The 71,366-nt window shown below is 46.4% G+C and overlaps 4 protein-coding genes across 5 annotated transcripts; all 4 read right to left on the bottom strand.

Annotated features, from left to right (window-relative positions):
* Nucleotides 1-14,420: 14,420 nt before the first annotated feature.
* On the bottom strand, nucleotides 14,421-17,102 carry LOC118213221 (phospholipase A2-like). Its single transcript, XM_035392017.1, has 4 exons — nucleotides 16,951-17,102; nucleotides 15,978-16,128; nucleotides 15,429-15,562; nucleotides 14,421-14,783 (listed from the first exon to the last, which is right to left on the bottom strand). The coding sequence occupies exons 1-4, from the start codon at nucleotides 16,997-16,999 to the stop codon at nucleotides 14,665-14,667; spliced, it is 453 nt and encodes a 150-aa protein (XP_035247908.1). The 5' UTR covers nucleotides 17,000-17,102; the 3' UTR covers nucleotides 14,421-14,664.
* Nucleotides 17,103-22,243: 5,141 nt separating this feature from the next.
* On the bottom strand, nucleotides 22,244-28,483 carry LOC118212174 (5'-AMP-activated protein kinase subunit beta-1-like). The gene is made up of 8 exons (XM_035389821.1): nucleotides 28,341-28,483; nucleotides 27,469-27,650; nucleotides 26,717-26,883; nucleotides 26,182-26,275; nucleotides 25,639-25,753; nucleotides 25,231-25,364; nucleotides 24,831-24,899; nucleotides 22,244-24,692 (listed from the first exon to the last, which is right to left on the bottom strand). Exons 2-8 carry the CDS (start codon nucleotides 27,616-27,618, stop codon nucleotides 24,615-24,617), a joined length of 807 nt encoding a protein of 268 aa, XP_035245712.1. The 5' UTR covers nucleotides 27,619-27,650; nucleotides 28,341-28,483; the 3' UTR covers nucleotides 22,244-24,614.
* Nucleotides 28,484-33,567: 5,084 nt separating this feature from the next.
* LOC118212471 (transmembrane protein 233-like) lies at nucleotides 33,568-38,078 on the bottom strand. The gene is made up of 3 exons (XM_035390363.1): nucleotides 37,627-38,078; nucleotides 34,371-34,505; nucleotides 33,568-34,215 (listed from the first exon to the last, which is right to left on the bottom strand). Exons 1-3 carry the CDS (start codon nucleotides 37,825-37,827, stop codon nucleotides 34,204-34,206), a joined length of 348 nt encoding a protein of 115 aa, XP_035246254.1. The 5' UTR covers nucleotides 37,828-38,078; the 3' UTR covers nucleotides 33,568-34,203.
* Nucleotides 38,079-42,937: 4,859 nt separating this feature from the next.
* Nucleotides 42,938-67,936, bottom strand: LOC118212085 (RNA-binding protein Musashi homolog 1-like). Of its 2 annotated transcripts, XM_035389661.1 has the most exons (15): nucleotides 67,807-67,936; nucleotides 67,302-67,342; nucleotides 66,147-66,228; nucleotides 65,867-65,951; nucleotides 57,643-57,684; nucleotides 56,834-56,926; nucleotides 50,187-50,235; nucleotides 48,748-48,830; nucleotides 48,111-48,228; nucleotides 47,357-47,437; nucleotides 46,268-46,324; nucleotides 44,581-44,643; nucleotides 44,071-44,225; nucleotides 43,733-43,778; nucleotides 42,939-43,293 (listed from the first exon to the last, which is right to left on the bottom strand). In XM_035389661.1, exons 1-14 carry the CDS (start codon nucleotides 67,863-67,865, stop codon nucleotides 43,737-43,739), a joined length of 1,050 nt encoding a protein of 349 aa, XP_035245552.1. In that variant the 5' UTR covers nucleotides 67,866-67,936; the 3' UTR covers nucleotides 42,939-43,293; nucleotides 43,733-43,736. The 2 variants fall into 2 exon arrangements, with proteins under 2 accessions (XP_035245553.1, XP_035245552.1); XM_035389662.1 differs by lacking the exons at nucleotides 67,302-67,342; nucleotides 67,807-67,936 and adding an exon at nucleotides 66,510-66,583 and having other exon boundaries at nucleotides 42,938-43,293.
* Between the last annotated feature and the right edge of the window lie 3,430 nt (nucleotides 67,937-71,366).

The following is a 71,366-nucleotide window of genomic DNA, read 5'->3' as shown; positions in this document are numbered from 1 at the left end:
GGCCACACCTCCTGTCCCATCCTCCTTCCGCGGGGGGGTTGGGCTTTGGGGCGGGATGGCTTTGGGTGTGACTAGTGGCTCTGCTTTGGGGGTTCTGACAACGTCTGTTTTGGGGGTGACAGGTTGAGGTTTCTGTGTGCTGGGTGGTTCAGATTTGAGGGTGCCCACTGAGTCTGATTTGAGGGTGCTGGGTTGTTCAGGTTTGGAGGTGATGGGTGGGTTTAGTTCAGGAGTGCTTACATTTTCCTGTTTTAGGTCATCCACCAGATCTGTTTTGGGGGTGCTGGGCCGATCTGGTTTCGGTTTTACGACAGGAGGCTGTTTAGGCTGGCTGGCCTTTTCCAGTTTGGCAGGGCCAGATTTAGGGGTGCCAGCAAGATCTGGTTTAGGGGTCCTTGGTAGGTCTGTTTTAGTGGTGCCGGCTGAGTCAAATTTAGGGGTGCTAGCAGAATTGGGTTTTGCCGTGCTCGCAAGATCTGTTTTGGGGGTGCTAGCAGGTTCTGGTTTGGGGGTGCTAGCAGGTTCTGTTTTGAGGGTGCTAGCAGGTTCTGTTTTGGGGGTGCTAGCAGGTTCTGTTTTGGGGGTGCTAGCAGGTTCTGGTTTGGAGGTGCTTGCAAGTTCTGGTTTGGGGGTGCTAGCAGGTTCTGGTTTGGAGGTGCTAGCAGGTTCTGGTTTGGGGGTGCTAGCAGGTTCAGGTTTGGGGGTGCTAGCAGGTTCTGGTTTGGGGGTGCTAGCAGGTTCTGGTTTGGAGGTGCTAGCAGGTTCTGTTTTGGGGGTGCTAGCAGGTTCTGGTTTGGGGGTGCTAGAAGCATCTGGATTGGCAGTGCTAGGAGAATCTGTTTTGGGGGAGCTGGGTGGCTCAGTTCCAGGAGTACCGGGGGAGGGTTGCGCGAGTTGGAGGGGGGGTCTCGTGAAAGGCTTGGGGGCGGAGATTGAGCGGATGGAGGAGTTTCTCTGGACGGAGAAGGGCTTGGGGGTGAGCAGAGGCTTGGGCGCTGTGGTAGGTTTGGAGGGGTCACGGGCCAGGATAAGGGAACCCTCGGTGGACGGGGGGGGCTCCACGGTACTGTGGTTGCTGGAGTCGGCCAGGGGGCTGAGGTGCAGACGCCCCCCCCGATACCCCACCAACACCAACCTCTCCCATCTTCACCTGGGCAGACATCTCCTTACGCACACCCTGCAGGAGAGAGGGAGGAGGAGTGAGAGAGAGAGAGGGAGAGAGAGAAGTGGAGGTAAGCTGAAGTTGAATTGCAAAGTGTGTAATTATTGGGTGTGTTACACAGAGGCCTCCATTCAGTAGGTATCAGGTTTAGTCATACAGAGAGAGGGAAGTACAGAGTACAGTGCAGGCTCGGTTAACTGTGGCCCCATTATCCACCACCTGGTTTAACTGACCAGCATTAGTTCAAGCTGCCATCCATTACCAACCCAGGGCTGGGGTGGGGTGGGGGGGGGGGGGGGCAAGCATGCATTGGGCACCCTGGACAGGTCGCCATCACAGGACACACACACCATTCGCTCACACACTCATACCTATGGGCATTTTAAACCACATTTGGACTGTGGGAGGAAACGCATGCAGACATGGGGAGAACACACCTTCTTGCTGTGAGGTGACAGTGCTGTCCACTGCACCACCGTTCCACCCGCTTCCAGTCACAAGTGACCCAAGTCTGTGTGCACATAGAAAACACTATGTAAACAGGTTAATAACATAAAACATTTTCCCACTTATTTTTCTCCTTGCAAAACCCAGTCCAACCCATTGTCACGCCCTCGGGCTCTGAAACCCAAAGGTATGCCTTTCTGCACCCAAAGCCCTCCCCTATCTGGCCTACTAGAGAGGCAAAGTGAGGCTGTGATTCGGATCCAGGAAGCATCTCTCCCCATGTCATTGTCCCATCAACAATTTTTCATATAGGATTTTTGTAAAAACAAGACATCACTCACACTATCAAACCAATTCTCTTTATATAAAGTAAGAGCTACAGAAAGAGCAAAAACAACCTCCATACTATCTTCATTTTGACAAAGGTACTAGCATTTAGTACAATTTTTCTCATAAACAAACTATACCCTTCAGTACAATATACTTTTGGAATTTAGGTCACTGTTGCCACTACTCGCTACTCCGTCATGCCTACTAACTTCTCAAGAGCCAAAATATCAATAATATAAAACTTTTTGTACATAATATAGTCGTTTATTCTGTATATAACAGACCATCACAAAAAGAATACGACATAGGGTTATCAAACGCAATATCGCTTCAGGGTATATGGAAATGTATACGATATAGCCAAAAATATCTGGACACCTCTTGGTCTGGGGCTGTTTTTCATTGTTGGGGCTGGGTCACTTAGTTCCAGTGAAGGCAAATCTTAATGCTACAGCATACAATCACACTCTATGATTCTATGCTTCCCCAAAAGTTTGCAACAGCATGACAATGCCCCTTAGCACACAGCGAGGTCCATATAGAAATGGTTTTGCCATGAACGGTGTGGAAGAATTTGACTGGCCTGTACAGAGCCCTGACCTCATCACCATCCAATACCTTTGGGATCAATTGGAAAGCCAACTGCAGCCAGGCCTAATCGCCCAATCAGTGCAGGACCACACAAATGCTTTTCTGGCTGAATGGAAGCAAATCCCTGAAGCAATCCTCCAACAACTAGTATAAAGCCTTCCCAAAAGAGTGGAGGTTGTTATAGCAGCAAATGTTGGACCAACTCCATATTATTGCCCATAATTGCAGATGAGATGTTGGATGTCAGGTGTCCACATACCTCTGGCCATATAGTGTAGTTCCTTACTGTGTGTCCAAAAAGGGGGTAGTGAAATCGTATAAAATTGAATGATTGCAAGGGTCAATAGAGAGGACTTAAATGTTCAGCAACGTGCCAGATTTAGGCCTTCTGTAAACAGAAAGCACCTTTCAGCAAGGAGCACCGGTAATGATTACAAGTTGTTATGTATTTTGGGCTTGTTGCCACAACAACACTTTCACAGCTTTGTCGCACTCTCCTTGTTTCTACCCCACTGTGATGTCATCATGAGAATTTCTTGACTGGTTTTCATATTTTGTTATAACCGTCATTCCATTCATTAATGTGGGTGTGAACGCTGGAACATAAATGAACAAAATTAAAAATTGTTCATTTCTAACCCCTTCTCGCAACTCCTGCACACATTGTGTTATTAAATATTAAACACAGATGTTTGTCAGCAGAACGTTAGTGAAAAAAGAAGACATATGCTGGAGCATTTATGTCCAGATAGACACCGGTGGAATCTGATTCAGATCACATTTGGACAAACCTGACCCACATCTCGACTGCTCGTGTTAAGAAGATAATTACTGAATTCTGAACGCGCAGGATTTGGAAGGAAAAGGTATTTACTGAACAGCAAATAAAAGGCAAGTGTGCAGGGCCTATGTTTCACACGAGCAAAGAGCCTTCTTCAGATGATCTGTGTTCCAATCCACACAGAACCGTTGCTTAGCAATGGCAACTCCTCACAGCAAAACATTTGCCATGTTTCCCTCCAAAATGTATCTTGCTTGAACGCGGGTGTTTATGGGTGGAGCATGGCACAGCGAGTATCCGAAGGGAAACTTTGCTCACGTGGGTTTTCAAGCCAGAAAAATCCAGGGCCAGAGCCATTTTGGCTCCGGCGCATCTGCCCTTCTTTCAGATTTCCTTCCACATTCCTGACTGCATTCACATGATCACTGGCCGTGCCGTACTCTGGAGATGTTCTCAAATACCGCGCTCACCGTCCCGGCCTACCCCATTCCTGAGCCACGCCCAAATCGGGCTCCCAAGCCGCGGGCCACGCGGTCGCAGAACACGTTTTTCGCGTCGGTAACTTTCCACGGCACGTCGGTAACTCGCCGCTCCGCCACATGGCTGGAGCGGTCACCGGGCTGACTGCACGTGCTCGTAAGCAACCACTCCCCTTCCCGGCAAGGCCAAACGTGCTGGCCGGGGTCTGCGCACCACACTGGCCACCACACACACACTGTGGTCATTATGCTGGTGTGGGCGGGGTCAATACTGTTGTCAAGATGCTGGGGTGGGCGGGGTCAGTGCTGTTGTCATGATGCTGGGGTGGGCGGGGTCAGTGCTGTTGTCATGATGCTGGGGTGGGCGGGGTCAGTGCTGTTGTCATGATGCTGGGGTGGGTGGGGTCAGTACTGTTGTCATGATGCTGGGGTGGGCGGGGTCAGTGCTGTTGTCATGATGCAGGGGTGTGGGGGCGGAGCCACTGTCGCTAGGCTGGGGTGGGGTGGGGAGGGCAGGGTTGTTCACAGTCCACTGGAGCAGGTGCAGTACACAGCCAGCTGGCGGGGGCTGCAGTGTTCTGCTGCGGTTCTGCTGCGGTCACGCTCTCACACTCCACCAGTGAACACTCCCATCCTCTCTTTTCACTGCTATTCTCTCTCTTACTGTCTTTCACGCTCTCTCATTCTTTCAGTTTCTTTCCTGCCCATTTTCTCTTTTACTGACTCTCATTCTTTATCTGTGTGAGCGCACACACAGACTGCGCACACAAACATACAGAATTCACGCACAAGTGCACAGACACACATTCATGTTTCTGATACACATTCACATGCACACAAGCATTCATGCATATACGCATTCACGTGCACACAAACATTCACGTATTCACGCACACACACACACACATTCACGCACACACACGCATTCACACACACATGCAGAGAAGCCGGTTGGGTTGGTTTTGTTTTTACTGGCTCTGATGGGGCTCACTGGTTAGGCCAGTTTTAGAGAGAAAGAGAGAGTGTGTGTGAAAGAAAGAGAGAGAGGTAAATTTCTCTCTCCATCGATACTACAGGGCTGTAGGTGAACAGTGAAACTGCAGTCAATCATGTTACTATAACAACCACAACTGAATAATTACCTACAGCAGACCTATCTTACTATAACAACCACAACTGAATAATTACCAACAGCAGACCTATCTTACTATAACAACCACAGCTAAATAATTACCTACAGCAGACCTATCTTACTATAACAACCACAACTGAATAATTACCTACAGCAGACCTATCTTACTATAACAACCACAGCTAAATAATTACCTACAGCAGACCTATCTTACTATAACAACCACAACTGAATAATTACCTACAGCAGACCTATCTTACTATAACAACCACAACTGAATAATTACCTACAGCAGACCTATCTTACTATAACAACCACAACTGAATAATTACCTACAGCAGACCTATCTTACTATAACAACCACAACTGAATAATTACCTACAGCAGACCTATCTTACTATAACAACCACAGCTAAATAATTACCTCCAGCAGACCTATCTTACTATAACAACCACAGCTAAATAATTACCTACAGCAGACCTATCTTACTATAACAACCACAACTGAATAATTACCTACAGCAGACCTATCTTACTATAACAACCACAGCTAAATAATTACCTCCAGCAGACCTATCTTACTATAACAACCACAACTGAATAATTACCTACAGCAGACCTATCTTACTATAACAACCACAGCTAAATAATTACCTCCAGCAGACCTATCTTACTATAACAACCACAGCTAAATAATTACCTCCAGCAGACCTATCTTACTATAACAACCACAGCTAAATAATTACCTACAGCAGATCTACCTTACTATAACAACCACAGGTAAATAATTACCTACAGCAGACCTATCTTACTATAACAACCACAGCTAAATAATTACCTACAGCAGACCTATCTTACTATAACAACCACAGGTAAATAATTACCTACAGCAGACCTATCTTACTATAACAACCACAGCTAAATAATTACCTACAGCAGACCTATCTTACTATAACAACTGCAACCAAATAATTACCTACATCAGACCCATGTTACTATAACAACCACAGCTGAATAATTACCTCCAGCAGACCTATCTTACTATAACAACCACAACCAAAAAATTCCCTACAGCAGACCCATGTTACACAACCACAACTGAATAATTACCTACAGCAGACCTGGGTCATCTAGTACCTGCATACTAGATGCTGGGAGAGTTTTAAAACACTCCAGCATAATCCCTGAGAATGTTTCTAATTCAAATTTTTGACATTTTAGTATCACTATGTGTACATTTTTACTGCTGTTTAAAGGATTAAGGTATAATTATATAAATAATTATTTGACGCAGGTCTAACCTTCATGACAGAGATACCACAGACATAAACAGCCATGAGATACTGCTTGCACACATACCCACATACCCACACACACACACTCCGCACACACACACATTCATACACATTCACACACACACATACACATGCACAGCTACACATACACGCGCATTCTCACACACACACACACACACACACCATATCATATAATTGTTTATTATTATTAGTAGTAGTAGTAATATACTACTAGTAAATTGTAGATGCACTTTGTGAACACTATTATTATTATTATTATTATTATTATCATCCATATTGCTGCTCCATGTTTCAAAGTGTTATCCCCTTACCCAATGAAGAGCTGGAACCAGGCTGGCTCATTATACTCCTTCCCCACAGTAGAGCTGGAACCAGGCTGGCTCATTATACCCCTTTCCCACTGTAGAGGTGGAACCAGGCTGGCTAATCATACCCCTTTCCCACGGTAGAGCTGGAACCAGACTGGCTCATTATACCCCTTTCCCACTGTAGAGCTGGAACCAGGCTGGCTCATTATACCCCTTTCCCACTGTAGAACTGGAACCAGGCTGGCTAATCATACCCCTTTCCCACTGTAGAGCTGAACCAGGTTGGCTCAATAATGGCATGGTCCTGATGGGTTTCCATTACTCTTGTGAACCAGGGAGAAGGGAGTCAAGAGAAAACCACAAGTCTGTGTTTGTAGTTGTCATGTTTACAAGCAGAGTGGGCGGAGCTACAGACCTGCACGGTGTCTCTCGTTTCCAAAGAAGTTTGGCAGGAGGACACATCACAGAAGCATTTTGGCGGTATTCCCCAGAACGTAGTTATCAGAGAAACCATCAAAACATATGACAGACACAAATCTCCAGATCACAGTTTTTCCACCTTGCACATTTTTATCAAATGTTTATTCTAATTGTCTGTCAACAGCAGTCTGTGACAAAGATTGCCACTGATAGCCATGCCAGCGTTAGATAGAGGCCTACACAGACAACATGAATACCTGAGTACCGCTCTCAGAGCCACCCCTAGCATTTGAGGGGTCCTAAGCAGGATCTGATTTGGGGGCCCCCACAAAGCAACATTATTAATAATATATACACATCAGAATAATTAGGGGCCCCCTGGTGGTGGCGGAGCCCTCAGCAGCCATGTCTGTCATTTACTGGGTCAGGCAGGCCGCTCTTTTAATCCTAAGAAAGTTAGAACTGTACACAGAAATTTGCTGGGTTGCTCATGCTAAAGGCTTATTCCCCCTTTTTCTCTCCAACCTGGCATGACTAATCATATATCAGCGAGCACCGCCAGGGACCTCCGCAATCGATTTGGGAGAGGCCAGACAAGCAGGCACTATCTGCTGAAGCATGGTAATCGCCACTTCTTATCGCGCAAGTGGAAAGACCAGCAGGGGGCGATGGAGAGCAAGGAGACAAGGGTCCCTGCTGACTGAACCCTGGGCTGCGGCTAACAATTACGTGTTGGCACTGGCCGATTACCGCTGACACAGTCGGGATTCAGTCCCAGGAAGGCGGGCCCATTCGTGCACTGCAACTCGAATGCTGCCTTACCCGGATGAGGCACCCAGCAGCTCCCTTTGTTCATTTTTAAAGAGCTCTATGAATGTTTACAAAGTACAGATCTTGATCATAGCAGAGCATGTGTGTATGCGTGAGAGAGAGAGAGAGTGTGTGTGTGTGTGTGTGTGTGAGGATGTATTTTCTCTCTCTTTTTTGAAGTGAAAGCAGAAGGGATGAAGACAACTAGCCTTTCTCATCCCTCTGTCACTGCCATCACACACACACACACACCTGAGATCTATTACTGCCGTCACACACACACACACCTGAGATTTGTTACTGCTGACTCACACACACACACACACACACAAACACCTCCTGAGATTTGTTACTGCCATCACACACACACACACACACACACACACAGCAGCTCTGCCACCACTCTCACATGCACCTGTTGAGTTGTGTCACATGCAGTCCCCTGAAATTTTCATCAGTGGACACCAGTGCGCCTCTCCACAAATGCAAACTGCACTCTGAAGCGGAGAATCTGGAGAATCTGTTCAGTCATCTCACTCATTCTCAGGCAGTCATGCGTCACTCCTCTGTCACTCCCCAGCACTCATGTGACACATGCTCAAACAGGAGCGCTTTCCTTTTTTTAACACAGCGCGGTGCGTCTGCCCGTCAGCCCGCTCACACACAAGCAACGCAACCGGTCAGGCCACGCCCACACCAACCAGACGAGACAAGGGAGGAGCCTGGCAGCGGAGAGACACGCCCCTTTTCCTCTGAACATGGAATACGCGTCTGACAGCCCCCGCTACGTGCGCCGCGCTACCTGGGGGGTCAGGTGCCGATGCGGCACTGCAGACCGGGCTACGGGTTCAAATCCCAGATGAGGCAAAGCGAAGCACCGGGCCTGAATAATACAGTAAATATGCATTACATAAATGTGCATTATGCAGTGCCAGAGTCTGGGTAAGTGTGTCCACTGAGACACACTGTAATGTGAATAGCTCTGAGATTGCGGCTGTGTTACTGTTTCCTTATGAACGGCCCTTTGTATTTCGCTGTTACACTGTCTCACCCTGTGCCTTATCTGTGCTCTTTCTGTTGCTTCACTGCCCAAGGACTGCAGGCTTTCAGATACCAGGTGCAACACATCAAATGGAGTATATTATGTTAAACGTGGGGGGGATGGATCCAAAGTGTCTGATAGGCTCCCCAGGATCCCTCTACACTCTTACACTGGTCCTGTTACACTCTCACCCTGATCCTGTTACACTCTCACCCTGATCCTGTTACACTCTCACTCTGATCCTGTTACACTCTGACCCTGATCCTGTTACACTCTCACTCTGATCCTGTTACACTCTCACCCTGATCCTGTTACACTCTCACCCTGATCCTGTTACACTCTCACCCTGATCCTGTTACACTCTGACACTCTCACTCTGATCCTGTTACACTCTCACCCTGATCCTGTTACACTCTCACCCTGATCCTGTTACACTCTCACTCTGATCCTGTTACACTCTCACCCTGATCCTGTTACACTCTCACCCTGATCCTGTTACACTCTCACCCTGATCCTGTTACACTCTGGCCCTGATCCTGTTACACTCTGACTCCTGTTCCCACTGTGAAAACAGGTATTCCTTTTTAAAGTTAACAGTAACACTGTTGTAACACCACTGAGTGGTGTCATCGAGTAATAGGGTCAGTGCTGGGGCAGTACTACACTGTGTGGGATTTTCCTGGCCAATGTCAAAACTGAGCTGTGTCTACTCTGTGCTTGACTGTGTCTGTGCTGATCTGTGTTGCTTCTGGGTTGTGCCAGTGGTCGGCTGTGTCATTGCTTGGTTGTGTAGGTATTGGCCAGTGTCAGTGCTGGGCTGATTCAGTATTGGCCAGTGTCAGTGCTAGGCAGTGTCTGTATCGGCCAGTGTCAGTGCTAGGCAATGTCAGTGCTGGGCAGTGTCAGTCCTGGGCAGTGTCTGTACCAGCCAGTGTCAGTACTGGGCAGTGTCAGTGCTGGGCAGTGTCAGTACCAGCCGGTGTCAGTATGGGGCAGTGTCAATGCTGGGCAGTGTCAGTACTGGCCAGTGTCAGTGCTAGGCAGTGTCAGTGCTGGGCAGTGTCAGTGCTGGGCAGTGTCGGTACTGGGCAGTGTCAGTACCACCTGGTGTCAGTACTGATTCAGAGGGCTGCAGAAATGGCAGCTTTTGCCTCCCACTCATAGCAAGGCACTCTTGGCTTTGTGTCCCTCATGCCAGAACTGCAGTAGCACTATGGTGAGTCCACAATGCCCAGCCCAGGCACCCCTCTTTAACGGGCAGTACTGCACCCTACTCTCAAAAATCTGGGGGAAAAAAGTCCTCTTAAAAATACCTGCCGTGAGTCACTACTCTTTAACTGGCTACAAACATCATGCTTCTACACAATGCCCTACAAACATCATGTCTGTACAGAGCTGCATCTGTCATGTTTACTTCGAATTCTAAAGTTGCTTAAAACAACTGACTAACTCATAATTTAAAACAGCGACCCCCTCAGAGTTTTGGAAGATATCTAGCAGACAGTGGATCATCTGTCTTGGCAGGCAAACTGCGATTTCTTTTCTCCTTCACTCTTTCAAGAGGAACAACAACAGGAAACAAACTGTAAATCACATTCTCTCCATTCAAACTGCGACAAGAGCAGGAAAGGCCAGTGCACTGGGCTGTTATTATGTTCTTTCATGTTTTCCATCTATGACTGATATAGACAAATAAACATCAGTACAAGCGTCTATATTGATCAGCACACACACCAAAGACTGGCATTGTGACTTATCATGGAAAACTCTCTGACACAACACAGCTCTCCACCCTTGTCCCACAACCTTTTATTTGAGGGCAAGGATCTTTTGTGTTTTTAGTCTCACACAGGTCCTGCTTAGACACGTTCTGGGTGGAAGCAGGCACAGTGCCGCCTGCTAAACTCACCAGCGATAACAAAGTGTATAAACGAGTCTGCTAGACAACCCTTAAAAATACAGCGCAGTTCAGGATACACATGTATTTCGCTTTGCCATAAGCACCAGTGCAATTATTACATAGACGTAAATTATAAGCACTGAAAGCGCAAAAGTTTGTATTTTGTGTTCAATTATTATTAGCGGAATGGTTACAGGCAGGCTAGCTAGCGAGCAAACAACAGGCTACCAAGCTTTCTATAGTCAACTTCAACAGACCACGCTACTGACAAACTGAAGTAAACAACACAGGATTTTTAGTAATATTGCCACTGGGAACGACGCCAAGACAGATCCCCACATATCAAGACCTGAGAAAAATGTAATGTTAGTTATTAGTTTGGATACCTCGTAGTCCCGAGCAGGTCTGCCGCTTGTCCCGTAGATCGGAGAAAGCTGGTGCCTTTTTCTTTCTTAACTTTCTGTTTCCGACCTGTATGAGGACTGCGCTGCCGCTTACTTTAGACACATCCTCCTACTTACCCACGCTCACCTGCGCTGTGGCGTGGAACGCGAGCAGTCGCGCAAGTGCAACTCTACAAACCTGGCTCGAGTGGGACCACCCCGCGAGTCCGTCAGAACGAGTCACTCCCACAGACAACGAAACAGTGTGACAGCCGTATCATTACTTCCTACCCATCGTTTTCCCCGTCTTTGGGAGCTGATCGGAGTCTCGTGGCTTCCCAAAACAGCCGAATTCCCTCATTACTTCCTGAAAAGGCCACTTATTCCAGCGCGCTGTTGCCTACTGGCGCTCCGTTTGAAGCGAGTGTTTGTTCTCCCTCAAAGTTAATGTTTTACTCTGAACGGAGCCTGATAAGGTTTATTTGTGTTGCCCAACTGATTTGTCATTGCGGCCTTGAGCTTGGCTCCTTGTTTGCTTACATCTTAATTTTCGAAATGGCTGTAGGCAAACCAACTGTAATGGACTTAATGCTGCATTTTATGTTTTGAATCTATAGTCTTCCATGATTTGTTCTCGGAACGCAAAGTGAAGTGGGCGCAGTTTGTTTTGACATGTCCTCCTTATTGGATGGTGTAACTTGGCTTTCTGAACTAACTGTTGTGCTACGCTGGTTTCGACAGTTATATAAAAGTACAATTGCAATTGTGTTACAAGAGTCGTTCTACCAGAGCGTACCAGAAAATGCCTCAGAAATATGACGTTATTTCTGAAGACCGACAAATATGTACATGTGCTGGTTTCCCCAGTTTGCAGTCAGAAAATGCATTAATTGCAGGCTATTTTTCACGAGCCATGTGCCCTGACCTGCGTAGCCTACTTGATAAACCACGAAAATACAAGGATTGAAATGGTTTATTCGATCTTGAAAACGTTGTAGTGACGCACGCATTTTAATAACCTCGTAGATTATTTAATTAAAGTATTAAAATAAAAAATAAAACGTTGTTTATTTATTCAAATAATCTTATGAAATACATATTAAAACCGCTTAATAAACGCGAAAGGAAGTGACTTTGAGGGGGTATATTTTTGTTCTTTAAGGAACAGATTTCCCAAATGTACCCTCACAGGTACAATTAAGTTATTTGGGTTCTAATAATTACCCTTCACAAGCAAAAAGGGTACAAATGAATTATTAAACCCATGGCTAGGGGTACAATTTTATGTAGGCCCTAATCGTAGGGTACCACCCCAGTGACGAGCGTTGCACCTTTTGACGCATTTTTTCCGACCTTTACCTTTGTATATTGTTTCTGAGAGTGTGACCAATGTAATTCCTAAGGTACGTAGTATGAAGAAGAACCTGGCCTACTACCTTAGTCCTGCGTTTGACAGTTTCAGGGAACTTTGACAGGGCAGAAGAAAATGACACTGCACTGGATTAACAGGTTCTGTCGGGATTTTGCTAATAAATGACTTCAGAGTTCAGGCAGGGAGAGACCTGAGAAAGCTACCGCGTAACAAAACTGACAACGTCACGTGAACCAGATATAAAACAGAAGGAAAGCGGGAGATCAAAGTGTAGTCATAAAATCCATAGTTAGAGCTTCAATGAGTTGTCTATAATAGCCTAGTCGGAACCGACACAAAATTTTCTCCACAGCAAAACGCAATGATTGATTAAACTTTGCGAGGAGCCGCGTGGTAGCTCCACCCATCTTTTGTTCCATGGAAATTCGGAAACTTCCATTGTTACAACTGGGCCTTTGATAGGTTCGCATGTGAGACTGAAATGTTAAAAACATACTAATTAATATCTAAAACAGAAGAGCTAGGCATTGTACAATTAGAAAAAAGCTAAAGAAGAGAAGACGTTCAACCCTCCACTGCCAGCATATCCTGCGGATAACTCACTTTTTCCTGCATGCTCTACCTACCCCTCTTATCCCCTCCTGCAAACATTCTGTCTCTTCCTCTCCCTTTTTCTTGCCCCCTCTCTCCTGCCTCACTTTCCCTCCCTCCCTCTCCCTCTCTCCCTCCTTGCCCCTGCTTACTGGTGTCCGTGGACAGGTCATTTGTCTGTACCGTACTGTATCGTGTGCTGCAACCTCTTGGCCAAGGCTCCACTGAAAACTAAAATGAGATTTTTACCTCAGTGGGACTCCTGTGGGTAAAAAAAGATAAATAAATAACATTTCTCATGATGTTCATGCACAGGCAGTCATACTCCAGCATGTTGCCGTGTCCCGCTCAGCAGAGTTGGTCAGTCATGTGTCCTTCGCCGCAGTGAACATTCAAACTGTTCCAAGTCGGAACTGCAAGGGAAGCCGAGTCTGATGAAGAGCAAATGGGCTTGAAACGTCTCTGTTTGCAAAATAAAATACACAAAAACGGGAGCTATCAGTGTGCAAACTACATCTTTTAAAATTTGGGATATTACCCGGTCCAGCACCTGCCGAGTATGGTTTTCAGATGTGCGGGTGTTATCCACCTTAAAGCACAGAACAGCTGGAATTTGCCGTTTGAAAAAGAGAGCTGCTGTTCGGGTGGAAATTCAAAACAGCCGGGAGCTGAGCACAGAGAATGCCAGCCTTCTGTAACAGAGCCAGGAGAGGAGAGGCATCCCCAGAGCTAAATCTGGAGACTAATTAGATCAAGCGTGTAGATAGCAGATGTTTTTATTATTGCTTTTTCATGAGCAGAGATGCCTGATTTTCTGCTGCCTCTGTCTCCCCCTGCATGAGCCTGGTGGACCTGCATGTTCACCTCACAGAAGTCATAAGAAATTGGTTATGACCGGCATAGGCTAAATTAGGGTGGTTAACCAGGCCTGGAATTTTCTACAGGACCTTCAGATAGTTATTATTATTTATTTAATAGTAAATATTCACATGAATACTAAATATTAATGAGCAGAGGTTTTCTGTTCACGTAAGGGTGTTTCACAAATTAAACCACTATGTTCCTGGATGCTTGCCTGCCAAGGGCATATACTGTTTATACTATTTAATATTCAATATTAAAATGAATGATATTAAAATGAATGATGTGTGTGGGTCTGTTTTGTACACATGTGCACAGGTTACAACCACAGCTGTAAAACACACAGCCACTGCTGCAACTCCTCTCAGAGCTTTGAGTCGCAGTCACTTAAATGACCTGCGAAACACAGAGCTAGCTGGACTCCAGGCCTGCGCGGATGTACACCTCGCCACCGAGCTAACAGAGGTTGCTATAGAGACAGTCAGACAGACACACTTTTACATATGATTCATGTAAGTTTAATAACTACATCACTTAGTCCAGAGAGTGCAGGTGTCTGGCCTGGTCAGGTGGAGGTGGAGGAAACCTGAAGTGTTAAATCCAGGTTTGGACGCAGATATGAGTACTATGACAAGGTGGGGCAGGGCTGAGTGGGGCAGGGCGGGGCAGGGCTTAGCTGAGTGGGGTGGGGAAGGGCAGGGCGGGGCAGGCCAGGCCTGGCAGCTCCCTTTAGTGGCGGTTACTTGCAGTAACGGCTGGGAAGGTGCTCGTTCTCTTCGTTGTAGCCGGCTCCGGCGAAGCAGATGGCCGCCTGCCTGTCGCACTCGCAGATGAACTTCTCACAGCCGTCGTTCCTGTCTGAGAGTCAGAGAGGGGGAGGGGCAGAGGGGGAGAGAGACAGAGAGAAATGAGTTTACCGAGCAGTGGCTCGCTGCTCTGGGCTTGTGTGTGCCTGTGTATGTTTGCGTGTGTGTGTTGTGTGTGTGCCTGTGTATGTTTGTGTGTGTGTGTTGTGTGTGTGTATGTTTGCGTGTGTGTGTTGTGTATGTGTATGTTTGTGTGTGCGTGTGTATGTTTATGTGTGCGTGTGTGTGTGTATGAGTGTGCGTGTGTGTGTGTTCGCATGAGTACCTGTGTGTGTATGTGTATGAGTATGTGTGTGTGTGTGTGTGTGCATGCATCAGTATATGTGTGCGTGTGTGCGCATGAGCATGTGTGTGTATATGTATGTGCATGTGTGTGTGTGTGTATGTTTGTGTGCGCGTGTGTGTGTGTATGAGTGTGCGTGTGTGTGTGTGTGTTCGCATGAGTACCTGTGTGTGTATGTGTATGTGCGCATGAGCACATGTGTATGTGTGTGTGTGCGCCTACATATACATGTGCATGTGTGTGTGAGTGTGTTTGTGCACAGATGTGTGTGTATGAATGTGTGTGTGTGTGTGTGTGTGTGTATGTGCATGCGTGTGATTGTCTACAGGTGTGTATGGGGAGAGGGGGACTCACCATTGCAGGTTACAGTCTTGGTGGACTTGTCGCACTTGTATGAGTACAGCTCAGTGTATGGGTTATCAAAGATGGGCCAGCACTCATCCATCTGCATGGCCTTATTGTAGCACATATCATGGACATAGCAGCACCTGTGTTACGCAGACAGGGCACATGCGCGCACACACACACACACACACACACACACACACAGGACAGACACATGCACATATACACAAATACACACAGACAGGACACACACATATACACACAGACAAACCAGACATACATACACACAATTCAGCAATTACTAATTATATTTCCTATTATTGTGTTAAGTTATATAAGCATTATTGTTAATTATAATAAGCCAACAATATCTCTAACATGCATCAGAAAATCGGGACTTTCATTTACATTACATATTGTATAATTACTATAGAGTACATAGTGCAGTTTCTTAAGTGCCCTCAGCAAGGAAGATTAACTTGTGTGTCATAAGACTGAACCCAAGATTACAAAATCAGAGATAACACTCGTCTTGCCCTCCGACCCTTGACCTCTGACCTGTCCAGGTCGTCCACAGGGCTGCCTGAGCCGCCCTTCCCGCAGTAGCAGCCGTAGTCGGTGTAGTCCAGAATAGGCCAGCTGTCCGGCATGGTGCAGACCAGCATCTCTCTGAACTGCCACAGGGCACGAGGGGCAGGACTCGACAGCACTGGGGGAGAGGGGGAGGGAGAGAGAGAGAGAGAGAGAGAGAGAGAGAGAGAGAAGGATAGAATGGCAGCCAAAAGAGAGAAAAGGAGAAAGGGGGGGACATGCAGGGAGAGAGAGAAAGAGTGGGAGGGAGAATTAGAGGGAGAAGGAGATTCAATTCTAGTCAATTTTATTTGGTTAATAATTTTGTTTAGTGATTTTTTTAGTAATTTTACAGAGTGTAGATGCTGCTAGGGTGAATTGCATTACAGCCACATGCTCTATAATGCCAGTCTAACCAAAAACCATAGGGAATGTAAACAAACAGTAAACATAATGTCAATCAAATAACCAAAGTTATTTGATTGACATTATTTGTCATCTACCTTACAGTATACAATGTGCCTGTGTAATTATATGGTGAGCGATAAGCACTTCAGTACCAATATGTGCGGACCAATTGATTTTTAAAAAACTGGCTACAATTAAACCAGTGTTAGGCCTAGACTTGCTCCTACTCTTTTAGCAATGCGACAAAAATTATGATACAACCCTGTCGTAACACAGCAGTGATAAATAACTTGCTTGCATATATAAAAATGGACCAGATTATATTTATTTATCACTCAAAACACTCAATATGGTTGTATTGTTCTATTCACTTAAACCGCCATATATCACTGCCTAATAGAACTGAAGTCCGTGTGCCGAAACGACACCTCGGTCTGAAGGTTTAAACCGAATGTGTCAGTTTGAAGACGGACTGACCGAGCGGTCACCGGTTGGCAGAACCCTGACGGTAGCTCCGTATGCAGCCGAGCTGAGGGGGGTGCGGGGAACTCACCGGCAGAGAGGCCCGCGGTCAGGAGGAGGACGGAGCGGAGGGCGGCCATGGTGCTGAGAGGGGAGCGCAGGCACTGCTGGTGCACGGACCGCACGCCATTTATACCTCCTCTGTGACCTTGAGAGGGAACCTGCAGGACAGGCACGGAGGACAAAGAGAGACACACACACAGGCACACACACATACACACACACACGTGCGCGCACATACACACACACATGCACACACATACACACACACACACACACACACTCACATATGCTCACACACACACACGCTCACACGCACAAACGCACATAGACACACACACACAGGCACACACACGCACGTGCACATATACACACACACACACTCACACGCACATACGCACACACACACATACACACACACACACACACACGCTCACACGCACAAACGCACATAGACCCACACACACAGGCACACACATGCGCGTGCGCGTGCACATATACACACACACACTCACACGCACACACACACAGACACACACACATACACACACACACACACACACTCACACAAACATGTGCACAGGTGCACAGAAACTCCCACGCTGGATCTCCAGTCCCCAGCGTTTCATCCGCTCTGACTGCTGTGTACGTTCTGACCCCCATCTTTCCTTCAAAAACCGCCCTTCCTCCAAAAACACACATGCACTTTGACCTCTAGATGTCTTTAAGTGAATCAGTTGAGAAACTGCAGTCGGAGAGTCATTTGAAGTCGCTGTAGGTTATCGGGAGAAATTCCTGTGTGCATTTTAATTTCATTTGTAGATGACATAGGCCTGTGTCAAGCCACAATGATGAAACAGCCTAATAACGCACTGGGGAATGAGGGCATGCCAAACTCAATTCTGTTCATTTTGTGTTAATTACATGCCTCTCTACAAAGCTTTACATGTGATATCAAACAAAGGTAGTTTTCCTATTCACATCAGTCAAAACATATTTTCCATTTATAGTGCCCACCATACTGTTTTGGACAAAGACATTGTTTTTTTCTTAATTTATTTCTAAATTAATTTTTTTAAATCACATGGTCAAAGTGCAGATTCTCAACTTTTATTAAAGGGTATTATTATACTTCTTTTTTTTACATCCCTAACTGGGAACTGAACCTAGCTTGCAGGCCTGGTTCCCTAATCTTCACTGTTGCCGCTATGTCATGTACTGTAGAATATAGCACAAAGAATGCACTGACTTTCTCTGGGCTGCCTTGCAGTGTACCAACAAACCTCTCTGGAGGCCCAAAAACACATTTTTAACATTCCAAAGGCTCACTAAATCATTGACCTGGCCCTACAAAACACATAAATAAAGGCAAGCTACCAGTGTGTTCAGGCTGAGGGTACGGAGTAAGTAGCCCTAGCCATGATTTTAATGGATAGCCACTGTTCCCTAATGGCCAAACAGCCACTGTGTAAATGTTCTGCCCATAAATGCACTCCCTGTAGTACTGTTTCATATGGCATCCCATCATGTACTCCATTTTACTGAAATGACAGTTAAAAAAATAGTATAGCAAAAACCGCTGCACCAACACACATTTAAAAAAGCGTATCTTACATTGTTTGATGGGCGTAGAACCGCTCTCCCATATTCTTCGGGTCTCTCATTCAAGTATCTCACAATGACTAACCCCAAACAAGTGCAATGCCTAAACAGCCGACATTGCACAGCATAACTGAACACAGCTTGCATATCAAATAGACGAACTGAAATAAACAAAATATTTTGCACATCTGTGCACATTAATAACACCACCAAAATAGCAGCACAGTGCACCAGCGTTTGAGTTTAAGCCTGGTCTGGGTTGATTTAACACGCAAACACATTATTCAACACCAAACTTGCACAGTGTTGAATGTTTATGTTGAAAAACATACAACCAAGATAATGTATTTTACACTGAAACCATAAACATTTCTGTCTGAAAGCATAAGGAAAATGATGCCATCACTGTAAAGATAACCAACTTGAAAATGAGGCTTTGGGAACAAGATATGACCTGAAGAGATGCTCTGTCTGGCCTTTGCATTCTTCCCTGTGAGCACCAGGGGGCAACACTATTCCTGAATCAGACATTGTGTTGTCATTTTCTCAGGGAAGGAATATATTAACACCAATGGGTTCTTTTTGGTCTTTAAAAATTACGTTTCGTAAAGACTTGAATTCCTTGAAAAAATGTAGAATTAGTTTCAGCTGATTGTATCCAGCCAGGCTTGATTGCTGCCAGCCGTGGTGAATCTAAACCTCACTCATATTTAGTCTTACCATCAGACAGAAGTAGTCACCATAAAAATTTTACCAAGCACATTGAGCCAAGATCAAAGAAAATTCCAGAAGAGATGAGAAAAAAGTTGTTGAAATATATCAATCTGGAACGAGTTATAAAGTCATTTCTAAGGATTGGGGACTCCACCAAACCAGAGTGAGAGTCATTATCCCCAAACGGAGAACACTTGGAACTGTGGTGTATATTCCCAGGAGTGGCCAGCCTGCCAAAATTTCTCCAAGGGTGCAGTGACAACTCATCAAGGAAGTCAAAAACATAACACAGAAACATAAATGCTCGTCTCGCATTTGCAAAAAAGCACCTGGCTGATCCTCAAGCCATTTGAGATAAAATGTTCTGTGGACAGATGAGTCAAAAGTGTAACTTTTTGGATGACACGCATCCTATAATGTCTGGTGTAAAGTAAATACAGCATTTCATAGTAAGAACATTATGCCAGCAGTCAAACATGGTGGTGGTAATGTGATGGTGTGGGGATTCCTTTCCTCGGAACCCAAACACTTTGCTATTATTCAAGGAACTATGAATTAGGCTCTGTACGAGAAAATTCTTAAAGATAATGTCCGTTCATCTGACTGCGAGCTGAAGCTGAAGAGTTATTGGGCTATGCAGCAAGACAATGATTCAAAATAACAAAAGCAAGGCAATATCTGAATGGCTGAACGGAAACAAAAATTAAAGTTTTGGAATGGCCAAATAAGAGTCCTGACTTGAACCCACGCTGTGGCGGGACCTGAAACGAGCAGTTCATGTTCGAGAACCAAACAATTTGTCTGAATGAAAGCAGTTCTGTAAAGAAGAGTGGGCTGAAATTCCTCCACAGCGATGTGAAAGACTGATATAAAATTATAGGACGTGTTTGGCTGCAGTTATTGCTGCTAAAGGCGGTGCAACCAGTTATTAAGTTTAAGGAGGCCACTACTTTTTCACACGGGTGAAACTTTTTCAATAATTAAATGAAATAATCATTTAAAAAATGTATTTTGTATTTACTCAGGTTCCCTTGGTCTAATATTAGATTTTGCCTAAAGCCATTCAGAGTGATAAATATGCAATCATACAGGAAATCAGGAATGAGGCAAATGCTTTTTTCACAGCACTGCACATTTACAGTGTGCATAAGCGCTCGTGATGTAAGACTGTAAGTACAGCACAGCATATTTGTTCGGATACACTCTGTCACCCAGCCACATTTGAAAAGGCTTATCTTTATGTTCTTTATATTTTAACTTACGTTATGTGAGTCACGCTGGTCAGAAAAGTATGTTACATAAATAACACAATCAAATGCAAACATTATGGTGTTCCCACCTTGTGCTCCTGCTAACAGACATGGTAAGGAACACATTCTCTCACACATTTAGTGTACACACAAGCACATACATGCGTACAACATCGACACACAGACACACAAAGGAACGCGTAATCTTCCCAGCAACCAGCAGCCCACCAGGCCAAAAAACCTCCTTCTGCAGCTCAACAGCCTCCGTCACTGCCAGAGTCCACCAACGGGTTCTTGGGTCACTGCCAGGACAGGCATCAACTAGCTTCTGACTACAGCCTAGCAACCACCTCCACAATAGAAGTTCTGAACAGGGCCCATCCCCAACCTCCTCTAGGATTTGGGAGTTCTCTCGGAGTCGAGAGCCGAAATCATTCTGGACACAGTCCTCCACCTGGCATACCCAGAAGTCCCTCACTACACATATGGGTTTACCCAGTCTGTTTGGCTGCTTCCCCCATCCCCTCACTCGCAAAAAAAATCTGAGATTAAAAATAAAAAAACATTTTCTTAGGTTTTATACAGCTACAGAGCCTGGGGTCAAAATGACCCCGCACAACACATTTGTGTACGAAGGTGTTACAGGACTTCTGAAAACACAGAATTATGTTTTTTGCATGTTCACTATTTAATCCTACCAAAATTAGGGAAAGTCATGCAGCAGCAAGATTGAAAAACAAGGTTCCCGCGTTTTTATAAGATTAAAATGTGTCAAAGGTTAAAATGTGTCAAACATGAGGGTTAACTGAAAACCTGCAAGCCACATCATCATAACCTTGCTCTAACAAAGTTGGGCTGGAATTGTGAGACACATGCAGGCACATGCACGCATGCGCACACACACACACACACACACACTCGCACGCACGCATGCACGCACGCACACACTCACATACACACACACACTCACACGCACGCATGCACACACACACACACACACACACTCACACGCACGCACGCACACACACACTCACATACACACACACACACAGTGAGCAGGTAGAGTGCATGAGCTCAGTCGCCCCGCAGTCCAGCTCCACAGCTCTGGGACCTGTAGACTGGAGACAGGGTTAAAGACAAGGTCACCTGTGACTGGACCGGGTAATGGAAACCCGTCTTTATCAGCCCAAGGACTCTCTGTTCCTCCTGTCAGAAAATATCACTGAAGGATACTTCAGAAAAGCAAACATTCCCCCCATCACACCGCACAGATTCTGCAGATACACCAGACACTGACCTGCTTTTTTACCACAGGAGTTTCCAGGGGGCTGTTTTACAGAGCAGAACACCCTATGCTCAGTTACGTTTTCGAGGCTGGCCCATGATCACACCCCTTTGGTGAAATTTCAGAAGATGGAATGTTTTGATTTCAGCAGGAGGGAGACAGAACTCCCCTACTATCCTACTGTACTTGGAATCTTCTGGAAAGACCTGCTCCTCGTAGGGGTGCATATGGATTTGGTGTATTTATTTAGAGTACATGACAAGAAAAGATAATTCAGCCTATGGTGGTTCATACTTATTGGTGCAGGTTCTCAGGGTAACTGGCTCTCTTGATCCAAGCTATTGTGCCCAGATACAGACAGACGTGGAAGTTTGTTCTTTCCCTCTTGCCCATTCTCTCCAGTGAAGCACCTTGAGCACACTGCGGTAAAAGTGCCATCGAAATAAAGTTAAATCACGGGACATATGCCAGAGGATGGTACAAATCATGGTGTTTATTGTGTTTCAAAAAACTTACACATCAACAGCATGCCTGCCATTCATGGTCACCTCCTCCCCTTTCCCTGCCTTTGGCCTACAACTCCCACAATCCACCTCACCAAACTCAACTCAGACAGGGGTCTGTTCTGCCAGATTCTCCCATCAGGGCTGGGTTCAAGATCCAACTCTGCAAACATCCTTCATACCTTCTTTAGTTTGGGTGGGTATACACTCAAATCTGTTCACAATGCAATACAGTAGCTATGTCTAGTTTTGGAGGTGTGTCAAAATGCCTAAAAGCTAAATGTGTTGACCATCTTGGGGGTGGTGTGACAAAATAGTTTCTACTGCCAGGTAACACCAAACATTTGGCAGTATTCTACATACATTCCCAATTGGTTGTGATATATCATTATGAGAGTGGTCCCCAAAACAGACTTTAAACATATGCCAAAAGTGCTTCCCCCAGAATTTCTTTTCAGTAGGGGTGGTGAGGACCGAGTCCAGCTGGGGGGGGGGGGGGGGGGAGAGATGGTACTATTTCCCTATGTTTAACTTTTTTCCATTTCTGTACAGAGTAGGCACCTCAAAAAACTATTTTCTGCTCTGCCCCTCTTCACTGACTGCAGCGTATCTCTACAACAGTCATAACTGAAGTGTGTAAACTGTAAATGGCATTTATACATGTCATTTGTCTTCATCAGTACCGGTGCTTCAAAATATCAGAGACATAAAAGAAAATAAGACATCGGAAAATGGACACAAGAAGAGAGGATAAAATACTAAGCTTAGCCTTCAACGTTATGTTAAAAACAACCTGGCTTAAGTAGCATTGTTTAACTGCTGCTCAGTGAATGGAATATTTAGGAGTTTCATTAGCCTATCTAATGAAGATCAGTAACTTTAGTGTGGTACTCGCGTAGGCTTTTTTCATAAAGCTGTGGTTTGTGGTCAGGGTCCTCAAGCCAGGCCCGGGACCCACACAGACTCCTGGCGTTGTGACCGCTTGGCGGCCCCCGTATCGCTCGCGATGGCTTCGGTACTTTCAGCAGCTTCACGAAGAACAGCGGCTCCCACAGTCAGCATTCTCCCGGATCTCGTTCACATTCACATGGAAGATGGATGAGATCTTCACTGGACCGTTTTTTCATGGCAAGTTCCTCTCACTGGCTGAGGCACTGTCATTTTAGCTAGGCTATCTCGTCGCTTTCTTGAGGTAAATCTACAAAAACGCAGAGAGATCCACTAGTCTGTGCGTAACCAAGCAGCCAACTGTAGTGAGATAACCAATCAAAACACTGTAATTTCATACTACTTCATACTTTGGAGTTGGCTACTAACCAAGGGGAGTCCACACACTTCACAAATGTCTTGAATCGATGATAATTTCCAAAGATGGATCACAAAATGAAGCATATACACAAACAAATTTTTGATTGAGTTTTAAATCATAGTTTTCGAATATTATCGTCATATTATATTTGTTTACATTTTTAGGCGGGGTGGCCCATCCCTCCTAATGCATTGAAGGGGAAAACCTGTATGTATTCTTCCAAACAATGTCCATCGGTCACAGAAACATTTTCCAGGCATGTTGCATACATATATACTGGTACCATCCCCTGATGGTTATCATTTAGCCATGAAAAAGAAACATGGAGGAAATATGTTAATAATAAATATAAGTACTCTTAGAAGTTAGGTCCCAAATATAAGTACTCTTAGCAGTTAGGTCCCAAATATAAGTACTCTTAGCCTTTGTGAATGTATTAAATTCACCACTGGTCCGGTTCTGCAGAACTACTGGGCCTGTTTAAAACCCAGAATGCAGCCCAGAAATTGGTCCCATGAATCTGTCCATCCCCCAGTGGTGGGGTAGCTGCAGACTCTTCCATATAAAAACTATCAATAAAAATAAACTAGTTTATTCCTCCAGTATAAACACTATTAGAGTGAGTGAGGGACAACGCATCTTCTGTTAGTTTCTCGAAACAGCAAACTGCTATAAATTAAAGACCAAAGACTTCCCTCGATGTTCCAGACCAATGGCGGTGGAGCGCAACCTGTAGACCACACCCATCCCTCCTCTACACCAAGGTCCAACCGGTCTCCTTTTTGCTGGGCTGAGGCATTGTGGGTAGTCTCCCAGCCCATTAACCCAGCCAGTCCCGTGGGGCAACATGTGGAATGGGTCCCAGGCGACAGGACTTCGCCATAGAAACGAGAGGCGGAGGGACAAGGCCCACCCTCCAGGCCCAACTTCTAAACCGGCTCCGATTCCAAAGGACGAGAACCCAAATAAATTAAACTACGGACAAATGGAGATCTGTGGGGGGCAGGACGGGGGGCGGGGCTGGGCTGTCAGTCATATGGGCTTGTAAAGGAGGGTGGTGACGTACTTCTTCTTGTAGCGGTGAGTGGCGCTCAGGACCATAACGCCGTCCTGAACAGGAGCACAAGAGCAGGAAGGAACGTGAGAAACAGTTCGTCACGGAAACGCCCCACAGCGGGCCAATCACACGCTTCCTCTGAGGTGGAGGGGGTCTAGGGTTTCCACGGTCCCCATCTGACCGTGTCTTACCTTGATGGACAGTGCGTACAGGTGATTAAGCATGACGTGGTTGGGTTCTGGAAGCAAGGCAGGATCACACTGCCCAAGAAAGAAATAATAAAAACAGAACACCTGCGTTGGCAAAGAGGAGATGACCAATATCAGTGTGCCAAAATGAAGCCTACTTCCATGTATCAGGAATACATATGAGGCTAAATAACAACAGCAGGAGAATAAGAAAAAGAAGTAGTAGTAGTAGTAGTAGTAGTAGTAGTAGCAGCAATAGCACTAGTAGTAGTAGTCTTTGTCATCACTATCCTGGGTAATGAGATTTGTGTCCAGTATAGAGGACAGTGTGTGACGGAAGCTCCCATTTGCCCTATCTCCCCCCCCCTCCTCCCAGCCCTGCCTCTGAGGGAACTGCACTCACGGAGATGCCTGTGTCCTTGTTGAGGATGACCTGCAGCAGGTGGGGGGGCAGGATAGGGGGGGACTTGAACCTCTCCTCCTGTTTGGGGATGTAGGCGTCCTGATGGTAAGGACCTGGGGGAGAACTGGAAAGATCTGTACACACACGCACACACACGCACACGCACGCACGCACACACACACACACACACACACACCCACACGTGAGAATGACTGTCTTTAGTCACACAGTGTAAACTGATAAACAGGCGCTTCATGAAGATCACTGAGGCACATCACTCTCTCTCAGGGCCATTTAGGGGGGAAGAGAGGGGGGAGTGTGAGGGAATAAGAAGGAGAGAAGAGCGCAGGAGGGAGGGTGAGGGAAGAGACGGAGTGCAAGAGGAGAGGCGGGAGAGCTCCGCGGTACCTGACATGTCCGAGCATTTCTGAGAGTCCACCATGAGGGCGTCGAACACCTCGAAGTCGGTCTTCTTCACCTGGATGACGTTGTTGACCGTGCCCAGCTGACTGGTCACCACTGGCTGAGGGTGGGGCAGATCCAAACGCATCACAAGCCTTCTACGTTCATATGAACTACAAATCCCACAATCGTGAGGCCCAAATACAGATCCCAATGAGAGTGGGCCAAGGAGGGACAACCAAGACACTTCCAATAACAGGAAATACTGTCGTTACTGCGTCTACTGCAGTAAAATTCGGTTCTGCAAGCCACCTGTTTCTAGATGGCTCTGGTTGTGTTGCCTAGTCTGTTATAAGACACAGTGTTATTAGCCCTGTTAGTGATGATGTGTCAGCTATAAGAAGTTATGTTATTAGACCTCTTAGTGATGATGTGTCTGCTATTAGAAGTTATTAGCCCTCTTAGTGATGATGTGTCAGCTATTAGAAGTTATTAGCCCTGTTAGTGACGATGTGTCAGACAGTGATGATGTGCGTGCTAGACGCTCACCTCCGCAGGGTCGTGGGTCCACTGCCCATCTACGTAGAACTTGTACTGGTGTTCCCCCTCTGGCAGGTCCACTATCGCCACAAAGGTGTTCTGACTGAGATACACACAAACACACGCAAATAAGTGTAAGCATGGGCCAGTGTTGACCAGGATTTAATGTTTCCTGCATAAATAACATAATTACTGCGCATATAATTAATAAAGACCAAATTCCTACCCTAGCTCATACTGTTAAGGCACTGTTTCAGTGCACGGAGAGACCCCATGGTCTGCTATCGAATCTGGACTGTCCAATGAACAAGCGCAACTCTTGCTCTCAGAGTTGCGCTTGCTCATTGGCTAGTTCTTTATTTATTTTCTGGCTGCACCTGCTCACGGGCGGTTTGAGCACTGCATTTCCTCTTTTATCGAATCTGGACTCTGCCACTGATCACTGTGGATGGCAGCCCCCCGCAGCGATGGGGGTTTCAGTCGGATGGGACTGCTGCTCATGAATACGGCGTTATGCTGCCCCCTGGTGGCGAAACGTAGGCACCTGCGGATCAGAGGAATTTTGTTGGCCCAGTTGTTGAAGGACCCGGACACAAAGACGTCCTTGCCGTCGCCGGTCCAGCGGAAAACGGTGGGCCGGTCCAGCGGGCCCTTGTCCTGCGCCTCCAGCCCCTCCTGCCAGGCCAAGAACTCCTCCTTCTCCAGAGGTGGCTGTGGAGACACAGAGCCGCACACATCGTAAAGAAATTACACACCCTACCGCACAGCTAGGGCAAAGAAAACAACGCACGTATTCGCCTACTAAATACGGTGATCAAATGACCTGCAACAAAATGAAACAACCTAATCTCTCTCTCTCTCTCTCTCTCCCTCTCTCAATCTGAGAGTATTTACATCCATATGGGGTGGACTTCATTTTCATGGTTTTATTTCAAAACAATTTGAATTTTTTCATTGTCCAAATACTTTCGGATTGATAGAATCGATTCTCAAAAACTTCCCTGGATAAAAAAGTTGAATGAATGAATGAATGAATGAATGAATGAATGAATGAAACAAAACTTCTTAGGGCCAAGATAGAACCCATTAAACGGTTCTAGGGGGCCACCTTTTTGAATATGTACACACTCAAGCCTCTGTACTCTACAGACGCTGATGCAGACACACACACACACACACACAGGTATGCAATTCCCCACAGACTACACGGTTAATCACTCAGGGCCCACTGTCCAGCGCTCTAAAGTTGGACGCTGTCGCGTGCTAGCGATAACACCAGACTCTCACATGCCTTACCTTGAGGTCCTCCCCGTGAAAGATATCTGCGTCCTCAGGACTGTCCATGAGGATTTTGGGTCGGTCCCCTTCCTTGGCCCCGCGGCTGTCTCTCCGGTGAGTCTTCTCGCCCTGACCCATGCCGCCCCGCTCGCTGTTGGTGTTCCCCATGGTCCCGCGGTGTGCGCCAGCGACCTATTACACTGCCGACAACCATCAGAGTGAGTTTTTCAGCGCGCAAATGCACACACTCGTGAACACAAGCCATTTTCGTATTGTTGTACTTTTGTGTGTGTGTTGCCATGCAAAAGTAGGACAAGTGACCCCCCACGCCCTCTGATCTTCATCCTCGCACGCGCGTGGGCGGGATGTAATGAGAGAAACAGAGAGAAAGATCTCGCCAAAATGTAACTAAACAGCGCCCCAGAAGTCGCAAATGACGCTGGAGAGCGCGCATGTGTGATGCATGCATAAGATGCTTTTCGGTGTTCCTCTTCGCAACCCGGCAACTGAAGCCAGCCGCTAATTAAATCCGATGCGCAGATTGTATATAGCTGGCTAAGTGGAGCGAAAGACTTGGGCTAATGGATATTAGGATATTAGCAGGGACAAGGATACAACTGCCGCTTTCCTACAGTTTATTGTAACCCGCCACTGCTGCACAGAACATGAGCGTGCACATGCAAGAAACGTTCTGACATCGTTGCTCCTGGCTGCTCCGCTGCACACATGCACCTTCGCTGCGAAGGATATCTCTATCCTGCAAAATTCCACAGAGCTGACCTGAAAACCTCAGACATAACAAACGCATCCTAGAGCAGAATTTATTCCACCCAAACATTCCCCGTAAACACCAAGCATCCTGGGTCTGAAACAATTCATTTGTAACATACCTGTGATGGGATGCAGCTACGTTTTCACCACATATGACGGAGATGATATTATTTCGCCATTTTTTTTCCAGCGTCCGATTAAAAATAACCGTCGTCGTCATTGTTACGTAGCGGTAGCCCAGCCCTTATCCGGGCACTTCCGGCTCACGAATAGAGATGTTTTATTGTTCAACAAGATAGCGCACTCTACCGTTAACCATAAACAAAATGTATTGTTCAAATAAATATTTATGTAATACATAAATACAAAAAGCAAATAATTAAATATTTAAACATTCATAGAGTGAAGTTCCTAGTGGGATACCGCTTGCAATATTTTTCTCAGTATTTTCCAGCACTTTAAGATGGTGTTTCTTTTCCAGAAAAATATAATAGTTTCTAGTTACCAAAATTAAGGATAAAATAAACATAAGCGGGTATTTTCTAAGGGTAAGAATGAAAGTATCATCAAAACTTACAGCCTGCATGAAAAAAATAGTTAACATTTGTTATTTTTGATAAGCGCCACCCAGACAGTATTTACATCATGAGTCCATGTGGCTGGAGTCGATTCAGGCATAATTTCTTAATCCAGTAAATTCATTGAAATTCATTTTTGAAATGTAAAATGGACAAAACATTGTACTAGTTTTTTCCCATTAGAGAGTTTTGGCTAATTTTCTGAATTGACCTAACTGAAATGGACTTGACCCTGGCTCTGGACCACTTAACTTGTGTGTGTAGCCCACTGCTACCCATCAGGCTGAGTACAGACAGCAGGCACAGCAACGGCCTCGTAAGGGGAATATCCCCCATGATATCCTTTATCTCCCCAGGATCAGGGCACACACTTCGGCTATGAGACATTTCTGATCAGAGCGTTCTCAGGGCTATACGGTTCCTCGTCTTCGCCGACGCGATAGGAAGTTATGCTACAAATGCACAGGCGCTTGCTCAAGCGCAAACAGCTGTGCTGTCTGGACGGTGAATCATCGGACTGTAAACACGTCTCTCCTCAGTGTACGAGGTGGGGGTGCTCAGAACGACACCAAATGTCTCCGTTTCCGAAACTTGTCCCCCTCCAGGCCACAAGCTTGTCTCACGTGGTGGCCCCCGACCACACGTGCCTCTCTCAGCTGCCTAAAACGATCACGTGGTGGCCCCCGATTTCCACACCGCGCACCGGCAGCATAACTGAAAGCAATGTGACCTCTGGGCCAAAGGCCTGTCCGTGAGCACAGACTGATGAATGGGTTCAAACCAGGATTTAAACCAGGATGGGGTGGGGTGGGGTGGGGTGGGAGTCCTCTGAATCAAATCGAAGCCTGGGGCGATGACGTTGCTGAGAGAACGTTGGGTGGTGATCACAAGGGCAGCCTGGCAGGAATCGCTGGGACAGATTACTATTCGCACAAACAAGGGATGGACATCAACACCTGAATCACCACCATCTTTGTCATTACCATTAAAAAAAAAAAAAAATAGTTCTCAGGATGTGGACATCTGATAAGGCAAGGGTCTGAAACCTTGGCCCCGGAGAGCTGCGTGGAGTGCACTCTGCACTTCAGCTTCCCACACGTGCTTACATTTACAAAATCATAATAGGCAAATAAAACAGAGAACACAGAATAAGATCAAATGGAACACAACAGAGGAAACAGAAGTGGTATCTGGTCGCTGCAGAGCTAGTTTATGGCTGTCACTCAGCCTTCTTTGTAGAGGCATTTCCTGAAATCTGTAGTCCTTATAATTCCAGATATCCACTTCACTTCCTTGATATGACAACTCATGTAGGATCAGCTTTCCATCCTCAGTTCTGTCTCTAACAAGTCAGTGTCACATTCTCAGAAATACAATTTCTACTTCTAACGTTTTTATGGTTTCAACTTAAATATTGCACTAAGCGATGCCAGCGGCACATAGGCCTATAAAAACAGAATCAATTTCAGAATCAAAATAGTAACTGATTAATTTTACCCCGAAACAAAGACGAATAACTGTTTAAAATTATATTTCAAGCCAGCCTTCTGCTTTTCAGAACTGTAATGTTTACACTTTGAATTCTACGGATAGAATGTACAGACAAGTAGCCTATTTTGCAGATCTCATCACTGTTAAAAGGTTTCCATTTCCGGCGCTGTTTTATAACCGGACTCGCGTCCCGCCAGGTCCCGTCCACCTACGTGCCAGCCCTGGGAAATATCTGTCCTATATTTAACTAGTGGCCGGCGATAGGATTACATATCGGAATACACAATCTTCCGGACTCGGCAGATTGCAGTCACAGTGAGCGTGGTGAGAGGGAGAGAAGTACAGATGTACCAGGCCACACCGTCTGCATCTGCGCCTGCCTGTAACTCGCCGCTGACGAGATCCCACAGTCTGCGGAGAATTTAAATCTGGCACAGTTAGAAATCTCGGGTAAACGAAAACAAATGCCGACTGGTGGGTCGTGAACGTGCGCCGTATCCGCTTCTGCAGAGTGCGCATCTCAGATCGGATAAATATATGAACTTCAGTTGCTGTGACTCGCTACAGAGCGCTCTGATAGCCTGCACCGGCAAATAATCATCATCGAGTTCGGTATGTGTTTTAAAGAGAAACATAAAAAATTGCACCCGCTGATGAAATAAAAGCGAACAGAGAGCAGCGTGTCTTTCTGGATCGCGCAGTGATGCGTTTTATGGCAGTTGTCGTTGTTTAATTCACAGGGAAATACACAGTCGCAGTGATAAACCTAATCTCACGTCGGATTTGGCATTAAATGTAGGCCTCATACAAATGTGTGTACATATTCATTGTTGTTCAAAACCGAAACGCCATGTACTTATGGAAGGACAAACCATTAAATAGCCTGGTTTCAAAAACAGTGGGACATGTCATGTGACATGTGCAACTAGGCTACGCGTCAGCCAAAACATATCAGAGTCGGTTAAGACTGGATCTTAAGCCTGCTTATTACTCACGGAGTTTGCTGACAGCTGTCCATTCCACCACGCTGCTGTCGGACCTACTGCAGGACCCAAATCAAATCAACCGACGCTGGTCAATCATTGTCAATTCATAACTGCGATTTTAATAAACACACGTTTTAAAGTACAGGAAGAACACATTATCTAAAATAGTCTAAGATATATACACCAATTCATAATTTCATTATGTACATACATTGTCATTTACATCTTCTTGACAATTCCACAATATTTAAATGACATTACATGTACAAGTGGCAACCACTTTTAAACATTAGAAAAATAACACAAAGCACACATACACATGTAAAAAGTTTCTTGAGTCTGTGTTAATATCCCAAAAACATCTTTAACCTTTTCTTATATAAAAGGAACAGTCTGATTCCAGAACATTCTAGAGGTACAGATCAACTAAAATGTACAATCACAAAAGCAGTCAGATCGAAAGTGAGAACAGATATACTTACAGACAACTTGAGATGGGAAATCATAAGCACCAGAAAAATTTGATCAAAATTCACTATCATAAGAATGTTCAATATTGAGAACAGGTCATTCAGCCCACGTGAGTTTGTTATTGCACCTGACATCTGTATTTTCAATACAATTTCTCAATTTCATGGCCTTGGATGCAAATCTGGACCATGCCAGTGCTAACTATGGCTGGTAGCTCCATGAGGCGATGTGCAATCGGCAGTTGCCTCGCCTAGGGTGTGGGAGGGTCCAGGGATCCACTGGTCGACCAGGTGCCCATGGACTGCATGCTAAAACTGCAAACGAAAGGTCCTCCTCTGACTCCGCTCTGCACCGAGCTTGCTTGTTATCTGTGGTGTGAAAAGAAGCAGCTGGCGACACCACGTGTTTTCGGAAGACAACCGTGGACGTCTACACTCCTGAATCGGCGAGGTTTGCGCATGTACACAGCTGCAGTTGCAGACGATTGGCCATTCCAGGTTGGGGCGGGAACTGGATATGCTCTTACATGAAATATATACAGTATATACAATTTCTATGTACGAACAGTTATTAATGTATGGATTATTTTAGATTAGTCCAGGTCTGATGCTATACAGCCAAGACATCATATGTAAAAAGTACAAGCCAAGATGGCTGAATGGCCTGTTCTTATTGTGTTCTTACTCACAGCTCAATGATGTCATACTGTTGTGATATTTTAGACTGAAAGCTCACCCAAAACAGTTTCTATGTTACTCTTTTTGCTTCACCCATGAGCCAAAGTGCATGTCTATATTCTATAAGTAAAATATACATATTTTTACATTCTGTACATTATTTCACTTTTTAAAGACATTTCAGTACAAATCATTTTCAGTACAATACATGAAATGAGATAAACACAGTGAAGTAAAAGAGGAATAACTATCTTTCATTAATATGAATTAAATCTATAAAAATACATTTGTAAACCTTTTTATATATTGAACTAAGATGCGACAAAAACAGCTGCTTCGACATGTAGTATGGTCAACGGTTGATTAGAAATACCAAAACCTTACTGCTTGCACATTTATCCATGTGTCTTTTCCTGTCTGTGCTGCCAACTGTGTGTCTCCATGTGCACAGTAAAATTTTCAGTGTTAATTAAACTCTAACTCTAACTGAGTTCTGTTAGGGGTATACAGTTATTATACACATATTCACACTGAACCGTTCAGTATGCAACTTTCGGTTAAGCATGCGCTGCAAATTTAACAATAGCAGTCTTGCTTTAACGCACGTATAGAACTTTTTTCTGCTGAACTCCGTGGTAAATTCAGAACAGCCGAGTTTCCCCCAATATGACTTAACTGTAGCAAAGGACCCGAATCACCAGATGTTAGTTTGGCCCAGCTTCATCGGTCTGGAAAAGACAAATGAGAAGCCAGATCTTGAGGACCCTGCCATATCATTCAAGCCAGCGTTGCTCAACTTTAATTGGGGTTTTGCCGTTGAACATGGGAATTTGTTTGTGACGGCATTACCCATGGCTGTTACTGGAGTGAGATAAACAGAAGCTTGAGCACAAGCCCTTCTCCCCAAGGCATTGAAGGACCTTTTCACTGCAGATTCAGACCGGGCTCAAGCAATAACTAGAAAGAATGCACTCAGTAGAGCGCATAGAGGATGGTGGCGCTTATAGAAAAGCCATGGGGTCTCCAAAATCAATAGGTTTCTCCCTTTTGGGAACATGAATATGTACAGCAAATTTCATATCAATCTGGCCCTTGCTTTTTCAGATATGTTGGACAGATAAATGATCAAACGGACAGGCGTCATTACAAAACCTCTTTGGCAGAGGTAATAAATTCCATTGTAGTTTTTATTGCAGCAGATCTGTGACCATACTCTGTTTTAGAGAATATGGCTTTTAAGCATATGCAAACACCTTTAAGCAAACTACAACTGCAGAAATATTGACATACTGTACTTTTTGTAATACCATAATCATATTTAAGAAAGAAAGACCATATACAAAAGTGTTAATGTGCCTTACTTTGTTCATCAAGAACTTATGGCCAGTTAGCCACTGTTTACATGTTCATATTAAATGAAAGTAGTTTTAATGTACCGAACCGTTATAGCAAAAACAGTTACTCCTTTTTTCTATGAGCCTAAGTGGCATCAAATACACTCTAGGGTAAATTGACTCTGTCAGAGTTGATTCAGCAATGGACATTTTGTTTTGTGAGTGTATGCGGTGATGTGTATGTGTGTGTGGGTGGTGGGGGAGGGGGGGGGGGGGTTCTGGAGGGTGGACAGTAGGATTGTACATTATTAGGATTGTTCAGGGAGTGCTACAGTTATTGTCCTCTTCTGGGGGACAGTTATTAGGCTGAGGTGGAGAGGGGAGATCCCACACAGTGTTCTAAACCCCAACATCATCCAACCCCTGCCTCCCCAGTGTCTTTCATCTAAAGGTCTTTCTGAAAAACAGACATACAGAAGAACAGGATACACATCATTAGAGTCAACTAAATACACACACACACACACACACACACACACACGCACACACACACACACACACACACACAGACACACACACACACGCACACACGCTCCATTCTCGTGCCCTTACCGTGGTGAAGTGCACGGAGCAGAAGATCACGATGATCAGAAGGCCGATGATGATGGAGGCAATGGCCACCTGCAGAGCCTTCTGACCCAGCCTGTGAGAACCCTCATAATCCCCCTCAAAATAACTGTTTCTGGACTGAGGGAGAGAAAGGGAGGGAGAGAGAAGGAGCAAGAGACAGTGGGAAGACCAATAGAGGGAATGGGAGGGGTGAGAAAGGGAGATGGGAGAAGAGATTGAGGAGATAACGGGGGGGGGGGGGGGAGTTGGTAAGTATGGAAAGAGCGGGCAAGGAGATGTAGAGATGGAAAGAGAAAAATAAGGGAAGAAATGAGAGAAAGGAGAGAAAGAAAGAGTACATCTTTACTATGTGTGAGTAGAATGCAGGTTGTGCAATGCAAACAGACAAGTATTGCGTTTCATTAAACAGTAGTGTTTGCAATTAGATATCGCTGTTAATGTGCTTGTCAGACCGGACCTACCATTCACCATTTATCCACCTGGCAGCTGAAACCCCAGCAGCCCCAGGAGAGGGGGGGGGGGGGTTAACGGGTTAAAGTCACTCAGTCACAGACGTTCGCGTTTGTAGGGCTGGCCCCGCAGTTGCGGTCCAGCCAAAAACGATCCTCTTATTGTCTATTATGTAAAATACTGGAATGTAACCACGCCTCACGAACTGAGCACCGCCCTACCCTCCCTGCAGGGGGTGGGGGTATATTAAGTGCGCTGGAGGTCAGAGGAGATCCTGTTTCCCCGGGATGGGCGCGTGAGTCAGCGCAATTTCGGCCAAAGAGTCAGGGGCGCCTCCTTGCATGAAAAAAACGTGCTTCAGCAATGCACCTTGAGCATATGACTCGCGTTTTTAGGACGTCCTCTTCCGCCTTCAATACTCCGTCATTCCACCATCCGAAGGCTCGTTTTCTCCTCTCACTTTACATTCATTGCCCAAACAGCAAACCGGTTTAATCTGGAACAACTGATTATAAGCAAAGCAAGACAGACCAACGCAAAAGCACTCCTGTTAACGCTGACAGAGCACTGCGCTGAACATGACCCGGAGGGAACTAAATGAAAATACTGTGAAATATGTACTGCATTATAAAATGTAACTATTAATATTATTTGGAAGTCCCCGGATGTTCTTTAGAAATGAGCAACCTAGTTTTTTAAAGCAAATAATGGCTTCGAAATTCGCAGTTGAGATGTTAATGGGTGTAATTTATCTCCTAGAACAAAGCATAACCACAACTTTATTTTTCGCCAGAAAACAAAATTCCTATGGGAAGGAAAAAGCATTGGAAATCTGACAAGGCAACCCATGGCGGAAGAAACATCTGGGCATAGTCTGGGTTGGCCTACAAAAAGGCATCATCACTGTAACACATTTAACAATGCAGCCATATTGTCGCTTGAGATGGGTACACAAGCACATAGCTTGAAGTTATTGCACATGGAATTTTCACCCACACATCATTTTGTGTGTATTAGTTTTATGCATTTTATGAATTCTACTCCACTCTAAATTTATAGCTGTAGGCTTTCCTCCTTCAATAGTAAACCCACTATGTGCCACACACAGTCTTCCAACCCACATCTCTCTTTCTCTGGTCAAGATGTCATTGAAAAAAGCACACGTTACATTACAGCCATTTAGCAGACACTCTTCTTTCAGTGATGTACACAGCTTTTTAACACAACATCCATTTTTACATTGCATCCATTTGTGCAGTTGGGTGTATACTGGAGTAAATCAGGTTAAGTACTTTGCTCAAGGGTACTACAGCAGGGTGCAACGGCAGTGTCCTACCCAGGGATCAACCCTGTGACTTTTAGATTACAAGACCAGCTTCTCTCCCATTATACTACACTGCCTCATGTCAGGGGAATGTCATCCTCACTGCAGATCTACAGGTAGCAGGCAGGGTGCATGAGACCCACACAAACAACCACACCCACAGCTGAGGTTCAGCAATACAGAGCGAACAGTATAAACAATGCTGAATTTGAAGCTGGCAACATCACTTCATTTAGTGTACTTGAGCATGTGCGCAGTGTATGTATGAATATGACTGTGTGTGTGTGTAAGAGAAAAGGTGTGTGTGAATCGTGTGGCGGCAGTGTAGTATGTGTGGCGGCGGCAGCGTAGTATAATGGCTAAGGAGTTGGACTTGTAACCTAAAGGTCGCAGGTTCGATTCCCCGGTGGGACACTGCCGTTGTACCCTTGAGCAAGGCACTTAACCTGCATTGCTCCAGTATGTATCCAGCTGTATAACTGGATACAATGTAAGTCGCTCTGGATAAGAGTAAATGCAATGTAATGTATGTGTGTGCCAGTGTGGGTCCGTGTAAGAGCTAATGTGTGCACACAGGCCTAAGAGGTACAGTACGCTTACGCGCGTCTGCGTCAGAGTGCAGCGTGTTTACGTGTGCGTGGGCGTACGGACCGGCTGAGACAGGATACCGTGTGCTGTGATATGTGTCAGCATGTTGTGGCTGTCTGGGGGAGTGGGGGGGGGGAGGGGGCAGCTGCTTAGCTCATCAGGACACCCAGCAGAACTCACACCCCAAAAAAAAAGTGAAGGGGTCTGAATTCACAGCCCGTCCCCACAACACATTCCTGCACACGCAGGACTCCTCTTTCTCTCCTTTCATCCCATTTCTCTTCCAAACTCCTCATGTGCTCTCAAGTGTTGCTAAGGGTTTCTTTTCCCCCCCTTTGAGACAAATTAACCAGAAACTTCACCACAGCCCTGCACCATAACGGCTACACCACAGCCCTGAGGGTGACATAAAAGCTGTAACGAACGTTCGTAACAATTCATGCCTGTTTACTGCGGGTTACTTGACACTTGAAAGTCAAGAGGTGATACATGTTTCTGAAAAAGGTTACCGCATGCGCTTGCAGGAACCCTTCACCGAGGCCGTTTGTAAAAATAATTTTTCCTTGCAACTCTTGCCAGACGTGTATTAATACCTCCCTGAAGGAATACCTCGGGCTTTTTAACGCGAGTGCACGCTACATGCTTAAGAAACCTAAGAGCGATGTTTAGCCTTCTGAAACAGGCGCCGGGACCTCAGCCCGCTGCAGCCGCCCCGCGGCGCCGGTCACTGCCTAGACGGCGCAGTCCGGAGTCCTCACTCGTTTTTAACAAACCTTTAGCAAACCGTGCCTGCTGAACCTGGAATCGATCGCACACGCATGCACACTCTAACCCTAACCCTAACACACACACACACACGCGCCGCACCACACTCACCATCACGGAGAACACCAGGGCCACGATGTTGACGGGGTAGGCGGGGCAGAAGCAGGTGAAGATGGTGAGGAGCAGGTAGCTCCGCAGCGGGGGGGCGTCCTGGGACTCGCCCTCCAGGCTGTGGTCCAAACTGTGGCTCCACGACCGCTTCATGTCCCCCCGCACCGCCCCGAGAGACATGGGACCAGACATCCGCGCCATGCCGAGCCGAGCCGAGCCGAGCCGAGCCGAACCGAGCCGAACCGAGCCGAGCCGAGCCGAGCCGAACCAAAGGGGAGGGGGCGGGCAGCAGAGGCTTTAAAGGAGGGAGAGCGGCCGAGACACCAGCGATGGAGGGAGTGAGCGAGAGGAAAATAAAAATAAAAAGTTTAAGAAGTGAGCAGAGCAGTCCTGAGGAGTCCTGAGAGCTGGAGGAGGCAGGGGGTGACTGAGACAGAGGGGCGCTGACGTAATTATTTTAGGGGTAAATATTATCCCCAACAACCCCCCCACCCCCCTCTTTTACCCGTTCCCCTCAGAGAGAGGGAGGGGAGAGAGGAAAAGAGTGAGAGAGGGGAGGGAGAGGACAAAGAGAGAGAACTTTAATCTTAAATATTTAATTTGACATATTTTTTCATATTTGTGCTATGGTTCTGAGAGGGAGAGGAGAGACGGTCATATGTTTTTGCAGGTATGTGTGAGATTCTTTTCACCCTAATAGAACCAGTTTGAACAGAAATGTGGCAGGTGGGGCATTAGAGAATCTGGGGGTCTTGGAGAAGATGTGTAATAATTTATTTTTAAAAACCAAAATGGCAGACTTCCAATGTGGTGGACTCCATGGGTCCATGGGGAAGATTTGTTCCTTGTGAGGAGATCTACCTTTGTACCGAATCGTGTGACTCTACATCATATGCGTCAAGAATCCAATGCTTCCAAAGTGTGCACATTCAAGTCTCGGTAATAGCACCATCATGTGGCCGACCTGCACCATATTCAGGGGGTTTTACTCACTGTGAACCTCTACAAACTTGCCAAGTTTGATGGGTTTTTATCAGTCCCTGTTGATGCCATACTCATTTATATCTAAAACAAGCAGAAAAAGTGAAAATAAAGCATCTAAGAGGGCAGCCAATTAATGACTGGAGCAATTCATAGGACCATAAAATATGTTCTTAATGAAGGTATTGGTCACTGCAGAAAGTTAAAAGATCTCTGTATAATAACTATGAATTTATTAGCATTTAAAAAAATGTTTCACATTTTGAGCTCCCATTTGTTTCGATTTTTGGCTAATGCTGTAAAGTTGGAGCCTTCGACTGGCAATGTGTCTACCAAGTTACATCATTTTATGTGAAATTGTGTAAGATTCAAGAGAATTTTTATGAAAGTGCATTGGCTTACTGCGGCCATGTTCTTTGGCATGGAAGCTTTCTGTGAACTCCTGTAAACATATTAGTGTAAATGCCAGTACGTCAAACGGCCGTGGAGATGTTCAGTGTTTTATTTTTAAAATCAAAAAGGGGGGAAAATCATGGCAGACTAATTTAATCCTAGGGGCAAATTTGTTCCTGGGGAGGAGATACAACCATGTACCATCGTAGGTATTTTTGGGTTAAGGGTTTTGTTTTCTCAAAATTTTAATTTTCAAGTATCTGTTATAGCGTACCCACAAGGCCAACTGGCACCATTTTAACAGGTTTTAAACAGATTCCTGACCTCCATAAGAATGCTACTTTACTTCCTATTACCATTTTCAAAATAATAAACACCAGAGCAATTACAATAGAGTCCCAGCAGCTTTGCGGTTGGGACCCCTAATGAATGCTATCGTTTACTAAATTAAGTCATTTTGAGGCTCTATATGCAGTTCCAACACTGTCCATAATGATACAACCTCCCAAATTCTCTCATTTCCAATAGAATCTTGCTAACAAGCTAAACAAGCTAAAAGCAGTTGCATGTTCTGTCATCAGAAACTGGAAAAATAAGTTAAGCAGTTATTTAAAAACTTTGACACCTTCAGACTAGCTGGCCTGCTAGTGGTAATTCATTACAGGTATGTGTGTGCAGTAATGCACATTAACATTTCGCAACCCTCTTCCCCCCCCCCCCCCCGTTCATTAGCCTTGCAATAGGAGACACAGACCAACACACACAGACAGCAGTGGAATGTTTTAAAATAATTTATTAGGAATTTTAAAACTTAAATTTTCAGAGGAGAAAACAAGAAGAAAACAAAACAAAAAAAGGAAGACAGGAGCTCAGGGTTGGTGAAGACCTTGTGTGAATCAATCACACACGTCAATCACAGAGTCCACCCCCCCCACCTCCCCCTGTAGCCAAACCCTCCCTTCCCTCGCAATCACCCTCAGCCCCTCCCCCCACCCTCCACCCCCCAAACCCCACACCAAAGACAAAAAGGACGAGAGACATTTTTACAACGAACCAAAACCCACCCCCCCAACCCCCAAAATAAAATCTGTTACAAAGAAAAATGTACAGCTTCTCCTGCAAAATGTACAACATTTTCCTGAAAATAAAAATCATAATGCCCTTGTCATTCCTGTCATTATTACTACTTTGTTTAAACAGAGTTCATTGATTTTCACCTGGGTTTAAAAAGCTACAGTGTTTGTGTCAAGCAGTAGTTTAACAGGGGCTCCCTTATTGCTGGTCAATGCAAGAGAACGTATTTCGTTTCTGGGAATGAGGGGTGACGTTTTAAAAGTAACGCACAAAAGACAGGGGAGACAGGGGGCTTCCTTACGGAAGTCGACGGCAGCACTTCTGATCGAGTGTCCTTCACCAGAGGCCCATAACACCTTCATAAGCACCAAATACACCTCTATGAACATTCCTGCCAGTTGACATAGTCATAGTAAGGACTGTGTCATCAGTCACATGATAACAGATGTTGCTACGGCAGACTAGATCAGAACATCCAGTGGCGTAACTTAGCGATACACACAAACGCCGGCATTTGACCTTACGGAGTCCATGACAACGACATTAATTGCTTACGAGCGGTTATAGACGTGGGCTTACGAAGGTGTTACGCAGCGCTGTTCAGAGGAAGTGGAAGACAGTGTATATTCCTACAGTAGCTCGGGACTCGTGCACACAGGAGCCCCGCTATTGCTCAGTTTGTGTGTGTGTGAGGAAGTGTAAAGGGACAGACACGTCTGTGACGAGCTACACGCCGTTAGCCTGGCTGGAATCTGCCATGAGCTCAGAGGACAAAACAATGGTCTGTGAATGAACCCTTTTTTACAGCAGGGGATCCTTTACAACAGCGACCCCTGTACCCTGGGGGACCCTTTACAACGGGGGTCCCTGTACCCTGGGGGACCCTTTACAGTGGGGGACCATGTACAGCAGGGGTGACCTCTGATGGTAGGAGGCCCTTTAAAGGGCCGGACAATGCCATACAAAGGGTAGTCCATGGCAGTGTGTAACTTCCTGTATATTTGCGCATCACACAAAGCCTTCTCCTATATCCCTCATGTACCACTAATTCCAGCAGCTGTCCCGCCCCCACCCCACACCCGCCGACAGGAGTTCCAGCAACGATGGCCTCCGAAATCCATATAAATCAACCACAACCTTTTCCCTCAAAGGATACGATGGGGGGGGGGGGGGGTCGTTTGGGTTGGGGGACATGTAGCATTACGGTTAGGGAACTGACTCCTAAGTCTGAGGTTGCAGGTTCAATTCCCTGGTGAGGCACTGCCAACATGCCCTTGAGGGATGTGCTTAACCTGACCTGCTTCAGTACATATCCAGCTGTGTAAATGGACTTTAAAATAAAATAACTCAAGCTGTGCAAGTTGCCCTGGATAAGAGCATCTGCCAAGTTGCTCAAATGTAACAGAATACATGAATGAGCCCCCTGAGCTCGTGTGCACACATGGGTACATGCAGAAACACCCCACCCCACCTTACACATGCGCGCGCACACACACACAGACACACACGTACGCACGCACGCACGTGCACTCAGAGTTAAAGAGGAAGGGTACAGCGGGTTTAGAGATAGCTCCCAGAATCCCCTGCTGTGCGGGTTTGTCCTTCATTAGTCAGTGATCGTTACTGTAAACGGAACAGTACAAAAAAAAAGACTCATAAACAACAAAATAAAATCAACAGAAGAGAAACGTGCAGAATAATGTACATACACAAAACCCCACCCCCACCCCAACCCCCCCAAAAAAAGTACTAAGGTAAGAGCTTCCCTCCTCCTCCACCCTGAATCCCATAATGGGATCCATCACTGGCCCAAACTGAAGGAAGCACCAGCGCTAATCCCCCATGTGCCCCCCCCCCCCCCCCCCCCCCCCCCCCCCCGCCTCCCTACCCAACATCACTTTCATATTGAAAATACCACCTCACCAGCCCAAATCTCTCAAATGAACACCCTCCTCCCTTTCCTTCACAACAGCAAGGGCAGTTCTTCTGAAAGAGAGGGTGGGGTCTGGCCTTTTAAAGGAAGGGGGGAAGGGTTTGGGGATTATAACCCGAGCACACCTTCACTGGAGGCTTCCTGGGGCTGTTCTCTGAAAAACATGCAAACCCAGGGAAACGGTCCGGCCGGACAAACTAGCCCCACCTCATGCTTCCAGGTAAAGGACTGCACGGAGAACCGTGAAATCAACTCCTAGTTTGGGTTTGCTGACTTTGTTACCGCCTGTACAAAAATAACAGCAAGTGAAGACTCTGCTTTCCAGTGAACAGCCCCCACTGCCCCCATTTTGTCTCTCAGCTGTGCGAGTGCACACTGGGTAGTCAATATTCAGGGTGTTTTATGCAAAGCTGGCATTTCCAGTTTAAATAAACTCCCACCCCTCTGTCCAGCAAAATTCAAAACGCTAAGTCTTATGTACAATATCTTACATGAAGAAATAAAACATTGTTCAAAACCAGTTACTGAAAAATACCTTCTTGATTAATATTAATATTATTATTACAAACGCTTTGTTTAAAAACTACCAAAATATACATTTTCTTTTATCCTTTTTCATCTTTTTTTTTTGTTAAACAAAGATTGTGGTTTTAAATCAAATTTTCTGTCGCGTGAAAATTCATTAAGAACCCAACAGTGTGACACAAACAGCAAATCGCACAAATTAGTTGATTCCGTAACTGGAGAAACGCAAACGCATCGCAATGTTCTCTGCTCCTCCTCTTCGTGACCTTGTGACAATGGTTTTACTATCAGACACATATGTATACTTAACCCAAAATAAGAGATCCAAAAAAATGATAAAAAACAAAACAAAAAAAAAAAGAAAACAAGAAAAAAAAACCCGACACCCCCCCCCCCCCCCCCCCCCCCCCCCCCAAAAAAAAAAACAATAAAATCCTTTTATAAAAGATTTTTTTTGTTTTGTTTCTTGTTCATATGAAAAAGAGGCTGTACAACAGCCTCACTGCAGGAAATAACAGCCTGCACTAAAAAAAAACAAACTTACAGGAGGGACAGGACAAGAAAGAAAGTCAAACAGGAAGTGACATTAGTATGGGAAGTGACGTTAGTACAAGAAATGGGAAACGGGGTGAGGCATAGGATCTTCCGTCCAGAAGGGAAAAGCTGCCGCAGCTGCCGCAGCCAATCAGTTTGTGCCAAAGAGATACGCAGCGATTTGATTGGCTTACAGCAGTTGGCTCCTCCCCCTCCTATATTTGGCTCTGACAGTTTTGAAGAAAAACAAGAGAAAAAAAAGCAGGCTTCAGAAAGAAGTTCCAACATTTGCTATTCAAAAATAAGATCATCAGTCATAAGACGAAACGGTAAAAAAGAAAGACAAAGCATTTTATGAGTTTTAACCCCAATTTGGAACGACCAATCTTGTGTACTTTCCTCAGAAGTCACCGCTTATTTCCACTCTGCAGTCCACCAGCTGCACTGTCTCCCTGCCAAAGGACTACATTTCCCAGCTGCTGCAATTAGACTGCAGGTACCCCAGTGACCAAAGGTGTCACTCTTGCAGGATGAAGGGCGGGATTCCTACCCTGCCTCCCTAAGTTGATACCACTGTGATGATGAAGTCCCACCCACAGGGGCAAGGGCATGCTCTGTGCACTGCCTGGGCGCCCGCTAGTGAGGATTTAGAGAACTGAGACTCACCTCCTTAGTGATAGCCATTAGTGAACGCTGTGGCAATGAGGGGACCCTGTGGGATGTAGAGGAGATGCACGTTCACACACTGCCCTCTACAGGTATAACATTACATTACATGCATTTAGCAGCTTCATCCATCCAGACCGACTTACAAAGAAAAGTGCATTCTGGGGATTAATAACAGGAGCTGCAGAAAAGGACAGCTAACGCGCCAAGAGCCTGCATTTCTGCAGAACAAGTCTTTACTCTGTGTTTTAAATGTGTGTGTGTGTGTGTGTGTGCGCCGTGTGTGTGTGTGTGTGCGCCGTGTCTACGGTCACGTGTACGCTCGTGCTGAGTCTTACCCCAAGGCCATGCCCGAATCCGGTGCTGGGGGCGGGGCTAGCCGCGCTGATGTAACTACTGACTGCGGAGTCCTGATTGGCTGCTGCATACAGGTCTGCCATTGGCCCAGGGCTGCTGGTGCCCAGGAATCCTGCGGCGCGAGAGGGCCCAGCGCCTGAGAGAGCGAATGAGAGCGGAGAGGCGGGAGCTCAGACACGCCCAGAAAAGGAGCAAGCTTCTTTCACAGGGTTTACCCAGTAACGGACATTCATTTAAAAAAAAAATCAGAATCAATTTCACTGTAATTCCTAATTTGTTTAAAAAAAAAATATCTTAATGAGTTGCTGGGAAATAAATCAGCGGAGTAATAATAATTATAACTGCGTATTATTACTATTATTTTGCATTTATTTATTGCAAATTTAAAGTTTTGACACCTGGCAAATCCTGGAACCCATACACATGCAGCTGGTGCACACAGACACAGTCAGAGAGGAGTAAAATGGAGGAAGACTGCCCCCTATCTGTACCTCTGACTACTGCAGCTGCTGCAGCGGCCGCTGCCATTGGTCCGTACGCTGTCAGTGGAATGGCTGCAGGACAAAAGGCAGGAAGAGGCAGACAGGTGAATTCTGCAGTACACACCTGTATGTACGCCTATGCGCGCCTTTGAGGGTCAGCCCTAGCCCAAACCCCAACTCTAACCCAAGCTGTGCAGTTCTCCCTGGTTCATTACATCATGCTTGGAGGTGAACCATAAACAACACAGCCACCATCATCACATTGATACTGCACTTTTGCACTCCTAAGAGTAACACTGATGTTTTATGGGAAGATGCCATACTGCAACACTGAGCTGTAATGGGTAAGATACCATACTGCAACACTGAGCTGTAATGGGTAAGATACCATACTGCAACACTGAGCTGTAATGGGTAAGATACCATACTGTAACACTGAGCTGTAATGGGTAACATGCCATACTGTAACACTGAGCTGTAATGGGTAAGATGCCATACTGTAACACTGAGCTGTAATGGGTAAGATACCATACTGTAACACTGAGCTGTAATGGGTAAGATACCATACTGTAACACTGAGCTGTAATGGGTAAGATACCATACTGTAACACTGAGCTGTAATGGGTAAGATACCATACTGTAACACTGAGCTGTAATGGGTAAGATACCATACTGTAACACTGAGCTGTAATGGGTAAGATACCATACTGTAACACTGAGCTGTAATGGGTAAGATACCATACTGCAACACTGAGCTGTAATGGGTAACATGCCATACTGTAACACTGAGCTGTAATGGGTAAGATACCATACTGTAACACTGAGCTGTAATGGGTAAGATACCATACTGTAACACTGAGCTGTAATGGGTAAGATACCATACTGTAACACTGAGCTGTAATGGGTAAGATACCATACTGTAACACTGAGCTGTAATGGGTAAGATACCATACTGTAACACTGAGCTGTAATGGGTAAGATGCCATACTGTAACACTGAGCTGTAATGGGTAAGATACCATACTGTAACACTGAGCTGTAATGGGTAAGATACCATACTGTAACACTGAGCTGTAATGGGTAAGATGCCATACTGTAACACTGAGCTGTAATGGGTAAGATGCCATACTGTAACACTGAGCTGTAATGGGGAAGATGCCATACTGCAACACTGAGCTGTAATGGGTAACATGCCATACTGTAACACTGAGCTGTAATGGGGAAGATGCCATACTGTAACACTGAGCTGTAATGGGTAAGATGCCATACTGTAACACTGAGCTGTAATGGGTAAGATACCATACTGTAACACTGAGCTGTAATGGGGAAGATACCATACTGTAACACTGAGCTGTAATGGGGAAGATACCATACTGTAACACTGAGCTGTAATGGGGAAGATACCATACTGCAACACTGAGCTGTAATGGGGAAGATGCCATACTGTAACACTGAGCTGTAATGGGTAAGATACCATACTGTAACACTGAGCTGTAATGGGGAAGATACCATACTGCAACACTGAGCTGTAATGGGGAAGATGCCATACTGTAACATTGAGCTGTAATGGGATATATGTTATGCTGTGTAAACGTGTTGCATGCTGGGAGCTATGCCAGACCCACTTGTTGTTTCAGGTCTTAGAGTGAGACAGACACACAGAGACCCGGCCGGTTGAGAAGCTCAGATGGACTGACCTGTGAGCTCGGGGGGGTGGGATGTCTGTAGAAGGGGGGTCCTCTCTAAGTGGAATTCTAGAGAAGAAAGAGAGCACTTTAACAGCCTGTATGCGTGTACGCACCCCGCACGCACACAAGCCACGCATGCGTGCACATGCACACTCACAAGAGGATTCTTTCCACACATCATCATATCTTACTGCAGAATAATCACATTTCGTAATTTTTTTATTTTTATTTTTTACAAAAAGTTACAGCCTGATTGGCTATGCACCAGTGAGAAAAAGGTTTATTTAGAAGCAACGTTTTGAAACATGGAACACGTTAGATGTTTCAAGAACACATACGATGGAAAATTACATATTCATACACTACTTTGAACAAACTGGAAAAACCTTTATATATCCCCCCCAATTTGAGGAATATACAGACACTGAATCAGACAGCCCTCCTACACGGACCCACACACACACTGCACTCCACACACTCACAAACACATGACAGCAAAGTCTTTTAAATTTACCAGCAGCCAGTGGTGACATCTGTGTACATAGCGTGTGTGTGTGTGTGTGAGTATATGCATGCACATGTATGTGTGCGTGTGTGTGTGTGTGAGTATATGCATGCACATGTATGTGTGCGTGTGTGTGTGTGTGAGTATATGCATGCACATGTATGTGTGCGTGTGTGTGTGTGTGTGAGTATATGTATGCACATGTATGTGTGTGTATGTGTGTGTGTGCGTGTGTGTGTGTGTGTGTGAGTATATGCATGCACATGTAGATGTGTGTGTGTGTGTGCGAGTGTGTTTGAGTATATGTATGCACATGTATGTGTGCTTGTGCATGTTTGTATTGTGCTAAACCCTGCTGTGTTCTAAAGACATCGAGCAGGAGAGACCACAGAACAGACGCAACAGGAAGTGACAGACAGCCTCTCACACGGCATTCTCGCCCCCACCACCACCACCCAACCGCAGAAGCACCGACACCACAGAGCACGGGGCACGGCTTCTCCTCGCTGGCTCTGAACAGGCTCCGCCTCTCTGAACCGCTTCCCTACAAACCAGCCGTCAATCACTGCGGCAGAGGAGGGGCGGAAGCTCACCAGGGAACTGGTAGGTGTATCCGGGAGCAATGCCCGTGTACCCTCGGCTGGCGTAGGTGGCCGCCTGGAACCCTGGGTAACCTGCGGGAACAGAGGAGAGATTGGCGTTGGCATCAAACGCCTGGCACACACCTGACACGGCCAGTGTGCGACTATCCCACACACAGGCCAAGCAATCGCGAGAGGCGGAGAAATCCCCTGCCCAATCAGGACAGAGTGACGCGTTCTATTTACATAAAGGACAAGTTGATGAGGAACAGACCTGTGTCAATTAAACCTTTGCAATACTTCAACTCTTTAGACACAAATAATATGCTTGCGTATTACTAACAATTTAAAAGTACACATTATTTTTTTTACCAGTATTCAAAAAAAAATTCAATTTTGTACATTTTGGCTGCATCACAATGTTTTGCAGGAAAATTCTTAAGGATGGGCATGAGTGTTTTGCAATTTTACCAGCATATGAAGTATTCCAGATATGTAAATACTTAAAGAAGCATGCTCCTCACTGAAAATAATGGACAGTCCTCACATGTTTATCTCAGGTGAGGGCACCTGCTTCATTACAAAAAGGCGCTCAGAATAGGGCTCGGTTCAGCGAGATAAAGTGAGGTGCGGTTACTTGGCTCGACCAGCAGATGGCAGCAGAGTTCTGCAGCAGGCCAATTGCACACACTGCTCAGCTGCTTACCCTCCCCAGCCCTGGGAGGACATGGTGTGCAGTGGAGTTACTCGGGCCGCACAGTCTTACCCAGCATGCCAATTCCCAACATGAAGGCATCCATCCCATAAGGCATGACCCGGGTTCGCCCCCTCGCTGAACCAGTCGGTGACATCACTTCCTTGGGCTGGGCCTTCTTACACTCCACCTTCACAAAAAAAAAAACACACCAAGGTGAAGGTCATTATGCACACACACACACACACACACACACACACATGCACACACACGCATACGCACACACGCACACATACAGTCAAAAGCAAAAGTTTTGGGGTAGTGACACAATTTTTGTTGCTTTGGCTCTACTCCAGCACACTGGATTTGAAATAAAACAATGAATATAAAGATAAAGTGCAGACTGTCAGCATTAATTTAAGGGTTTTTACATCCATATCAGGGGACCTGAGTATGGAATACAGCCCTTTTTACAGTTCCACACCTATACACACACACTCATACATACACACACACATACACACTCATAAATATACACACATACACACACATTCGTACATGCTTGCACATGTGTACACAAACACACACAAACACACACACACACACAGCCGCACATGGGCTAGGGGAAGGGCAGGATGGCGTGTCATTCTCTCTGATCTAATGGGCGGGGCACACAGTGTTGTGGGTGGGGCATAGTGGTGCATCTTACCATTTTATTGTTGATCTCGTGGAAGTGGATCTCGCACACCTTCTCCACCACATCCTCATTCTCAAACGTCACAAAACCAAAACCTGAAGCACAGAAACACACACACTGAAACATGCACTGTCAGACTAACATACACTATGCACACTAAGTATCTGTTCTGAGTTTTATAAATGGAGAAACTGGTTTGATTTCTGTATCCGTGCTGATTTCAGTAATTTGAGTATCCATTCTGATTTTTGTAAGTGGAGTAACTAGTCCGATTTCTGTAGTTGTGCTAATTTCATAAAGCAGAGTATCTGTGTTGATTTCAGTAAGCAGAGTATCTGTGCTGACTCCATAATTGGAGGAGCTGTGCAGATTTCTGTAAGTAGAGCATCTGTGCTGATTTCAGTAAGTAGAGCATCTGTGCTGATTTCGGTAAGTAGAGCATCTGTGCTGATTTCAGTAAGTAATGCTCACAGGAGCACAGCTGAGTGACTGCAGTGCATTTCCTCATGTTACCCTGGAGCCCTTTAAAGATTCTAATTCGCTGGCCCCTCCCATCTCAAACGCGAGCCCTCCCCCCTGCAGCAGCCCGTGGGATTTGGCCAAGCTGCCGCCCGTCACAATCGATCGGTCAGGGGGGGCTTTGAGACGGCTTACTCTGAGCCCCGATTAACAGCCTGGTTAATTAGCACAGCCTCCCTCCTTCTCACCTCCACGAGAGAGGAGAGGAGAGGAGGAGAGGGGAGGGAAGGAGAGCAGAGGAGAGACAGGAGAGGGGAGGACAGGACACGAGAGAGGAGAGAGGAGAGGAGGAGAGAGGAGGAGAGAGGAGGGAAGGAGAGGAGAGGAGAGACAGGAGAGGGGAGGACAGGACACAAGAGAGGAGAGGAGAGAGGAGGAGAGAGGAGGGAAGGAGAGCAGAGGAGAGACAGGAGAGGGGAGGACAGGACACGAGAGAGGAGAGGAGAGGAGGAGAGAGGAGAGGGGAGGACAGGACACGAGAGAGGAGAGAAAGGAGTAGACGAAGAGGAGAGAACGGCGACCACCGAGAAACATCACATCTGGGCGTGTCACCCAAATACCCTCAGACCACTCCCTCCCACGCGACAGCCAATCACAAGCCACACTCCTGACTGAAACCCCTAATTTCTGGGTGATACTACGACCAAACACGGGTCACCTGGATTTGATACCAGACCATGGAGGACATCTCTGCACTAAGAACCACCCTCCAATTATGAATCTGGTTGCAATCATTATTATATCATAATTATATCTACTTTTTATGTGCTCAACAGATCCTGCTGTACAGGGCAAAATGCTTTGTTCGTATATTTTTGCATATTGACCACGTAAATGAAAATGAAAGTGCACTACAGGAACTGCAGCTGAGTAAGTTTGTATTTGTACTTGTTCACAGTCGTGGCGGTGGGCAGAAGCAGATGGAATCTCACCTCGATGCCGATTGGTTGTTTTGTCGAACATGAGCATGGCGTCATCGACCTGTAGGGGGTGGGGACACAGGAGGTTAGACAGAGGGACAGAGAGGGGCTCCATCGCACCACATGGGGTTTAAAATCCCCCCCCCCCACTTGCCAACCCCAGTAACACTGTTACTGAGTCTGAGAGGGGCCCTAGCGACAGATGGAGGGGGGGGGGGGGGTGTGACAAAGGAGAGAGAGAGAGAGCAGAGGGAGGGAGGGCACAGACGACCGGAGGATAGTTTTCCATCGGAAAGTTAGCGTCGAAAGTCTCTCCTTTCCGTTTCTTTCCATCACTCACAAACTTTCTCACACATACACTCGCTCGCTTTCCCTCTCTCTCTCTCTCTCTGACACACACATACTCTTTCTCTCTCTCTCTCTCTCTCTCTCACACACACACACACGCACACACTCACTCTCTCTCTCTCTCTCTGTGAGTGGAGTGGAGGGGGGGATAATCTTTTCACAATCTCTGCCACCCCCCCCTTTCCTTGTTCTTCCACAAAGTTTACCCGTTCCCAGGCAGCATGCAAAGAATTTCAATTAGAGCCATTTACCCCCGCCATCTCCACTGAGGGGAGAGAGCAGGACAGAGAGAGAGGGAGAGCAGGAGAGAGAGGGAGGGATACAGAGAGAGAGAATGGAGTGAAACAAAGAAGGGAAAAGGAGTGCAGGATAACACAGCAGATAAAAGCACTGGAGCACTGGCAAAATCTAGAAAAAAACAAAGAATGAAAGAAAAGTATTTAATGAGGAGGGGGGAGACGGAGAGATTAAAAAACGGGGAAAGAAGGAGAAGAAGAGAGCAGGTGAGGGGGGAGAGGGTGAAGGTGGGAAGACAGGAGGAATGTGAGTAGGACGAGAGCGGGTGAAAGAGAGAGACCAGATGAGCAGAGGAAAAGAGAAGGGGACAAGAGAGAGAAGAGAGACAAAGGAGAGGAGGGGGAGAGGGGTCAGGGGCCTGTCACCCCCTCCTCTCCCCCCTCTCACCCGCAGATCTCCTCTCCCTCTCTCCCTTTCTCTCTCTCTCTCTCCCTTTCTCTTCCCCTCTCTCTCTCTCTGCCCTCCAGCCATCTCTGTGAGGGCAAACAAACAGCTTCCCATAGAGAAACACACAGACCTCTATTATTTAAAACTTATTACATATCACTGTAGTTCTGATTCGTCTCACCATCACACCACTGAGCCCCAAGCACAACTTCACAAACAATTGTGCCCGGCCTGTACACAACTTTACACACTTCTACCCTGACCACAACTTTACACACAACTTCACACAGTAGTGCCAAAACATAAATACCAGGGCTGTCTCTAACTTGGGACTGGCTTGATCATTCAAGGTTTCGAAAGCCAAGGTCTGCTGGACCGCCGTACAGCACTCAAATAAAACTACTTGGGGCTAAAACCGTTAACTCGCATTTATATTCACCGTTCATTTCTACACTGCAGGTTGGCTCTGCAGACCACATGTCAGAAGCAGTCGTGACGCTGAAGTCGTGGAGGTTTCAACATTGTTGCCATCGCCGAGGCAACGACGTGCGAGTTAAGTCCCGTGCGATCCTAGGGTGCCGTGGCGGAATCTGAACCATGGCGACAGCGTGAAAAGAATCTACGAGGAAACGTAATGGCTTATGCTTAAATACAGAATCTATCTGGAATTCTTAAAGATATTAAGACTGATAGCACTACATGCTGTCACTGTTAACTGCAAAAGTACTGGGACAGTTATAAATGCAGACCGTCAGCTTTAGAACGCTTTCGGTTGTGAAGAAAAACCCTTCTTCAACCGTCGAACAGATCAAGAACAATGTCCAGGATATAGGCTAGGCGTAGATGTATCAAAGACGACCATGAAGAGAAGACTACACCAGCATAACGTCAAAGGGTTCACTGCAAGATGCAAACCACTGACTCAAGAACACAACGGCCAGGTTACAGTTTGCAGTTTTTGTATGTACTTTTTTTTTAATTTATTTATTTTTTTTTGAGTTCAGAGTAAATCTTAAAGACAAAGAAACAAGTATTAACCAATACCAAAGTGATGGAAAGAGGAAAGTGTGGAGAAAGAAAGAAACTGATCACTATGCAAAGCACCCCCTTCATCTGTGAAACATGGTGGAGGTAGTGCTATGGCTTGGGCATGTGTGGCTGCCACTGGAACTGGCTCACTTCTCTCTATTGATAATGTGACTGCTGACAGCAGCAGGATGAATTCTGAAGTTTACAGGAACATCTTATCGGCTCAGATTCAACCAAATGCCTCAAAACTCACTGAATGGTGCTTCACCTTGCAGCAGGACAATGAGCCCAAACACCGCTAAAGCAACCAAGGAGTTTTTCAGGGCCAAAAAGGGGAATGTTTCGGACCGGCCAAGTCAAACACCTGACGTCAATCCAACTGAACAAAAATCCCCCAAAACAAACAGACACTGGGTATCTTCCCTGGTGATGCTCTGCCAGGCCTGTACTGCAGCCATCTTCAGTTCAGCCATCGAATGCACAGGATGTGCAATCAGGTACTAAATGTGATGACTATTTCAGATTATGTTAATCTGTACCATTAGTTCTGCTCCCCTAAAATGGGCACTATGTATAAAAAGGGCTGTAATTCCTACAGTGATGACCCAATATGGATAAAAATACCCTCAAATTACATCTGACAGTCTGCATTCAAACCTCACAGTCATTATTTGATTTTAAATCCAGTGTGCTGGAGTACAGAGCCAAAACAAAAAAAAAAATATGGATTCACTGTCCCAATTCTTTTGCATTTAACTGTATATAATCTCAGACTTAATCCCCCCCCCCCCCCCAAAGGCACGGTGGTTTCTGTCAGAATTGTCGTAAAACTTAATGAAAGTTTCTTGAAAACAATTATTCCAAAATATCGTGTCAGGAAATTAAACTTGTATTATGAAATACCAGGGGAAACTGCCACAGTGCGTCCTCATGAAAATCTCCAAAAAGCCTTTATTCGTAAATGTCGACCGATGCCAGCCCGTCCCACTGTATTTTTTTTGTTCTTCCAAAACGCTAAAAAGAGTGGAAAGTGAGCGTTAGACGCGAAACGAAACGGCGGCGAGTCGCTGCGTGAGCCACAAAGCGCATGTCTGAGCGGATTTCTGGACACAATGACGCATTTATTAAATAACACAGCCCCTGCCCAGAACTGGACAGGACTTTCCCAGCAGGCTCTGCCACTGAACCTGGGACTGTCGGCTTTGTGTGTGTGTGTGTGTGTGTGTGTGTGTGTGTGAGGGCTTTCTTTCCAACATCTGACAATAAGAACCAAAAAAAAAAACAAAAAAAAAAACACACCGCTTGTGTTCTCTCGTCTACACGGTTGGGAGTTTCTTTTTCCTTTTTTTAAACGAAAAATAATTTGGTTTACAGAGCTGGTCTGAGCTTTGTACAACCCTGCCCACGGGACCTCCTCACATTTGACCTTTTATTCAACGATCATTATTTTTCTCTCTCTCTCGCTCGCCCTTTCTCTCACTCACACGCACGGTCGAGAGTCTCTTTATTCTTCTCTCTCTCTCTTGCCCTTTTTTCCCTATCCATCTCCATCGGCCCCTCCTCCTCTCCTCCATCCTTCCTCTCTTTTCCTGCCCCTCTCTCTCCATCCTCCTGCCCCCCTCTCTCCCCCTCCCTTTGTCTCCCCCTCTCTCGGTAAATAGGACAGCGGACAATAAGGCCAGTCAGCCTCTCTAATCGAGCCTCGTATGGCTGGATGGAGACAAACTTTTCTTTCCCCCCTCCCGTCCGTCTCCGGCTCTCTGGTTTCACTCATCCCTCTATTCTGTGACGCGGGACGGCGGGAGGGGGGAGGGGGGGTGTGTGTGTGTGTGTGTGTGTGATGTTTTGGGCGTCCCTTCTCTTCCCCGTTCTCTCGTTCCGTTACTCTGGTAAGCGCTGGAGTTACTGGAGTGTGAAAGTGAGAGAGGAGACAGGCCCTCGGTCACTAAACAACTCATTACCCCGCCGCACTCTGACATAACCGCACTGGAATCTGGGGGGGGGAGGCTGTGGGGTGCCCTGGGGTGCGATACTCCAGTGGTACATATGCGACTAATAGGCACTGTCTGCACAACGTTGCAGGAATTATAAGAAATAAATACCTACATAAATAAAAACCAATCCGTTTAAAAGAGGGAAAAAGTGCAGTCTGGCAGCTCCGCCCCCCTGTGTTAAAGTGGGTGGGGCAGCACCTCCCTCTGTGTTAAAGTGGGTGGGGCAGCACCTCCCTCTGTTAAAGTGGGTGGGGCAGCACCTCCCCCCTCTGTGTTAAAGTGGGTGTGGTAGCTCCCCCCCTCTGTGTTAAAGTGGGTGTGGTAGCTCCCCCCCTCTGTGTTAAAGTGGGTGTGGCAACACCTCCCCCTGTTAAAGTGGGTGTGGCAACACCTCCCCCCTCTGTGTTAAAGTGGGTGTGGTAGCTCCCCCCCTCTGTGTTAAAGTGGGTGTGGTAGCTCCCCCCCTCTGTGTTAAAGTGGGTGGGGCAGCACCTCCCCCCTCTGTGTTAAAGTGGGTGGGGCAGCACCTCCCCCCTCTGTGTTAAAGTGGGTGTGGTAGCTCCGCCCCTCTCTGTTAAAGTGGGCGTGGCAGCACCTCCCCCCTCTGTGTTAAAGTGGGTGTGGTAGCTCCGCCCCTCTGTGTTAAAGTGGGTGTGGTAACCCCCTCCCTCCATTAAAGTGGGTGTGGTAGCCCCGCCCCTCTGTGTTAAAGTGGGTGTGGTAGCCCCGCCCCTCTGTGTTAAAGTGGGTGTGGCTGGTTTATAGGTGCACAGGATAATGTTGCTATAAGAATCTCAGAGAACCTGTCTATCAGTTTGTGCGAGTGGGCTGCTGAGTGAGTGACTCAGTGAGTTAGTCAGTGAGTGACTCAGTCACTGAATGAGTGATTGTGCCAACTGCTTGAGCGGATGAGTCAGCCAATTAAGTGGGGTTGTGGCCGGGCGACTGAGCAAGTGACTGAGGCAACGAGTCAGTGAATGACACAGTGATCGAGTGACTCAGCTTGTACAACTGCCAGGTGTACGGTACCTGTGTACACAAAGAGGATGCCTTACAATTTGCATACTGAAGCTATAGCACCTCTCACTCATTGTCACGAGGGGGTGGGGTGGGGGGCGTGGGGTACAAATTAAAATATTCAGTGCTAAATCAACACTGATGCAGTACATTTGATCCATACTGGACTCCTGCAATTGAAACTGAATATTTTCGCACAGTACACTGTGTACAATCAGAGACTGTACATTGTACAATCTCTGACCTAGTCACAATAATTCATGCATCAGAATAATAGGTTATTCTTCCCCTTGCATTAATAAAAAGGGCACGAGAGTTTGCCTATGGTGGATCACATTTGGCCACCCCCCCCGGGTTGGCAGGTGAGCTGGCGGTGCCAGGCCAGCACCAGATGTTCCTCTGGAGGAAGGAGGAAACCGAGCGGGAAGTGTGACATATAAACTGTACCTGACTCTGAAACCACAGCCAGGATGCGAGGCTGAGAGCGGCCGAGAGGCTTTCGCACGGTTATCAGCACGGAGGCAGAGACAGGCGGGCGCAGGGCCTCCTCCCTGCCAGGAAACCGCACGCTCCCGCGGCCTGCAGCGGCTCAGAGAGCCGCAACTGAACCTGCGCTGCCACCAGCAGCCCGGGCTGACCAACAGCAACCCCAGTCGCGCCTGAGACAGTGCGACAGCTTACTGCGGGCTTTGCAAGAACACCGCAAGAGTACAGGAAATAAATATACAGTCAACTTACAGTGCAAAATGACACAGACCGGCGAACAAAAGCATTTATTAATAAAAGAATAAAACTCCTGGCCATCCTAATGCCTCACATAACTACCATGGCAACACGAACAACCTCAGTTCTTCACATAGATCAATGAAAACATTCATTAAAATGGATCCCCTACAAACCTCCTACAAAACCCAAAAACAAAGGAGAAAGACAGTGACTCAACGCAGAGTAATCTCAGTCTCAACGCTCCGATACAAATCACACACCCTCAAGTGTGTGTGTGTGTGTGTGTGTGTGACTCCAGTCTCACAGAAACACACTTCTCCCCACTCTCTACTGCTTTGAGCCATCCACACATCTCCTCACATCTGGTCTTATTTTCCAGGATAATTACTTTCTCTTTCCTCCTTCATCTTTCTTTCTTTCTTTTTCTCTTTCCTGTCTTAAACAAGATTCCAGTCATCGCCGGCAATTTCTCTCCCCCCTTCTCTCACAGTTGCTGGTGACATTGCAAAGGTAAAAACGAAGACTATAAAACTATAATTCTCTCTTGAATTCCTCGACCACAAAATACATGTAACCCCCTACCCACCCACCCCCTACTGTTCTGACATCACTCATCATGGTATCCTCACACCCCCCCCTCCCCCGCTACCTGTTAGCCAGGCGACAGCGGTATGCTAAAGACAGGTGGGTCTGCTAGGCCCATCCCTTCCGCTGTTGCATTATGGGTGCTGAATGGGTGCAGCTACCGTGTGTGCTGCCAATCACTGACCAGTATGAGGTCACAGCCCAGCTCACGCCAGAGCCACACATGCTGGGAACCCTCCCCCCTCCGTCTGTTACGGTACGCGTTGTCACGGTTACCTTTCCAAACTGGTCGAAGTACTGCTTCACATCCTCGATGGTGGTGTTCACAGACAGGCCCCCAACAAAGATCTTCTTTGTCCGGGTCACCAGCTGTGGAGATGGGTCATTCACTTTAACGGATGCAAAATAATGTACTTCTTGTGTGTGTGTGTGTGTGTGTGTATATATCTATATATATATCTCCACCACACCACCTCATTCTCGGAAGGACAGCCTTCAGTATTTAGGAGTTCAATGGATTCAGCTATGAGTTTATAAATTTAATCAATGAAAAATAAGCATCTTAAAATGAATAATGTGCTGCAGCATAGAAAAGGAAACCATGAGTTGTCTTAGAACTCATCCAATTGATTAAAAGTCCTTAAATGAACATGGAATATTCATTCACTCTAACATGAATATCTGCCTCTAGTATGACGAGGCATTTCAACAATACATAATTAAAAGAGCCCAATTAAAAACAATGAGCAGCTTCATTCAGAATTGCAAATATGTCCGAACTCCAACCAACACATTCAGAGCAGCCCCAAGGTCCACACTGCCAAGCCAGAGGGTGTGTTGTGTGCGTGTGAGAGAAAGTGTGTGTGTGTGTGTGTGAGAGAGAGAGAGAGAGAGAGAGAGAGAGAGAGAGAGAGAGAGAGAGAGAAAGAGAATATGTGCAGGTTTCAATGCTCTACTCTATGACCATGTGACAGGAAGTTACAATCCCACATGACAGAACTCTGTAATCCCACAGCAGAGGTCCCGTTACACAGGGGTGCGTGCACACAGAGTACGCGGGACAGGACCCGTGAACCGCCACTCACCTTGGGCTGAGCTCTGCGAGGGAACGCCACCTTTGGGTCAATCTGAGGGAGGGGAGAGAGGAGACAGCAAATCAAATTAAGCCCTGAGATGAACTGATAAGCAGCAGAGCTCCGGTTGAAGGTGCCAGGAGTTCCTGTTGCAGGTGCAGTGAGTTCCTGCTGAAGGTGCAGTGAGTTCCTGCTGAATCACCCTCACACTCATCCTTAATTTACACCATTTCTCCTCAATCCCATTCGCTTAACAATAACATTACACCCCACACCTCCCTCTTGCACCTGCTATGGCACTTAACTCTAGCTCGTAAAGTTTGTAATGTATTAACAACTACAAATGACAGTGACCCTGACGACTTGGCATTAGCGCTGCTAACTGTGTAAACTGAACGCACGCACTTATGTAAGTCACTCTGGATAAAGGCGTCAGCCAAATGCCTACATGTAAATGTAATACTGAGCCAACCACTACTTCTTTATAGTTTCCAGTGAATTCAAAATTTAAAAAGACTAAAAATCTAAATTCCATTAACAGTGATTACACCATAATTTCCCGTCGCAAAATAAAAAAGAAAACGTCACAGCATGGCTTTAGGGGCGGAGCTAAAGCCTGCATATGAGGTCATATTCAGCACCTGCATGCAAAGGGGCAGAGCTAAAGCCAGAGGATGAGGTCATATTCAGCATTTACAAGACAAAGGGGCGGAGCTACAGCTTTGAGGATAAGGGCATATTCAGCACCTGCAGCCAGAAGCTTTTTGGCTTCGATTACCTAAGCTAGTGATGTCACACCCTTTAAGACCAGCAACCAGCTCAGAACCCAGAAACCAGGTACAGTGAGGTAACTGTATAATCAACTGGTTAAACATATCTAATAGGTGTTGATTAACAACAAAACACTGCACACACTGCAACCCTCCAAGGGGTAGAGTGAACACCACTGGCCTAAACAAAGTCTGCACTCATATATAGAGCGAGAAAGCAGACAGAACTACAAAAAACTTTAAATACTACAGTGACAGACCTCTCCGCAGGTAAGAAACCAAACCTGTGAATGTGTGTGTGTGCTGATTACAAAAAATATCCTAGATTATGGTGTTTGGGAGAAGAACCAACGATGACGAAAAAAAAAAGTCCATAAGCTCTCTGCATATCCGGTAGGACGCGGATGTCTAGCAAAAAGACACTTATTATTAGTACAAAATTATACAGTGCAAAAAGAAAAAGTGCAAAGATTCAGTCTGCTGATGAAAACTGATCTTGCTGTGGCTGTAGGGTGCAATAAGAGGCTTGAATCTGTGCTTGAATCTGCAATCTGTGTTTTAACACTGTTCAGTTCCTTCTGTGCCAGACCTGGGTCAAATACGTATTTGTTTTGGATTCAAATACTTTTCTGTGCTCTGTTGATCTTGCCTGGCGTAATTGACCCTGCCAATATTACCAGAAGGCAGGGTTTGCACTTTTTGAGAGTATTTCATTGGTTCCAATACGCCAGACAAGATCAGTAAAGCACAGAAAAGTATTTGAATGCAAAGCAAATACGTATTTGACCCAGGCCTGTTCCGTGCATATTCAGTATTGACCCAGGTGAGGTCCAGTGCAGCGTTCCACGTGATCTCGCACCATTTTTCACCAAACTCAGGACCACCACACCCGTGTAATCTCCTACAGATGCAGTGTCCTTTTAATCCCTCGCAGCTATCTATGGAGTAAGAGGATCCAGAGTTCAGGAAAGATAGAAAAGGTACAGAGAAGGACAGTCTTCTTCATGTGACGTCATTTGACGTGCCCATACGTCGTCTAGGAAGAGGCTAAACCAACAGTCAGTTTGTTGCTCCTTACTAGGATGTGTTCTGATATGAAAAGTTTGGAAAATCAAGCTCAAGCTGTATATAGAGACTCCACCCACCCCCAGAATCGGCTCGATACAACTCTTCAGAAAGCGTGTCAGTTATCCAATATAGCATCACACAATAGGCTCCTAAAAAAACTTTTTGCATTTTCAAATGTATGTACACTCCTCTGAGTTATGACATCAGAAAGGTGATTCTAAAGCATTGGGGCATAATACAAAGTAGCAGTGTTAGAAAAAACAAATGCATGCCAAAAAACCAGCGCAAGGTGCCGGGGTCACAGGAACATGAAAAAATAGGAAAGCAAAGACCCGCACACTTGTTTGATGCTCCCAAAAAAAAAACACACGATTGTATTTATTTGGTCGTTAGAACAAAGACTGATGCGGTCGAAACGTTAACCGTTCTGATGGCTAAATAATTATAATAGAGGTGCTACACACCCAGAATCAGTCTCAGCCATTAGTGAGGTGGGACAGAACGACACAAATAACCCAGAGGCCGAGATGCCAGACAATGCCGGCTATCCTGAGCTGGCCGAAGGGCGATGACATCACCGAGCACTTCCAAGAAGCAGGCCGTTACCGAGAACAGCAGAGTGACGCCCGGGCAGGTCGCACGCGCTCAGACCGGTCTACCGCTACCGCGCGGTCGCTAGGCCACGCGCGCTCACCTCGTGACACCGGCCGGACCAACTGCCCCGCACCTGTTCGGAAACGGACAGACGCACACTGTGTGCGGGAGCAGGCGCGCGCGCGTCCCTTTCACAAACGGACGGGCCGTCTCACCGAGCGGCGCAGGGGGGGACTTCGTATGTCAACAGGTTCAGCAAGCGGAGCTGCGGGTGTCCAATCAGAGCGGTGCGCGATGAGGCGCTCTCATCCCGGCCAATGGAAACACTCCTTGCCCTGGACGACTACAGAGCCAGCTGTGCGCTGTCCGACAGGGCTGCCGGCCACGGTGAACACCGGCGAGTGTCGACATTTCATTTTTAAAATGATAGTCATAATGGCAAATGTTCAATATTCTGCATTTGACATATATTCTAAATGAGCCCCGAGACCTTTATTTGTGAGTGTGAGTGTGAAAGAGAGAGTGTGTGTGTGTTTGTCTGTTCTATAAACAGCTTCAGTGACCCAGTGTGCAGATACACTGGCTCCGATAATGAATAAGACATTAACAGATGGGTCCTGACCACCAGTGACCCAACGTCAGAGCCTGACCTGCCCCTCAGCTGAACCAATAATGCACTCACGCCATGCACACACTCACACAACGCACGCACTCACTCAATGTACGTACTCAAGCAACACACACACTCACACAATGCACGCACTCACTCAATGCACATACTCAAGCAACACACGCACTCACACAATGCATGCACTCACACAACGCACTCACACTCACACTCACACAACGCACACAGGCAATGCACGCACTCAAGCAACACACTCACGCAATACTCACTCGCTCACTCAAGGCACGCACCAGACTGGATGTGTGTGTGAACTTGTCACTGATTGTTAAGAATACGAACAGTCACAAAGCGATTAGACACAGGGTACAGAAAGAGCCAATCACAGCCATGCATGGGGACAGAATGGGCCAATCACAGCCGTGCAGCGGAAAACCAGCACCAATCACAGCACAATACATGAAGAAACCTGTGCAGCGAGGAGCCTTTGGAGCTGAGCTCTGGGGTCACTTCACTCCAACGAGCAACAGCAAAAACAGGAGCAGCCAGCTAACGAGTCTTGCTAATGAGCTTCCCTCTGGAGCAGACTCAATAAAGATGTGTGCGCACGTCAACAGATGAGGCTGTCCCAGCCTTTGCACCTGCGTGTGCACACGGGCACACACACAAACACACACGCGCACACGCACACGGGCACACACACACACACACACACAAGCTGGGCCATCTATACCTAGGCAATATAATCCAGTTAGTTTCCTCCAATCCGATTAGTCACTCTGAGATCCATACTAATTACAGACGGGGTTACACCCCTCTGTCCCAGTCAGGCCAACTAATCTCCACAGACCAGCAGCAAGCCATCTGAAACAGCTAGCTCCAAAACACCTGAACACTTGCGACCAAACACCTAAACACCTAGCTCCAAAACACCTGAACACTTATGACCAAACCCGTGAACACCTAGCTCCAAAACGCCTGAACACTTATGACCAAACACCTGAACACCTAGCTCCAAAACACCTGAATACTTATGACCAAACACCTAGCTCCAAAACACCTGAACACATGACCAAACACGTGAACACCTAGCTACAAAACACCTGAACACTTATGACCAAACACCTGAACACCTAGCTCCAAAACACCTGAACACCAAGCTCCAACACCACCGGAACACCTACCACCAAAAACACCTGAAAAAAACACATCTCAACACACAAAGCATTTTTAAAGAAGTACAGTAACAATTGAAATGTTTGTAGAGTTTGACCATTTTATGAAGTTTCTTTAGAAAATCTACTTTCCCATTAAACGGATTGTGTTCACCGTGTCTATCGCACCTGCAGTTTCTGGTGCCTGTTCTAAAATCAGAATTTTTAGGGGCCATTCCACAGCTCATAAATCATAAAAAGGAAGTCGCAAACTCCACATACTCCCATAACTTATTCGCGAAGCACTTAAAAACCAACGTTTCGGCACACGGTGCCTCCGTCAGGGTCACGGAAATGAGGTAAAGCAGATAATTTATAGACATCCGTGAAATTAGAATTAGAAACAACAGGTGTGTGTATACGTGTATTCATACCTTATGAAATATACCTCAGAATATATACCTCGCGCCATTTTTTTTATGATTTATGAGTTTCCAGTTGGCCTGCGCCCCGTTTAAATTTCCGGGTGCGCGTCTCCAGTTTCTGCGTTTTACAAGGCCCTTCGGCAGCTACCAACTACATTCCAAATATGCCTGCCTCTCAATTTCCTATTTACAGTGAGCGGCAGTTACACGGTGCGGGTAACAGACTACTTTTCAAACTTACGGTAATAACGTGCGCGTGAATTACTAACTTTCAGAGGCCGGACAACAAGTTATTCGGGGGGCAGACTAACGCAAACACTGACGAAAAACAACAGAGCCCCGCGACGTCGCCAGGGTCCGAGCGCGGTCAGACGCTGCCGGATTAAAGCAGGGGGAATCACCCGCCCCTTTAGTTTAAACAGAGTACAAAAAAAACTATTTACGCTCGGAAAAGCGCGTTAGAAGCGAGTTTGACTCATAAAGCAGACGACATGAATTAAGACTGCGACCAAGTACCCCATCGCAAGGAAAACTCCAGCGGTTTTTATCTAAAGGGTTTTAATGATAACTCACACTGCCCAACTGCCTCCCTATTACAGTGTGACTCAGCCATTTCAGTACTCAACAATCAACCCAGACCACTTGTGTTATTTTATACAAGGTGAATATCTGTGTCATCAAATCAACCTCAATACGATTTTACTTGTCCTGGTTAAAACATGACTTTTGGCTTGTTGACCCAGGCAACCTTAATGCCAGTTCAAATAGAAGACAGAGGAAAACTGACACTTCTTTTACTATGATAATAATAAGAAAGATTAATGATAAATTGATGATATGATAAGAGATAAAAACAGATTTATTTTTCATTCCTTTTCAATGACAATATTAAGAATAAATATTATTTCCAAAGATTTACTTTTGGTGCAGTAGTCAGGGATACTTTGAAGTAAATGGCTACTTTTGTGAGTTGGAAGTTCAAATTAAGGCACATTGCTTTCAAAATATATCTACAAAGGCATACAATTCACTCTCCAGCAGCCAATGATTTTGGAAAGTAATGTTCAGACCAGTGAGCTGTCCAATTAGCAAACACCATCTGATTACACTATTACACTGATATTGCAAGACATGAGAGTAGGTGACATCATGCAAATGAATTAGAAAAAAAATGGACGCATTTTTTAAAAATTTATGCTAATTTTCTTTTCCACGGCTCAGATATTCTCATGTATTTTGGGAACGCTGTTTTTACAGCACTCATTTATACTCAGCAGCCGCGATTTCCAAAGGTCACACACAAAGGTTCAGGCAAAGAGCAGACGTGATGCTAGGCCTGCAGCCTCACATCTTTAGCAGTGAACACATCATAAGCCAACCACAAAGAAACGGGGGGTGTGAAGGATGTGGCGTTTTAAGCAGTGGCGTAGGTTTCGTTTGAACATTGGAGGGGGGGGGGGGGGGGGAACACATTAAGCGGGGGGTCTGGGCGTCCTCCCCCAGGAGGTGCTGGCGTCAAACACTTCATTTCCTGCATTCTGGTGAATTTTTATGCACCAATTTGTGCCTTTTCTGCATCAATTTATGGTGGAAATGCTTCTTTCTTGTTTTTATTGGAGGGGGGGGGGGGTGGGGACAAATGCACGTGTTCTAAATATGGAGGGGGACGTATCCCCTGCGCCCCCCCCGAAATCTACGCCTATGGTTTTAAGTAACGCGTGCGCGAGTCTGCCTGTACAGAGTTAACAGGAGCATACGCAGAGGTAGAGATATCCTGAATAAAGGCCCGGCGTCGGGCGCTAGGTGAGCAGTGTACGCAGGTGTGCTTTCAGGCTGCGGTCTGGGGCCACAGCGCTCAGATTAATCTTTCATAGCTCTGACGCTGGACCAGGTGGGAGGGCTCTGGAAAATATCAAGCCGGCCCCCGCAGCCCCAAACCCCTGAGGTTCTGTCCTGCTCCCCCCCCCCCCCCTGTAATCCCTGGCTCCCGCTGCTCTCTCGAGGTGGATTCGGGGCAGCGGTTCGGCGCGTTCGATCCAGAACACCGGGCGCGCGGTTTCGCGTGCCGTTCCGCTTTAAGGGTCACTATGGAGACGGAGCATCCCGAGAGGGTGACAAACCACCCCCGGTGACTGACATCACCATGGCGATCTTCGTGGCAAACCCCTCCAGGCTAAGCCTCTTCACCCAGGGAACTCCTGCTGGCTTTTTTTTCTCCCCTGCTCCCTTCTTTTCTCTCCGTCTCCATCTCCATCACTTCTCCCGAACTAGACCTATTCCTCTTTGTTTTTCCTCTTCCTTCCCTTCCCCTTCTCCTTCTCACACTCGCACAAAAAATACAGGCATGCTAAAATTCACGCAGTCACATCCTCAAACACATAACAGCATTCACTCGCTCATTCACACAAACACACACTAACATCACCACTCCCTCACTTTGACCCCCCACCCCCCCACAGGGGTTGGGGAGGCGGATACTCCCTCATCCCCATGGTGACGAACTGGCTGTATTGTCCCTTGGCACGCTTGCATTCATAACCAACAGACACATGCATAAGGCACATACACTTTCACTGGCTTTACACAGATTGTGTAAAGTTTTATACTTTGTTGCTTCAGGAAATTAATACTGCACGTGAAAAATATAGTCCTCTACGGGCTGGCCTCGCCACGAGTCGGGCATGGTGATATCATGAGTCGGTCATAGTGACATCACCTCGTTAAAATAGCGTTTGTGCGCTGGGTTCTTGGGCGAGTAACTGCCGCTCCGGTCACGTGCTCCTGTGCACGCAGTAATATTATGCCAACTGTGAGAAATCCGGACTTGCCCAAAATATAAAAATAAATCCTCATTTGACGCATCCGCTTGACTACCGATTTAAATGGCATAGTTTAAATGACGCATGAGGCAGAAAAACAGACTTCCATATCACGCGAGAGAGGGAAACCGAGAGTGGGAAAGCCTATTCTCTTTAAGTTATTCTTCTGCTTTTCCTTCTTTATAAACATCTTACACATTCTCCTTATCGTTTTCCAGAAGCCGGGCAATGGGATGGCCGATCAAACACAAAATGGTTACATTAGTTTTAAGTGAGCCCATGTTCGGCGCACATGAGGTCCAGTCATCTGAAAGTCCGTTAGCCTAACTCAAGGTTCTAACTTTAAGCCAACTAGCGCATGCCGGGCTTCAATCCTTTTAACAGCAGGCTTGTTAAAATGTTTTTTTCAAAATTCTAAGTCGGTGTTCTAGAATTCCATTGCTTTCAATTACCAGGGCCTAGTGATTGTTACATCAGCATTAGAATGTTCAGAAAAGGAAATTAAATGGCTACTTATACCTCTGGTGATCTCCCTTTTTCGTACTTAGTAGGCCTACGGACAGGACTATTATTTGACGGCGCGAGAGCAAAACGGACAAAATGAAAACCTAGAATTGGTCCTTATAGTTCTTGATGAGCTGCCATCCAATTCACATGTAGGGCCACTCATGTGTAGCCTACATAGGCCTACACTTGACAGGCATTGCGAGTGTTTTGATTTTTCATGCACGCTGAAAAGCAAAAATGATAGAGGAAAAAAGCATAACAGAAGCAAACTCACTGTTTTTGAATCCAGTTCATGTCTGGTTTGCGCCAAAACTTTATCGACTCCAGCCTGGTCTACGTATGTGACAAAACCGAAGCCTCTGTGAATGAATGACAAAGTTATTAACATTTAAAGGCGCCCGTCTATACCAAATGTTAAGTGCGCAAGTAACACTTTCCAAAATAACTAATTAGAGTACGCCCTCTAAGGGATTTAAAAACATAAACAAATGTCAGTTCCGCGCTGAGTGAACGTCTTTAAGCCGCTGCAGAGGCAGAGCGAATGGCTCACTCACCTTGATCGCTTTGTAACCGGATCTCGCATCACCATACACTCCTTCACCTCTCCGAACTTACAAAAGTACTCCTTCAAACCCTCTGAAAAATAACCAGAATGACGGACAAGAGATTAGTCACACACCATCAAAATTAAATGGCATAGGCAACACGGACAGCTCTGGAATAAGTCCGTCACTTAAAGCTTTCCATTAATAGCTCATAGGCTCGCTTCTGCCTCCGATGCGGCCATAAAAATGTTTAAAGGATGCCAACTGAAGACCTTTAGCAAGGCTGTATCCTGAACAAACGAGCATCCACAACCTAGAAATACCAACTCAGCACTCAAAACAGAATGTTAGTAACAACACTTTGTAACCCACATTCTTTTTCTAAAGGGCATTCAGTCGATTCAGTCCATGGGATAACATCAACAACATAAGACAATAGCAATCATCCAATTGAGATATGTGCAATAATTCACTTTTATTAAAATAAACATAACGTTCAATAAAATGTGCCGTGTGGTTACGGTTGGTGGGGTGGAGAAATCGCACAAAGCTGACGCACAGAAGCAGCTCTCGGTAGCTAAGCACACACGCTTGCTAACAATAAGCCCCAGTTTCCTAACAAAACAAATTCCCAAAGCGCCCGCTTGACGAAAAACTTCTCCCCTAGGCGAGGTACAAGGACAAAACGTAACCTAGAGAAAGCCAGCAGCGGTTTCAGGAGAGATACCTGTGGGCTAATGTAGGCTATCTGTGCATCGTCATTTGTTTGTTTGGAACGCATTCGTCCTGTATCACAGACAGGGTTTATAGCTCGTATATGCTGTGCTAAATCAATATACGCTTAATCCCCATCCCTCCGACCTTGCTATGTGTTCCAGCTCGACTCTTAAATCCCCGCTCATGGATCCGCACTGAATTAGCGCTTTGATTTCGGCAGCGCTGAACCAACTCTTTACTTTCTTTTTGCATCATGACGACTGTTTTAAAGAAAGAGATCCCGAAAAAAGTAAACACAACAGTCCGACTAAACACATTTACAGTCGGTCCGGGATCGAAAATGAATGATCACCGAAACACTGAAAAACAGCGAAAAGCACGGTAACGTCACTTCTATGTGGTTACCTCAATACTTGAGAAAGTCGCTAGCTGGGCTACATGGCTCACCTTGTGTCGTCTGCCAACTGAGGCCGCCGATGAACATTTTGCTAAATGAGAGAAAAGAAAGAACGGGATGTGAAACAACACGATCAAGTGTTTCAATTAATACAAAAGGCCAAATATATCAAGCTAACACATAATACACAAAAAAACAAAGATTGAAGTAGCTAAAGAAAAATATCGGCCATGTTGGTAGTACAGGTCTACTTTCTGCACAGTCAGGCCGTTATCCCAGCAATAAGCTGCGAGCTTCTCAACGCAGAAAGAGAAAGTTGCAATCAATTACGGCCATCCTGTCTCTCTTTGTGCACGGCGAAAACATGGTGAGAGCGGCGGTTGGAGCGCAGGATGCGCGGCAGAGACACGGTCCAGCGCGGCACATTGAGACCACAACAGTACAGCATGCTGCCTTTTGTCTCGGAGCTCCGATAATCTGCCCACCAACTCCTGGGTCTCCTCAGCGGGACAGCAGCCGAGCTGGAGGGCAACCGACGCACGGCGAGAGCTTTACCAGGGGTCGTGGGGGGAGTCGGCGGACGATAGGCTGCTCTGGCTCCCTTCGGTCTCCATGCCTTCCCTCTGGTCCCGACTGCGCGGTGTGAGAGAGCGGGGAGAGTCAGGGGCGGGTGGCCGAGGGGGGTGGGGTGGCTGGGGGCGTCTCGGGGAGGCGGGACGAGAGCGCTTTACACACACAAAAGCGGAGACTCCACCTCTCGCTCTGTCTCACTCTCTCCGTCCCTCCTCGCCTCCCGTGTCCCACACCGCCTCTTTAATGTTGCCTCTCGTGCACGAGTAGTATTTCCCAGGATGTTTTTTCGTCCCCGCCCCCTCCTGCGTCTCTTTCAGTGGTTCCCCTGACCGCCCCTACACTCAAAGAAAGAAACGTTAAATCTTTTCTTTATAAGGTGCAGTTCAAACCACATTCTGTAAATCAGCGGCTTGGCAGCTTGGTAGCAACTTCACCACACTGGTTGTACACTAAAACCGAGCCTGCGTAGGTAGCATACACAGGGTAGAGCGTCAATGCAAGATTAGCAGAGGGTGCACAAAGGCTCATTCTCGCGTATGTACGCACATAAATATATATCGGATGTACCAAGACCAACCGCGCTTGAGGACCGAAAATGCAAATGCGAAAATGCTATGCCTGCTGGAGAGTCTCTGGCTCAAAGTCGGGGTTTTAAGCCGTCGTTGGAGATCGGTCAAACTGATTGGTTAAACACCCCGTAAACACCAGACCTCCCCTCCAACTTTCACTTTGCAGCAATAGCATTCTTCACTCGGAAATGGGGTTTGTCCACCGGATCGTTGGTTTAATGAATTGGGAAAGCTCGAACGTTCGCATTACCTCCACCTGCACACTCACCAAAGAGAGAACGTTGAGAGTGGCCAGGTCAACGGCATACTGGACTGGAATCTAATACACTGGTCCAGTGATAGTCAGTGGTCCCAGATTCTTGCATTGGAAGCGTGTCAACAGTCTGTCTTTGTGCTCGATTCACATGTTCAATCAACACACTGTGTATGTTGCCTCTCGCAATTCAATTTAAGTCCAGTGTGATCATTGAGTGTGTAATGCAAAGTGCTCCTTTACTGCAGGGATGGGCTATGCATTCTTTTCTTAGTCAGGCAACAGACCTGTGTCCGAACGGCTGGATTTAATGAGCTCCTTACCCTCACCCTTAGGCAATGGCTTTGGCTTAGTCTGTCTGTGTTTCCGCATTTGCATGCTGTAGGTATGGTTGAGTGATTTGGTGGTTTGCAGTGAGATGCTGGGTTTGGAGAGGAGGAACAGCAACACGGTAGGTTTGCTGTGGAGGCCTTGGGTTTGGTGAGGAGGTAAATGGTAAATGGACTGCATTTATATAGCGCTTTTATCCAAAGCGCTTTACAATTGATGCCTGTCATTCACCAGAGCACTTAGGGGTTAGGTGTCTTGCTCAGGGACACTTCGACACGCCCAGGGCGGGGGTCGAACCGGCAACCCTCCGACTGCCAGACAACCGCTCTTACCTCCTGAGCTATGTCGCCCCATAGGTGCTGTGAGATGCTTGGTTTGGTGAGGAGGTGTAGTCAGATGCTAGGTTTGGTGAGGAGGTGCTATGAGATGCTGGGTTTGGTGAGGAGGTGCTATAAGATGCTAGGTTTGGTGAGGAGGTGCTATGAGATTCTGGGTTTGGTGAGGAGGTGCTATGAGATGCTGGGTTTGGTGAGGAGGTGCTATGAAATGCTGGGTTTGGTGAGGAGGTGCTATGAGATTCTGGGTTTGGTGAGCAGGTGTAGTGACATGCTGAGTTTAGTAAGGAGGTGATGGGTTTGGTGAGGTGGTGCTATGAGATGATGGGTTTGGTGAGGAGGTGCAGTGATATGCTGGGTTTGGTGAGGAGGTGCTGGGTTTGGTAAGTAGGTGATATAAGATGCTAGGTTTGGTGAGGAGGTGCCATGAGATTCTGGGTTTGGTGAGGAGGTGAAATGACATGCTGGGTCTGGTCAGGAGGTGCAGTGACATACTGGGTTTGGTCAGGAGGTGATAGGTCTGGTGAGGAGGTGCTGGGTTTGGTAAGGAGGTGATGGGTTTGGTGAGAAGGTGCTATGAGATGATGGGTTTGGTGAAGAGGTGCTGGGTTTGGTAAGGAGGTGCAGTTACATGCTGGGTTTAGTTAGGAGGTGCAGTGACATGCTGGGTTTGGTGAGGAGGTGCAGTGAGATCCTAGCATTCATGTGGAGTTGTTTGTGTCCCTCTGGTCTAACTGCATTCTGTGGTCCTGTACATCAGTGCTGCTCGTGTTGACTCTGCATTTTTTGTTTGCTTTGCTGAGCATCTGGTTTCAATCGCCTGAGCCAAGCTGTGTTGCACCTGGTCGTGCATTCAGTAAAGGTCTCTCTCTCTCTGTCTTTCTGTCTCTTACTTCCTGAGTGAGAGTACTGCTCCTGTGCTTGTCTCCACAATCAGTGAAGTCCATTGACAAGCTAAAACACACTTCAGCCATTTTTTTTAGCCCTGCTTCTTCAGAAGAGTCATTTTCTGGTGAGAGAAAGGAAGGCTATCTCAGCTGAAACATGTTAGCATTAACCCCTTACCCGGCTACATAGCTGGGCTTATACAGCAGTGCCGGTACACTGTCAGCAGCACTACTGTAGGTGTCTGTAGCAGCCGTGTAAGTGTCAGTGGCATTCGTCAGTAGCTAAGACAGGTCGGGGACAGACATGTCTATGCTATAGTGGGTCTCAGTGCGAGAGAGCAGCAGTGGCAGGTTTCAGGAGAACACTCAGTGGTGGGGGGTTTTAAGCGTTTAATTAGAGCCAAGCCAGCCCAGGACTATCCCCACCCCCACCTCCTCCTGCTCCTCCTCCTCCTCCTCCTCCTCCTCCTCCTGCTCCTGCTCCTCCTCACTGCCCGGCCATGTGACCCACTAACCGTCTAAGTGGCAGATTACCAGCTTTTCATAAAAGCCGCCTAACGCAACGCCGCGCGGGGAGTCACCTCGGCACCAGCTGCCGAGCGCCGTGCTTCATCCGCCGCGCCCTTAGCGACGGAGCGCTCGACTCGACCGCGGCGGAGCGCGCGCGCGGGGGGGGGGGGGGGGTGGCTCGTTTCGGTTACCGCCCGGTTCCTCCGCCGGGTTTCCACAAACACGCCGTCCCACTGCAGGAGTCTCTCTCTCTCTCTCTCCCACGTTCTCTGAACACGTCTGAAATTAGCCAAACATGGCCGATTCTCAGTTTTTATATTAATCGCGCCCTTGCTGGTAATGAGGACAGACCGGAAGCACGCGAAGGTCACGGTTTCCCAGTGTGAACCTCCTCAAGCAGAAACCTGACCGGCATGTCTTCAGCATGAAGAGCAAACTGCTGAGTTTGCTTATCGCGTGCGCGCGTTACATAGAGGACCGCAAAAGCCTTTTCTGCAAAAGAAACACGAGAATAAACAAGGAAAAAACACAGAGGATGGGAGGGGATTACGGAAAACCATTAATCAGCACTTTATTTACATGAGCAACTTTCAAGTGGCGGTAGGAAATTGATGTGTGCAGGCGCGCGTGTGCGCGCGTGTGCGTGCGTGTGTGTGTG

Source organism: Anguilla anguilla, chromosome 14 (genome assembly GCF_013347855.1).
Source record: "Anguilla anguilla isolate fAngAng1 chromosome 14, fAngAng1.pri, whole genome shotgun sequence".
NCBI lineage: Eukaryota > Metazoa > Chordata > Actinopteri > Anguilliformes > Anguillidae > Anguilla > Anguilla anguilla.
This window is presented reverse-complemented; position numbering and strand designations above follow the sequence as displayed.

Coding starts and splice junctions, on each gene's coding strand:
- LOC118212174 (XM_035389821.1), bottom strand. CDS start 27,618: ATGGGGAACACCAACAGCGAGCGGGGCGGCATGGGTCAGGGCGAGAAG. Junction 26,276..26,716: donor AAAATTCCTCTGATCCGCAG/GTGCCTACGTTT, acceptor TGTGTATCTCAG/TCAGAACACCTTTGTGGCGA. Junction 24,693..24,830: donor TGTACGCACTGTCCATCAAG/GTAAGACACGGT, acceptor GCTCCTGTTCAG/GACGGCGTTATGGTCCTGAG.
- LOC118212471 (XM_035390363.1), bottom strand. CDS start 37,827: ATGGCGCGGATGTCTGGTCCCATGTCTCTCGGGGCGGTGCGGGGGGAC. Junction 34,506..37,626: donor CCCTGGTGTTCTCCGTGATG/GTGAGTGTGGTG, acceptor TCTCTCCCTCAG/TCCAGAAACAGTTATTTTGA.
- LOC118213221 (XM_035392017.1), bottom strand. CDS start 16,999: ATGGCCGCCCTCCGCTCCGTCCTCCTCCTGACCGCGGGCCTCTCTGCC. Junction 15,563..15,977: donor CCTGTGGACGACCTGGACAG/GTCAGAGGTCAA, acceptor TGCGTAACACAG/GTGCTGCTATGTCCATGATA. Junction 14,784..15,428: donor CAAGACTGTAACCTGCAATG/GTGAGTCCCCCT, acceptor TCTGACTCTCAG/ACAGGAACGACGGCTGTGAG.
- LOC118212085 (XM_035389661.1), bottom strand. CDS start 67,865: ATGGAGACCGAAGGGAGCCAGAGCAGCCTATCGTCCGCCGACTCCCCC. Junction 46,325..47,356: donor ATACACCTACCAGTTCCCTG/GTGAGCTTCCGC, acceptor TTTCTTCTCTAG/AATTCCACTTAGAGAGGACC. Junction 43,779..44,070: donor GATTCGGGCATGGCCTTGGG/GTAAGACTCAGC, acceptor TACATCCCACAG/GGTCCCCTCATTGCCACAGC.